Below are 72,089 nucleotides of genomic sequence, written 5' to 3' on the forward strand. Positions count from 1 at the left end.
ATACTAAAATATCAAAAGGCAATTGTAGCAAAGAAAAAATATCCAATTTAAACAGATCGGCAAAAGAAAAATACTTATTCATAATTGAACTGGACAATGACGCCACGCGTTGGCTTTTCGTCAAGCAAATTCAAGCTATTTAGATCGTGCCCAGATGAAAATCACACGATTTTCGCTCGCCAAGATACTTAAAATGCCAGTTTATGATTGAACAGAGGGCTTATCTGAACAATTGAGCTACTGTGGACCCAATTTATCAAGTGTTTGTGCCGATGCACAAACACTAAAATACAAAGGCACAGTGTCGGGTAGCCAAAATCGTACTTCATTTTTCAAATACGTTTGAGCTGTCACTTGTGGCTATTGTCTCAGCAGGGCCAACTACAGAGTATTTTTTTCTTTTCTTTAATTATGACCTTGATTTGAATACAATGATCAGCAATTTAAAACATTGTATATCTGTGGTTCAGCTTGTGCTTGTCAGACAACGTATTTGGACACATTCAATGTTTTAAAAAGTACATTCGTAACCATGAGCAAAATGAATTTTGCCGTGTGCATTCCTCCGTTCCCATTGGAATGCCGTAGCTATATGCACGTTTCCCCAAATTCCACTCAGCCATATCTATATCCTCTAAAAGACACAAGATTAGATAGTAAATGCAGTCGTGTTGCATAATTAGCATGTTAAGTATGTGTCCCATTTCACATAAAACCTTGACCAGTTCAACCAACCTTCTGTAGGAAAGACCTCTAGCCAATCTCTGGATGCCTTTCCCTCAACCTACCTCCATGCTTTTAAAATGGTGGTATGCTACAAATGGGAGTAAATCCATCACCATCATGTTTCCTGCATATAACGAGGTGCATTGTCTTGTGAAGGAATACATCTTAAGTCAGGCTCACAGCATTCTACAACAAATATATCAAACTGGCTATCTGCACTGTAAGAGGCAACATACTGTCTAGGATGAGTAGTTTTCCAATGGCAGCTGTAGTGAAGCAGAGTGCACCTGGGGCTAGAGCCAACTATGTAGGCTTTAAATTCATTGTGAGATAATTAATTCTGAAATAAGAAGCATGCTGTTGAAAATTGCGTAGGTTGAGGCAAATGTGGAATACGTTTTTACAGTTATGCGAGGGAACCTAAACTGAGGAAGTCAACGTGAATGTTCCTGGTGTCATAAAAAGTGTATGGTGCATTATACATTCTAGGACATGTAGTCCTGTTTTGATATCTGCACTGATTGAGGCAGAGTGTAATGAGCAACATATAGTTAATTGGACATCTCGGCATAATGGGACGACGTGTGTTCTAGAGCATGTTTGGCCGTCTTCACTGAATGAGCAGAATTCATTAAGGGAAGCGTTTTAATTTGTTTGTATTTTTTTTATTTGCATTAAAATTAAATTAACATTTTTTTTTGCCAAACAAGGAAAAAAGACGAATGTTGTTTACAGTTTGAAATGTACAATGCTGCGGGTTAAAATTCAGCAGTTTATATTTATTTATTTTTCCCCACGGGTCCGATCTCTGGCACAACCTCCGTCAGAAAATGTGCCACTGCAATTACATGTTTTCTTTTTTGTCCTGACATCAAGCATGCCCAGGGCCGGTCATACAACAGATTCCACCCCAGACGGGAAGCATCGTTGGCAACCCCCCTCCCCAACCTGTGATCTCATGCATGTGTCATGGGCTGAGCAAAATTGTCAATGCTGGCATCTGCTGAATTTCGTGAACCTCAGAAAACAGCAATAAGAGGGTCAAACCCGAACAGGCCTGGTTATGTTAGTCTGCTTTTGCTCTTCATTTTTAGTAACAATGACCACCAGTTTGCTGCTGTGACTCAGGTCAGAGAATCGACAATTTTAGATCTACACTAATGTCATTCGTATGACCTCAAACATTTAGCCACTCTTAAAAGGTGATGAACTGGTCTTGAACAGTGTTACTCAAGCCTCCAAGGACAAGCCCCAGCAACATACCCACTGATAGCTGTACAATCCAGTCTATCTCAGCATTAAAATACATGCATTTATGCAATATTTATTGCATCAAATATTTCACAGGAAGTTAAATATATTTAAGAGGGACACACGTAAACAATATCACTACTCCATGTGAGTGGTAAAGTCTACTTTAAACATATGCAGAGAGTTAACATGCATGTACAATCCAACATAGCTCCCAATGTTAATGTTAGAGAGTTGGTGTTCTAAAATTATTACATTACATTGTGGACTTTACATTGAAACACACTGCAGTGCATAGCCGTGGAAGAGAAATGGCAGTTTGAGTATTGGGTTTTTTTTCGCTCATGCTTGTGAACTCTCCAAATTGTTAAAAGTTTCCTTCGTGATCACTCATTTTAGCTCCCGACAGCACCATGAAACTGTAAGATCGCAAAGAAAAACGATGACTACCATCCCAACATAAACACAAAAACAATCAAATTCTTAAAGGGTGGAAGATGACCTTTTCTTGGGACTCATTAAGTTTACTTTTTGCAAATTACTAGTCGCGTGCTGCTTGAATAACAGCGGCCCTTGCACATTGTGCAGTGTATAGATGAATTTCATTTCAAGGGACTTGGAGTACTGCGGGTATCAGGGGAAGCATCTCCAGTGTACCCCAAGCGTAGTGCGCTTTGCCCTCCACCCTCACCCCCCAGCCTTGCAGCCCTGCGCTTTTTCACATTCTCCATTATGGTAAAGAACATTGTCCCGAGCTTGGGAGGGAAATGGACTATGCAGAAGGAGCTGCCTCCCCGGGGTGTGTTTAGCTGCTGATGTATCAATGCAGAAATGGGTGGCACCAAGAGTCCCACGCTCTGAAACATCTTTTGCGCACTGGTTGGTCACACGACAGAAAGTGTGAGCTGGTGATTGCCCAACACTTGAACCATTCTTTAGAGACCTGGCTTTGATTAATGTGGCGTTAGCTAGTCATGGTCATTTCCCAGCGTTTGTGTTAAAGGAGATTGGAAACTGCACAGTGCAGGGTATTTTAAAGGATATGAATTGATGCTACAGCATGTCGCCCCCAATGGAACAAAGAAAGTGAAGCATGCATCCTAAAAGTCTGGGTATTTGCATTATACGGAAGATGGGACAACCGTCCATGGAGACGGTTTCTGCTGTAGTTGCTGAGTAGCTTTCCCAAGCCAGCTGCTGTGCAGACTTCGCTCAGCTTTTGGTCCAGTGCCTGCATCCATCCTTTACACCATCATTCACAAGGTGCGTTTGTGTAGATGTTTTTTTTATCTCTTTAGACCTGCATGATTACTATTCCAAACAAAAGAAGCACAATGACAAAGAAGAGTATAAGACAAGTCTGAGCGAACAGTGAAATGTATGAAACTCTTGCACTAAAATAAAGTCAGCAGTGCATGCCCAGGAAACAGGGAACGACGAACAATATGTTTGGGAGCAGGAACTAGGGGGGCGTAGTATTCCCCAAACCGGCCCAAGCGTGGTACCAGCCCACAGGGCCTCACCCTGGAAGTGATTTTGACCCGGCCAACGGACCGACCAATCCAACCCTGCTGGAACGTGCAACTGTCTAAGATCTGCTGACGGTGACACTCTGCCCAGGTCTTTCAAGAACCAGCCTTTTGATCTCATGAGGAGAGTCCACCACCAGTGCTTGCTTCCTTTTTCATGACTACTTGAGCCTTGACAAAAGTGTCTAGCTTTGTGGCCTCCAGAGGCTGTTCTTGGATGGCCCAGTCATCTCCGCAATACCATTTTAAAATAAATTAAATGCCTATGCATCAATAGGCCTCACCTACGAGGACGGGAGCAGGAGGAAAGAAGTGTGCTTGCCTCAGCAGGATCTATTTACTGCCGGGTTTTCTGAAACAAGGCCAATCATTGAGGGCAGGGTGCAGAAACTGTTTGTATTTGCTGATTCTGCTGCTGCTTGGCAGTGTGTGCTTGTGATGGGAACAACTTCAGGATTTAGTGACCCACTCGCTCCTCTTTTCTGTAATGGCCGTGGCCGACAACACCAGCCAGCCCCAATCGATCCACACTTCAGTGTCAGTGCGCGCCCATAGCCTGGAGGAGGGCACACTGCATGTGCGCCCATGGGCCTGGCTGGTGCCAGCAGCGCCGGCGTCACCTGGGGCCGGGGGAAGGTAATAAGGCAACAAATGTTGCTAATTTATCTGCCAATTGCCCTGCCCTGCCTGAGGGCCGAGGCCAGGCTTGTTTCCTGGCCAAGACGAGGTGGGAAACTGCCTGGGGTGCAATTGCCCCAGTCCCTGGAGCCTTTGCAGGGGATGGAATTCCCCAGTTTGTGGGGAGGCGCTTTGACGTGGGGAAAGTTCCGCAGGTCAGGTGCTGGCGCTGCCCCTTCCGACTGTAATGTCACGTAGTACAAAAGTACTAAGTGACATTACAGAAGTCAGAGGCTCCCTCTGACCACTTTTGCGCCACTTGGGGTGGGGGCATAAGCACACCAATAAAAACACTTTAGGTCCCACTGCAGCTAAAACCAGCCCCTTCCATCACAATGCCGGCAGGAAACTGCTAATGGTGGCCCATTAGTCACTAAATGGTTTTGTGCTGGCATTGAGGTGGGAGGGGAGGTGCAGTGGGCTGTGGGGAGTGTGTGTGCCTTGCAGGGACGCACCGTGGGCCCGACCAGTTTGGACCCATGGTGCATCCCTGCAAGCCCAGAAAATGGCCAAAATAATAGTTTAAAGCAGAGCTATTTCTTCCATGGCACTGGTGATGAGTTACTTCACTATGTGGAAAATAGTTTTGACCAGTGTTGCTGAGTAAATATTCTTTAAGCTACGAACCGGTTTATTTATTTATTTATGCAATGTTTGTCGGTACATGGAGACAGATAATTTATTTATTTATGCAATGTGTGTCGGATACCTGTATCCGACACACATTGCATAAATAAATAAATATGCAGGTAACCGACAAACATTGCATGAATAAATAAATAATCCCGGTCCATGTATCCTTACAACAGTCAAGACTACTGTATCAAAGCATAACGCTTGATTCCCATTCAAAGAATGTTAAAGTGATTGTTTATTGGGTTCAGGTGTCTCCTTGTCATTGCCCTTTTGCCTTAGGTTGCCTCCAAACCCCCTTCAGTATCTTGTGTTCCTTGTTGGTTGTATATACTGCATCCTGTGCCATATTCATGGTCTCTTGGTTGGTGTGCCCAGTCCTCATTATCTGCAGCCTAAGTGGGACTGGGGCATAACATTGTCTTGGGCACCAGTGAAAAAGTGGCCCACCATTGCAAATGGCAATTCATTCCTTGTGTGACAGACTGTTTGACTTTGGGTAGGAGTTCCTTAACGGTGTAGTTTGGGAATGGCGCGCAGGGTGCAGTGGGAGTGGTGCACGGGGTGCGGTGGGAGTGGTGCACGGGGTACGGTGGGAGTGGTGCGCGGGGTGCGTGGGAGTGGTGCGCGGGAGTGGAGTGTGGGGTGCAGTGGGAGTGGCGCATGGGATGGGGTGCAGGGAGACGCATTCCTAGTGTTTCGCCCTGGGCACCAAAAGGACTAGAAACTGCCCTGGCCCAGGCCACAGCCTGCAGCTGTTCCAGTGGTAGAACACACGTGTAACACGTTTGTTTCCTAACATTATAAAAATGAACAGGCCCATTCACTTTTATAATGTTAGGAAATGAACGTGTTACATGTGTATTCTAGCACTGCCCTGCCTGAGGGCCGAGGCCACAGCCTGCAGCAGTGCCAGTGGTAGAATACACGTGTGACACGTTTGTTTCCTAACATTATAAAAATGAACAGGCGCATTCATTTTTATAATGTTAGGAAACAAACGTGTTACACGTGTATTCTAGCACTGTGGCTGCTGGTGCAGCGCCCCTAGAGGCTGACTGACGTCAGGCAGCCGCCTGGGCTGCCTGACGCAAAAACCGGCCCTGAGCATGCCCACCAGCCTTTGGCGTCAGAAAGCACAAAGTCCAATTGTTCTCTTGGAGTTTTTATTTTTCCCTTGTTGGATTAGACATAAATTGTTCTAAAGAGCTGCCAATTTCTTCTAGAAGGTGCATCATAGTCTAATGCCATCGCATCATAGTTACATTTAAACCAGATGACATTTCCTTAAACGCCATTTCCAAAATTGCCAGTCGAGTGGGATTCAGGCATTTCCCAAACCTATGAAACGCATTTAATTGTTCAAAGGCGTCAGCAATCTGGCATGGATTTGGGTACCTGCTATATAATGGAAAACAGTTATATGTTTTCAGTGTATCAGGGAATGTGAAGCTGTTCCAGATATTTAAACTGTATTTGAAATATAAGCTGTACATGGATACATGATGCTTGTAATGGCGGCCCTATCCTCAACCTGGCCATAGGTTGACTGTAGGTGTGTTTATTTGTGTCTACCTGGATAACTGAAGCTGAACCTGTCATATGAGAGAAGTACCTTGTCAGACAACGCAGCCAACTAGGATATATATAACCTCACTAGTGTATTTGAGGCTGAACTTGGACACATGATGACTGCAATTGAGCATATGATACTGCAAGAAGTATTAAATAAAGCCATACCTGCAGGCATGGTCAACGTTTGTTTGTTAAAGGCCCTGTTTTGCTATTGCAAAAGTGTATCACTATTACATGATTTTCATAACTCTGCCCCCTGTTATTTGGTGAATTTTAGAGGTAAGAGTACACATTGCTAGCTGTGGGGTATGCAGGCAAAGACTCCTGTACATTTTAAAATAAACAAAATGCTGCCAGTGTTGTTTTAATCAGTGACATTCATTAGCTGGAAAAGTTAGGTTGGATTATGTCCATGTTGTCATGAGGATCTCAAATTCATCTCACTATTTCTATTTGATTTGAACAATCACACACTATTGCACTTAGATAATCATTGATTGCCGCATAATTGCTTCTCAACGTGTAATGTCATAGACTGCATCACTCTTTTCCAGTAGACGAACCTCTACATTACCTTTGCAAATTTGCCCAATATTCCTACTGATACCAAACCATTTCTTAATATTGGAAATATATGCACATGTAAGGAGTCCAACAATTGCAGTGAAGATTAATGGATATTATCTCTCCAGGATGGATCATGGCTCAAGCAGGATACTTGGATTGCAAGCTGAAACCACTGGTACACGACGTGTTCCAAATAAATTGACATGCAGTATGTCTCCTACTTCCTCTCACTACTGAACCTGTAGCCCTCCGGGCACTCTTTGTATGCCTGCATATTTAATACAGTATGCATACTTCCCTGAACGGTTTTCCCCCATTGTTCATGTTTCCCTTTGGCCAGGCTTTGCTCCCTTGCCATTCTAGGAGCAGCCATGGAAGGTGAACATTGGCTTAGTGTAATTCTCACTACTTGTTACATGAGTCCATGAGAGCAATGTATGATTGCGTATTTGTTATTTTCCTTCATTGAACAGATACTCAGCGATGCAGGGTCTTCATTTAAGAAAGCCCCCTGGTAAAACAAACGATTAGCAGCCTGTAGTTTTTCTAGTGTGCTAATTATGATAAGGATTTACTGTGGCTACTTTACGCGGATGTCCTTGTGCTTCTGGCAAAAACACCAAGTGGATTACAAAAACTACTAAACACACTTTGTCCTTATGCACGTAAAAACCAGCTGATAATAAACTTAGAAAAGACACAAGTAATGAGATGGGTAAGAATTAATTCTATGTCAAGACCGGAGGCTCACATTATGCTTCGCTTCCTTTTAATTAATTCTATAAGAAAGCTCAGCAGCAAGGTATCTTTGCACTTACATCTAACAAAACTCATGTTGAAAGTGCATTAAACAGATACATAACTAAAAAAACATAGAGTACACAAATAGTTCATAACATTAGCAGTACAATGGAAAAAACTCCAAATCCCATGATGCTCCAAAGGTCATCTGTGTCCAATGTCACGTGATACTGCTCCTCCAATAAGTGTGTAGGTGTTCCCATAAACAGTCCTGAATAAGAAACAACTTCCTCTTTCTTTGCTGCTCACAGCAAGAGATAAGTCCTTTCTTATTCAGAACTGTTTACCATTCAGAACGTTTACTGGTTGTTCATGATTGATATTGATTTCTTGCGTATTATATACAAGGAAATACGGTAACATATTCGTTATACAGCATGTAAGGTTGTACCTTTTTTCCATTCATTTACTGTACACTGACGCCACCGGCCTCGCTGACGTTGGTGTGAATGCAGACGCGACGAACATTTCGTCGTAACAGTGATTGTTTTGTTTTATTTGCAACCCGGCTGCGATCGGTGAGCCGCGGTGCGGAGTGTCATTGAATTCGCCTCTCCGGCCTGGAATTCTACGTGCAGGCTCTGGGGAGGACCTGTCAGCAGGGCGCGACGCGCCAGTGGGGCGCCAGGGGAGCTCTCGCTCTCCCTGGTCCCTTTCTCAAGCTCTGGCGCTTGTACGAGCATTTTCGTTAAGGATATAGCGGTTAATGCGAGTATGAGTGCTGGAGCAAGCTCCCTCTCTCTTTTCCTTGTCAGAAGCATAACAAAAACAAAAAAAAAGGAAAAACAAGAAAGAAGGATCGCTAGCAGCACCAGCAACACGGAGCTTGGTCTGCTTAGCCTCCATTGCCAGGAAGTGAGTGGAGGTAACTCTCCTGAGATTCAAAGACATTGTTATTATCCACATAGAACTGGCATACTAAAAATCTGGGCCAGTGAGAGAAGGTGGTCAGCCCAGTGAAGAAAAAAAAAACAAAATGGGTAAGGTGATTTATTATGGCAGCTCAAGACAGTCCTCAATCAGCTCAGGAATGGTCACAGGAAGAGGAGGACAGTTGTTATATTAATGAAGAGCCTATGGAAAGGAGCCTGCAAAAGCTCCTAGGATCCACTGTGGAAAACAGTGTGCAGAAAGCTGTAACAGATATGCTCCTGCCTATACAGCAGCGCCTGGAAGAAATGGAAGAGCGCATGCGAGGTGATCCTCCGAAGGGAGGTAAAAGGACACAAAAGAGAAAACACCTTACCCAAGGGGGAAGTAGTCCGGCTCGTAAGAGCAAAAGCTCTGTGACCCCCCCGAGCCAGTTGATACCTGCCACTGCTGCATTGACACACGCCTTCTCCAGGCTGAAACAGGCCTTCATGACTAGGGAGTTAACCCCTTCCTTGGAAAGACCATCTAACCCCGAGGAAGGAAGCAGGGGTGTTGGACCCTCAAGCCCGAAGGGAGAAAAACAGGGCGTACAAGAAAAAGCAAACTCGGGAAGAGTTATCTCACACTTCCTCGGAAGAGAATACCGAGTCTTGGGTTCTAAACCCTCGACCTCGGGGAATGCGGCAGCTCCATTCCCAAGGCAAACACCAGGGAACAACGCCCACCGAGGGAATGTTCGACCCTGAGGATTTGATACATCCTAGGTCCACTGACTGGCAGTCATCAGTAAGGACAACGGAATTCATGTTTAGCAGGCTACCCAAGCTGCTAGAGAAGGAAACCAGAGCAAGGCTCAGAGTTGAATGCCTGCGCCCTGACATACCACATAAAATAGCGATGACACCAGAATTGGATTCTAAAATGATCACCTTTATGGCAAAACATGTGAAAGACCCCAAAAAGGGCATAGACAGAGCCTGGAAGTCATGCCAGGATAAACTATTGGACGTTGCATGTCCTCTCGCAAAATTCTAGATCTGTCAGAAGAAGCCTCTGCCTCCTCAACCTCCATTGACCCAATCATCCTCTCCAGGTGGGCTCAGAGAGCCATTTGTTTGCTGGGAAATGCTAGTTGCGTCATTTCCACCGAACGCAGAAAAGGCATACCGTTCAAGATCGACTCAAAACTGACTGACTTGGCGAACACAGAGTCCGGCGCCAGCGCGCAAGGGCTACTATTTGGAGATCCTTTCATGAAGAAGATGACCAAATTTGTAAGCACGTTTACCGCTCTGGATAAGGTGCAAGCCTCCATTAAGAGGGTTTACTCCTCTAAGGTTTTCATCAGGGCCGGTCGAGGTCGCTCTTCCGGCCGCTACGCCTTTGACAGAAGACCTCAGTACCAACAGCAGAACACCTGGCAAGACCGAGCCGACACCTTCTTTCCCTCCAGAGGGCGTGGCAGAGGCCGCTACTGGAGGAGAGGACCAAGGAGCGGAACCCAACAACCCCCAGGTCAGTCTAGCGATTGCAGTTCCAGCGCCGCGCACGCCCATTGGGGTGAGGTTAACACTCTTTTCAGATGCCTGGGACGCTTTGTCAGGAGACGCATGGGTCAGGGAGGCAGCGCACGGACTGCGGCTAGATTTCTTCACACAGCCTTTTCAGTTCAGTCCCCCTGTCTCAATAATTATGTCAGAGCCAGATCAAAGAGCACTAGACAGCGAGATTCGGCCATGCTCGACCCCGGGCGGATTTTTCAGTCCAATCTTCCTGGTACCCAGGAAGGAGAAAGTAAGGCCTGTAATAAATCTAAAGGCACTCAACGAATTCATAATCTATTGACATTTCAAGATGGAAGGTATCCACATGCTCAGGGACCTTCTCAGATCAAGCGATTGGCTCGTGCGTCTAGTTCTCAAAGGTGCTTACCTCGCGATGCCCATTTGCCCGGACAACATAAAGTATCTAAGATTCTCTTGGGATCACAAAGCTTGGGAGTTTACGAGTCTACCTTTCTGTCTCTCTTCAGCTCCCTGGGCGTTTACCAAACTATTGAGACCTGTAGTGGCACACTTAAGAGAGCAAGGCATCCGCCTGATAATTTATCTGGATGACATTATTCTCATGGATCAATCTCGAGAGCTGCTGTAGGAACAAACCAAACTAACCATAAACTTGCTCCACAGTCTCGGCTTTCTCATCAACTGGGAAAAGTCGGTGCTTTGCCCCGCCAAGAATATGGAGTTCCTCGGGTTCATTGTAAACACCCAGAATTCGCAGCTTTGTCTTCCAGCTGCCAAGATTCATTCGACCAAGAGGGAAATTCGCAGGCTCCTACAGACGGATTTCATCTCTCTACAGGAGATGGCGAGAGTAATAGGCCTCCTGTCCACATCCATTCAGGCAATTTTTCCGGTCCCCCTACATTACCGGGAATTGCAAAGACTAAAAGGCCAGCACCTGAGGCGCAGTCTTTCTTACTCTCAAAGACTGACACTATCATCGCAAGCAAGGACAGAGCTGAATTGGTGGCTGTCTCACATGGAGGCCTGGAACGGCAGAGCCATTTTCGGTTCTGCTCCAGATATCATCATAGAGTCGGATGCCAGCCGTTCCGGATGGGGAGCAAGATGTGAAACAGCAGCCACTGGAGGGACCTGGTCTTCACAGGAGCTGAATGTGCACATCAATTGTCTAGAGCTCCTTGCGGGATCATTCGCAATTTGCTCTTTTGCCAAAGACAAAGTGAGCTGTTGCTTTTTACTGAAAATGGACAATGTATCTGCCGTGAGCTACATAAAACATCTGGGTGGTACCAGGTCTCGTCCACTAGCGGAACTCACCAAAGCCTTTGGCATTTCTGCTTGGATCACCAGATCTCAGTGACAGCAGAATACCTGCCGGGTCTCAAGAATGTAATAGCGGATTGGCACTCCCGCCATTACGCCGACTCCAGCGACTGGAGTCTCGACAAAAATATATTTCTCTGCTTGCAGCAACACTGGGGCGCATTATCCATAGACCTCTTTGCGTCTCGGCTCAACGCACAACTACCGGTGTTTTACAGTTGAGGGCCCGATCCGGCAGCATCAGCGACGGATGCATTCCTACAGCCTTGGACGTGGGGGATACTCTATGCATTTCCCCTGTCGCAATGATAGCGAGGACCCTGTCGAAGGTCTGTCAGGACAGAGCAGAGCTGGTCCTCATAGCCCCAGTAATGCCTTCTCAGATTTGTTATCCAGTTATTCGGGAACTTTCCACAGATTCTCCAATCCTTCTACCACGGTATTGGGATCTCCTGGTAGATCCGTGGGGACAAGCTCACCCCCTGCTAGTCTCCGGGTCTCTGACTCTGGCGGCTTGGAGGATTTCAGGGCAAGAAGGAGAACCTCAGGCATGTCCAGCAAGGCAATTCACCTCATTGAAGAGAGTTGGGGCCCCGCCACTCGCAAACAGTATTCCAATTCCTGGAATACCTGGAGGTCCTGGTGCCAGGACCGAGGCCTGCATCCAGTTTCAGCGCCGTTAGAAGAAATACTACATTTTTTGGCCTCCTTAGTAGAGAAAGGTCTAGCTTACAGGACAGTAAACGCATATCGATCGGCGATTTCTGCAGGGCACAATTTCATACAGGGGGTTCCAGCAGGAGAACACCACTTGGTTTGTAGATTGCTGAAGGATGTCCGTCTTACAGTACCAACCTCGTCCCGTTACAATAAACTTTGGGACATTAATAAAGTGCTCAATCTTTTCCTCTCTTGGCTAGCTAACGAAAAGCTATCGTGCACAGCACTCTCCGGCAAGTTTACTACACTGCTTTGTCTGATTTCCTGCAGGAGAGTATCGGATGTCAGGGCTCTAGATTTAGAGGGTAGGTGGTTTTCTCCGGACGGTATCGTCTTTCACATAAGAAGGAGAACTAAATGTGATTCAAGAGTGGTCTCTTACCCGGACTTTAAGGAACGGCCCAAGCTTTGCGTGGTTCAGTGTTTAAAAGCTTATGAGGAAGTAACAGCTCCACTTAGACTGTCTCCAAACGGGCAACTCCTCTTAGCTATTCGCAAACCTCAAAAAGAGGTTTCGGCCCCTACCTTAGCTAGATGGGTGCGTTGGACTTTAGCCCAAGCAGGAATAGATACACTCCAGTTCGGAGCCCATTCAGTCAGAGAAGCTGCCATGGCTTCAAAAGCTTTTCAAGTTGGCGTCCGTCTCGAGGACATCATGAGAATGGCTGATTGGGCAGGTGAATCGATATTTAAAGAGTTCTACTTGAAACAAGTAGAGCAGCCTGCTTCGATAGTGGTAAGTAAGCTTTGAACTAGCATAATGTGTGCCTCCGGTCTTCACATAGAATAAAGATTTTCCATAATAACTTACTAGAAATTCTTGATTCTATTAAAGACATGGAGGCGAGCATTATCCCACCCTTCGAAGAAAAGCTTGTTGTACACTGCTTAAAGTGATGCTGGTATTGTTACAAACTGTTGATTTGACCTCTTATTGCGTACAATAATAAGATGCTTTTCTCTCCCACCCCTATAAGGGAACTAGGGTTGTTATATGCAAAACGGCTAACATATTTTATTTTTTTCTTGACAGCCTCTACAGACAAGTCCACCTGACTAACGGATATTTTCCTGGTTGAGCGTGCTTTAAAGTTTATCATCAAAAACATCAAGTTTGCAGCCTCGAAAGAGGAAGTTGTTTCTTATTCAGGACTGTTTATGGGAACACCTATACACTTATTGGAGGAGCAGTATCACGTGACATTGACACAGATGACCTTCGGAGCATCATGGGATTTGGAGTTTTTTTCCATTGTACTGCTAATGTTATGAACTATTTGTGTACTCTATGTTTTTTGGTTATGTATCTTTTTAATGCACTTTCAACATGATTTTTGTTAGATGTAAGTGCAAAGATACCCTGCTGCTGAGCTTTCTTATATAATTCATTAAAAGAAAGAGACATATAATGCTTGCCTCTGTGTCTTTAATAGAATCAAGAATATCTAGTAAGTTATTATGGAAAATCTTTATTCTCGACATTCAAATCTTATACCTGGACCCTGCAAGATACTCTTTTAACAGAAGTAACCCAATACAAGTATTTAGGAACCATTATTAATAATGGAATAAATGAGGGACCTTACTTAGAAGACATCACTTCAAAAATCACAGTACTCTCCTCACAGGCCTGCATAATTATGCACAAATACAGTACACGTTCATGTGGATCTGTCATAATGTTTTTAAGGCAAAAAATTGTACCAGTACTAACATACGGAGTAGAGACCAAATGCCCTCAAAATCTGATTTTCTAGGACAAAATAGAAGGCACATTTTGGGAGTACGTATTTAATCTGCCAAATTCAGTCCCAATAGCCCTAATCCGAATAAGGACTTTCTTCCTTGTATGTTATAAATCTTTGGATACTATGCAGTCTACTTCGCAAATGTTTGTTAGTTGTTAGTTGTGGATAAGAAAAACATATTTTACAATTCAGCAAATTACCTTTTGGCTATCCACTGAAATGGAGAAATCACATTTACGATGCCTTTGTAGACTCTGATGTCTCAATAGAATTACTAATTCAAAATCCAAACCGAGCACAAAAAGAACTGTATGAATTAGACTGTATGAACGCAATTTTGAAATGTGGGCAGCATTGAGACTTCAACATTATACTATTTGGCCATAAAAAGTTAAATGACTCAGAATCCTATCTGATGGAATTTCCATCTGCCAAATTAAGAAGTCTCTATCTAAGATTTAGACTAAATCTATTGCACACCAGAGAAATCATGGCTCGAAGAGGCATCCTAAATGAGGAAGATAACTTCTGTCGCTTTTGTGAGAACTTGAGTTCCTCTAATTGCAGAATTCTCTAAGTTAAGAGAAACATGCTTTATTCCTTAAGCTCTATTTCATAGGCCTTGAGATATTAGATACATAAATGTTATGGAGCCATATTTCTAGTGCAAAGCAGACATCTGTAAGAATAGCAATAACCCAATGTATCGAAACTCTAGATTTAGAAAATAAAGATCAATGAACCAAAGCATAATTGGACAAAAATGATTACAAAATTAATTTGATGAAGAATATTCTCTCTAAACTAAATTCGAAAATTGTGTAAAAAAACACTTTTATTCCTTTCTTATCCAGTATTTTTAACATGTAATTTTGGCTTGTTGAACATGTGAACATTATATGAGTTATTTATTTAGACTGCTATTTTATTAATATTAACTGATGAATTTATACTACCATTTTACATATTTTAACATACAATTCGTTGTCACATGTAAAATATGAAATTGGTTTTCTTAATCCTGTTTAAACTCTGATAAAATTGAAAGGTTTTTTATACTTCCAAAACAATTTTAATAAAAATAAAACAAAATAAGGATTTAGTGGCTGGGGTACCAGTGGGTAAATGTGCTGTTGCACTCATTTCACTGTGCTTTTATCTTGGGTTTAGGAAAGATTCCCAGTCTTTACGACTTGTTCGGCCCAATCATTGAGTAATAGGCTCCCGATGTAATTAGCACCAAATACCAGGTTGACAGTAAAGAAAAAAGTGTAAACCTATACTCATGTAGTATCTGGTGTATCTAGTTTGAGATTAAAACACAATATTAGTGCCTCATTCAGGAAAAAAGTAGTTCAACAGAGTGTTAAGGTAGTTTAAAATAATGCTTTGCAACGGAGTGTTTTACACAGCCTGTGGTAGCAGGTATGTAGTTAAGGTTAAGCTGTTCAAATCATAGAGCAGTTTTTGGGTGGCTTATAACTTTGGCACCGTTTGACGAATCTTCACTAGACTTTACAAAATAAGTATATGGCTACCTGGGATTGATTTTGTGAAGTTCGCTGTGGTTTCTTCAAGGAGGGGCAAAGATATAGGGGGGGTCCCAAAACATTTGAAATCCTCATAGACACAATGGAAACATGTTTTGCTGATGCCTACAGCCCAAAGTGCTGGACGGATTTCCACCAAACTGGCGCGAGGAGTAGCGGCTTGGTCCTCAAAGTGAGCTTTTGAAAAGTTGGTGTAAAACTGTCCCGTTGTTTAAGAAAGAAATTGCCAAAAACTGGGTACAACATTTTTTTGTTCTATCTGGGTCCAGTCAAACACACAAACACGATGAAGAAAGCAGGTAGAATTGTAGATCACGCGCAGGCATTGGGAGATGAACACGTAGCAATAAATACTGCACACACGCGCAAAAAGAAACACATAGGGCCTCATTACAAGTTTGGAGGCAGCCATGGAGCTATCAGCTCCATGGCTGACTCCAAACAGGGCTCCTTTTCTGGGTTCCTGCAATGGGGACTTACTGGGTCATTCCGACATAGGAGGACCCGGTAAGTCCTCCTGGCAAGAATCATTCCCCATTCCCATTTGAGCCCCCATAGGGCTCAATGGGAATGGGGATGGAGGGAACAATGGGCACATTATGAGTGTCCCGTTGTTACCTCCTTCTTCCCCTCGAGGGACCCGGAAAGGACGCCTGGTTTTACCAGGTGTCCGAGCGGGTCCCGCGATGGGAACCTTGTAATCGGCCGTGATGGAATGAAGGGGGCCGGTACAGGACCGGCCCCCTTCATTCCGTGAGTGCCTGTCTCGTAATGAGGCCCATAGTTTTGCAGAACTCACGCACTCGCAATATAGAACATGTAGCAACAGTTTCCGTGCACATGCGCTGAAGAAGATCACGCGCACACACAGTAGATAACACGTAGCAACAATAACCGCACACACGTGCTGAAGGCAATACGTAGCTAAAATGTCCACCCACACACGCCAAAGCGTTTATGCACACACACAGAGAACACATGCTGCGGAGCAGTTCGTACGCACGTGTTGAAGATAGCACGTTACAGCGAGGCCTCACATGTGCAGGGTATAATGAACACACTTAACCGAAGAAAATGAGCAAACACACACTCTTTAAAACAGTGCAGATAAATTGTCAAACAGTACCAAAGTCTTAGTTTTCTTCAAATTATGATTCAGGGAAATCACTGACAATGTTTTAAAAACCAAAGGCAAGTCACTTATCTTAGTATGATCTTCAAACGTAACTTCAGGAGTTCCAATCTTAAGAGTTTCTTCTCCTGATAGTCCTGAAACCATTCCTGGAAACCCCAAAGAGTAGCTGCTTGCCTGCTAGGGACTGACAGTTCTGATTCCACAAAGCCCAAAGCTTCAGCAGGAGCAACTACAATACATGTCCTCTCAGCTGGGGCTACGACGATGAAAGGCAGAGAGTGACAGTTTAGAATGTTCATTGTAGTCTTGCTGTCCTCTCTAGCCAATCAGAGCTACTATTGAGAAACTCCATCTTGCCTTGGGCCAGCCTCAGTAAACTGTATTACGAAGTTAAGGCCACACCAACCAAAAGTAGGAAACAAGAGGAAACCTGACAAAAGTAGTCCAATTATTGCCTTATACCTGAGATGCTGCAAGTGTTGTCAGGATTATTTATGACATTTTTATGAAGGATGATCATTTGCAAATACAACTGGTCTGAGCCGTTTAAGTAATTGTTGTGAAAAATTGGTAGCAGTTGGAAGAGAATATTGATTGATTTTGCATAGTAATTTCCTCCAGTTGTGTTGCTGAATTTAAATGTACCAGAGAGTTGTCCTTCTGTATCTTTTGATGGGGCTGCAGTTGTTTTTTAGAAAAGACATTTGATTTTGTCTTCTGATGGACGTGCAGTTGTTTTTGGACTAGAAGGTTTTGTGGTTTTATTATTTGATGGAGCAGCAGTTCTTTGTTTTTTTTAGTGGTATTGCAGGGACATCTGCTATAGGTTATGTTTGTATTAGTTTTCTTGTTAAAGATTTTCTTTTTTGAGGTACAAGGTTCACATCTACATGGGGGTATACAGTGCACATAGCCTGTTGTATTCTAGGATGAAAGGATTGTCTGCATTGACTTTGTTTGCATCAAGGTTTACTAGGAATAGGCCATTGTGTGTACAGAGATGTGAAAGTGCTACATAACTCATACCTTCTTTGAAGACTGTGCTCCCAATGTCAACCAACACATGATCTAGAGATAGACCTTGCAATTTGTGAATAGTGACAGCATTGCAAGAGATAGGGAGAATTATTCTCTGCGTACATACATGCCATTGAAAAGAAGGACATGTGCTATTGTCCAGTCAATTTTTTTTTTTACTTCTGCAAGTTTGTCAAAGCGGATGTTGACAAACTGAATGTTTTTGTCATGTTGATATGTTTGGAAGCCAACAATTGTACCAATTTCTCCATTGGCTAAACCGTGTACCATGTCAAGGTCACGTTTTAGAATTACTCTGCAGTTTAGACACTGTTAATAGTTTTTCTAGTCCAGCTGTGTTGTAGATACATTTTCCGAAGCTATTGTTGCTTGTTGACACATAGGGAGTGCCATTCCATGCACTACTTGTTCGTCTGTGGAGCTGATATGCACTTTGACTTTTATTTATTTATTTTATTGTATTTGAATATACACCCAAACCCAGGGGTATCACGGCATAGGTTAAATGGTTCCAGAGAAACTTATATGGTTACATAGGGTGCATAGACATGTAAAATAAACAGATTACATAGGAAATAGAGGTGGATCAGTCATGGTAAAACATTAATTTACACAACATAAATGAGTTGCTTGAAATGGTTACATACATTAGAAATTGTTAATTAGCCAAGTTTTCATCAGTTTCTAAAAGTGGGGTGGGAAGACTCATTGCTTATGTTCAGTGGGAGCTAATTTCAGAATATAGGTGCTGCTAAAGGAATGCTAGCTCCCCACCCCTTGTAGTTCTTGAAGCAGGGGTGAGTAAATGAGTGCTAGAGCTTGATCTTAGTGTCATGGTTGAGGTTTTGCGGGCAAGACATTGATTGTGGTAGGTAGGAGCCTTTTTGGGTGATGCATTTATCCGTGATGCTGAGAGTTTTGTGTAATATTCTTGCTTGTATCAGTAGCCAATTCACCTCTCTCCTAGTCTGCGAGATATTGTCCCTTTTTTTTATTCCAAGCACTGATCTTAAGGCTTTTTTTTGCAATAGCTGCAATTTAGCTAGATTCTTCTTTGTGGTACCTAGCAGGAGTCTATTGCAATAGTCTAACTTTGACAGAATGAGGGCTCTTGCTAGAGTGATACAGTTGTGTGGAGTGAGATAGTGTCGACTAAGGGCGATAACTTTGGTCATGTAGGCAGTATAGGAGGCGAGAGAATTGGTATGTTTGTTCATGGTAAGATTATAGTCCAAGTACACACTTCGTGTTTTAACCTGCTTTGATATTAGAATGAGAGTGCCATCTATGACAGTAGAGGTATAATTGTGGTGCAACCTTTTCAGTCGAGCTGGAGATCCTATAATGAGTGTCTTCGTCTTTTCGCCATTAAAGAATATACTGTTTGTGGCCATCCTGTTATGAATAAGGGAGTATATTTTATTTATAAGGACGGAATCTTGCTCATGACCACCAGTGATAGGGATGAGGATCTGTGTATCGTCTGCAAAATTAGTATAAATAACTCCCATGGCATCTAATGCTGCAAAGATAAGGTTAGTGTAGGCATTATATAGAGCGGGGGAGAGGCATGAACCTTGGGGTATGCCAGTGGTACTGTTATAGGGTCAGCCACTTCCTCAACAATGCCTACTCTAGATGTGTGATCTGATGGAAATGATTTGACGCAGGCAGTTGCGTCAGCTGAGAAGTCGAAGTATTTAGATAGTGCTGTACAGTGTCTGTCATGATTCACCAGATCAAACGCGAAGGAAAGATCAAGTAAGAGGAGCATACATAGTTTCCCTGAGTCTCTAATGGAATAAAACTGTTTTTTTTAGGTCTAATAACGCTGTCTCTGTACTGTGTTTAGGGTGCAAACCAGATTCTCTGTCACCTAGCAGATGATTTGTTTCTAGATGTGCCTGAACTTGGTAGTATGCAATTTTGTCAATTACTTTTAGGAAGAAGGGTACCATGGTTATGGGCCTGTAATTGGTGGGTATGGTGGGATCCAGAGTTGTTTTTTTTAAAAAGGGAAGTCACCCATGCTGCTTTGATATCTGCGGGGATAAAGTTGTTGCTAAATGAGGCGTTTATTAATTTAGTAATGGTAGGTGCTAAAGTGGGGTCACAGAGCTTGATTAGTTTAGCGGGGAAGCTATCCCCTTTACAATTGAATCGTTTTAGGGAGACAATGGTCTTAAGAACTTGGTCTTGTGAGACCATGGCAAAGTGGAACTGGGTAGCTGTAGCTTCATTGTCAGCCGCGTAGATGGGGAGGGGTGTCCTCAGTTGTTTGAGCCAAAAGTTTTTTTTTCATTAATATTTTCTCTTAAAGAGTTGATTTTGGAAGCTAGGGCATTCTGGATGGTTGTGCGCCATGCTTTACTAGCGTTGATGGTGCTGGAGGGTTGAATGGGTGTTTCCAGTTCTCTGATAATGCAGAATAGTTCTTTACTATTGGAGGCAGCATTATTGATGTGCATGTTCAGGGAGTTTGCTTTGTGGGTAATGACTGTATGTTTGTAATTTTTTGTGGCTGCCTGGATCTCATTGTTGGACTCAATGGAGGTTTCTTTTTTTTGTTAGGTGTTCTAATGCCCTTTTTGTTCCTTCTAAGAATGATGAGTTCTTTGTTGAACCAGAGGTTGCTTCATTTAGAGGATCTGGGGATTTTTTACTTGAGTGGAGCTACTTAATTTATAGCTGATTTCAGGCATGTGTGATTGATAAGGGAGAAGCTGTCTGGACTGATGTTCGTTATAGGCTATGTCTCGAGTACTTTGGACAGGGGCCAAGTTTTTTAGTGTGAGCTTGAGCGTGTTTCTCACCATGATGGGGATGGGGATGGGTGATGATGAGGGTGTCGCTTGGGTTTTCGGTGTTGATACGTTGAAGAAAACTAGACAGTGATTTGACCAGGTGATTTCAGTAATACTTTCCAGGGATAGCTTGACATTTATGGTTAGAATCCATTCTAGTATTCTACTTTTAGTGTGAGTGGGTGCATTAACAATTTGAGTGAACTGCATTTCTTGTAATGCTGTGTGGAAAGCTGTGGCTTTGTGGTCTCAAGAGTGGTTAAAGCCCAAGTTGAAGTCTCCTAGCATGATGAATTTCATGTTTGGTTTTGAGGAGGGGAATAATGAGTATGGGGATGTCTATGTCGGGGTGGCTGGTGGTGTTGGATGCTCTGTAGACGATAAGGAAGTTAATGGTTGTTTTTGGGGCAGTGGAGAGATTGAGAGCGAGAAGGTCTTATTCATCAACTATGTCTGTTTTAGAGGCTCTGAACTGCATTTCTTTTTTCAACATTGTATTGTAAAATTGACTACATATTGCAAGGGTTGGCATTAAGGACATGTATTTTATATTTTGTTGAGTTAATTGTTCCATGACATCAGAGGCAGATGTGTTTTGTCCATATAGCACCTGGATTAGTCTAGTTTTTAAGATGGATTTTACATCTTTAGTGAGCAGACCAGTTTTAATGCTTTTTAAAATGTTAGCATAAGTGAGATCTGTAGACTGATGCTTTGAGTTTGTTCTTTGTAGCGAACATGTTGCCAGAGATTTTAATTTCCAATGCTGCCGAGTGTGTTATGGCATAGTTTGTGCCATAATGTTTTGAAAATAGATATCTGAATACAATAACGTGTTTTCCTCCAAAGAATTCTTCGTAGTCGTTTTTTATGACTTCTTGCATTCCGAGAGGAATTAAAGCCAACATGCGATTGGAATCCATGCTTACTTCATTTATCAGGAGCACTTTCATTTGTTTTATAATTCCATTTTGTGTGCTTCAGTAGCAGTGTTTGCTGATCATGTTTTAGTATTGTAGTATTCTAATTTGTTTTGGTGTTCTACTTTGGGGAGCAGTAGTCGGTGTAAAGTTACAGATTGTATGTTGTAGGCAGAGGAGTGGAGGAGACAGCAGTGGGATTGGCAATTTACTTGCAGATTTTGAAAACTCCAGCAATGTTGTTTGTTGCCACAGAGATGCCACAGCGATGCAGGCTTGGACATGAGCCCTTTTCTTGGAGAGGATGACGAGACGGTGTTGCTTTTGGAGCAGGCGGAAGGCCAGTTTGTCAGAGGATGGAGCTGAGGCCTGCCACTTCCGCTCGGCAGCTTTTCACTTGTGTTTCAAGGCTGCAAAGCCTGAGCCATACCAAGAGTTGCATTTGGAGGAAGGCTTCACGCACATCCTGATGGCAGGGGCAAGGTGCTGAGAGTATTCGAGACAGAGAGATGGAGGTTAGCAAGAGCAGAGTCAGTAGGAGAGTCAAAAGTAGGGGTTGAATGCCGGAGGATGAATGTGGATCATATGCAGCAACTGACACATCGGTCGAGTGACAAAGAAGGAGACTGGCAGTGTGGGTAGAAGCATCATTTGTGGCACAGGGAACTCAAGATGGAAGGAGGGGAGAGAGTGGTCAGACCAGGAGAGAGGAGTAGTTAGAGGATTGGGGAAATGGATATCTGAAGTGATAAGAGCATCCAAAGTGTACCCGGCAGAGTGGGTTGGACCAGATGGGAGAATAGCGAGGGAAAGATATTCAGAGGTCACGAAAGAGAACAGTGGTCAAATCAGCAGAATCAAGATGGGTTTTAAAATCCCTAAGTAAGAGGAGTTTGGGGAGGAGTGTTGGGTGTCCTGACCCACGTTTGGACTATTATGCTGCAACATTTGGTGCCGTGGGCTTAGAAAATCCAAGATGGCCGAAAAAGCCCACATTGCACCAGAATCCAGGAAAACCGCGCAGTTTTTGCGCACACCAAAATGGTCGCCTGACCTACCACCCACCAGTGCGAGCGTGATGGGCCAGGAGTGCCATGAGTGAAATGTGTGCCAAAGGAAAAACAGCAGTGCCTGTTAGCTCAAAAAGCGCTTTGAAATCACCTTTGTTTCTCTGAAATGCAAGCTAAAAATGCCAATTTTAAACATTGCAAGATATTCAAAAATCTCAATGAACACCAGCAGCTATTTGGCAGAATGTAGTCTTGTGTGCATACAAAATCTGGAAAGATGAAGAGCCCAAAACAATGTTTATAACAAAAGTGGCTGAGCTGTGGATGTCAGCAGCTTAACTGAAATTGGATTTAAAACCACTGAAATCGAAAAGTTTAAAAGAAATGAGTGATCTACTTTTGAGTGTCACGTAGGTTGCAACTGTTAAATGTCATAGTTTTGAACTTAGAATCAGCGTTCTAGCTGCATGTGTAAAAATTGTAAGTTTGATTTGGATGAAGAAAAACTGGGAACAAAAGTGACATTTAGCTGAAGCCTGGCTTAAAGAGATTGAATTCTGCATGACAACTACCCCCGACGGGAGTTGAAACTTGCTCAACAAATATTCCCAGGCCTGGCCTGCATTCTCCTGCCCTCACCAAAGGGAGATGACACCTCTCTGATTGAATATGGGGAGGAGCAGCTGGGGACTGCAGGAAACTGAACAATGAGCCTTCCTTGGCTCAGTTAAATGTTAAATTAGGGGGGTCGTAAATGGATTCCTCTTGAGAGAAACTGGGAGGTGCAGTGTCTCTGTGAGCAACTTGAGTTGGAGGAAGTGGACAAACCAGAAATTCCACCATGTGCTTTGGGAAACCACACCCCTCTGCGTGATTTTTCTGTGCACATTTTAGGAGGTGTTAGGACTCTGTACCATGTTCTGAGGCAAAACCCCATGAATTATGGAAATTGCAGACACGGAGTTCAGGCTAGAAAAATGAAAATTTACTGGAACATGTGTAGAAAGGCGGTGTACATCTGTGTTATTTTTGGTAAAAATCCAATATTGGTAAACCAACGAAAAACGAAAATAAGTTGCCATTTTTGAACCCTGGCTCTTAGAAACATTAGAGTTGGAACAGAGATCTACCCGAAGTAATATATGAAATGTACATGTAATGACAACCACTTGTGTATTTGGGAAATATGTTTAGTTATGAAAATGATTTTCTAAGGTAAAAGCAAAGGGGAGTGTTCTTTCTTTGGAGCCATAAACATGACACCTGATGACATAGTATGACTCACTGCTCCCTTCTCAAATCAGCATAACTAGTTATTTTGTTATGAGAAGTTATTTGTAGTGATTGATCCCTGCAGTGGAAACAGAACAAATGGGGGCCAGCGATCACTGGTCAGCTACCTAGGCAAATGCCTGTGATTATGTGAGACAATCCTCTCTGCCTAGAGGCAGAGAGTATTCTGACAGAGTCAGGCTGTGTCAGCCATGTTTTGTAGGCCTTGGCCGACAAGGTGGAGCCCATCCAAGCAGTCTAGTGCAGTGGAGAGATGTCATGAGCTTCCTAGTGGAAAAAGAATGAATGGATTACTGAATTAACTGCTTTCATTTGCATTGAATGCAGCTTCAAATGAGTCACATGACCTAATAATTCTTCTTGTCTCCAAGTTTTGAAAAGTTGTAATACAGCAATATAATAAAGTTCTCTAGGTTGCTGAGATTTAATGATAACTTTATATGATTAATGAGGCTGGTTTGTTAAGTTTCAGTAGGCTTACTTCACAAGTTGAGACTGAATATTTGGCAGTTGTCTCATCTGGTGTGACATTATTTTTACATTGTTTTTGTAGGAGATGTGTTGGGCTATAATGTACATGCGCATTATTTTCAAAGCAGGACTTCTGTTTGGGTAATATGTGTCAATTACATTGTTTTTTAAAAGGTCATTGCTGATGGGATAATTTGTGGCTATTATTTCTATCTCTTGGTAGGATTTGAGTACCCTTTTTCATTATGAAGCTGGACCAATGTTTAGCCAGACAATAGTTTCAGTTTTCCTATGTAAGGGTGTACCTGTGAAATGGCCTGCAACTTTGTAGCACCCATATTCGCTATTGGTGATCATTTTAATACCAAAGCTTCACGTTTTGTGACATTGCATTGTCAGATGAAATGTCAACCAAGAGATGTTTTAGTTGTGTTATATAAGCTTTGGTAAGATAGGCTTTGACATATCTTGGAACTGCAGTGGAATTATCAGCAATGCATTGTATGTCTGTTTTCATTCCACAAGAGGGCAATGATTGCATTGTAATCATTGATGTACTTGGGTGTTTCATCCCTTTTAATGTTGTATATGTTTTTTGGGGTTTTGCCTTTTACACTGTATCTATCAGAAGGCATCGTGCTATTTTCTTGTTCTTTTGTACAGACTGGTCTAGGGAAGCCAAAGCAACATATGGTATATTATTTACCTTTGTTGTTATATTGTTGTCGGCGGTATTTGCCACACACATTTTTGGAAGGTTATGATTTGTTAATGGAGGTTACTATGTGTGGCTTCTGAAAGGATGGCACAGGTAATGTATTTATCAATAAATTGTAAAACAGTGGCATCACTGTCATGGCCAAATTTGGGAGCATCTTTCATCCACAGGAGCATGTGGATATGTGGTGCTCCTCTGGATTGATATTATTTTCTCAAAAAGAAGTGTTCCACTTCTCCAAGTTGAGGGGTAATTTAATTGCAGATGAAGTGCAGAATGGCAATGAGGCAATGGTGAAAGTACCTTGATACATTGACTGGGTCAAGAGAACAGGGTTCTCCTGATGTTTTTATATCTATTCCCTCTTTATTTTGGTTTGCAGTGCGTAAGAAGTCATGCAAGGCATCCCATATGTATTCTGCACTGCTCAAAGTGCACCACACACTGTTTGTAATAATAATCAGTGCTCAGAATCCTGAGGGTTCATAGCGCTATATAAATGAGAATTATTATTATTATTATTAAAGTAACACATCATGTGGTTGGGCCTAGGTTCCTTACCATGCAAGGTAAATCAGTTCATTGTTGAAGAGGAGGTGGAAAATTAATTCTGCATTTTGTCTGAATCTTGGGTCTTCAGAATACATTTGTATCATAGTTTCATCAGATGTTCCTCAATTTCCTGTAGGAAAGAGTAGAGTGAAAGAAAGTGCTTCTACACTTTTCTCCAATATGCTCATTGGGGATCCTTTGGCTTGACACATTTGATATGTTTCTAATGCATCTTCTATGATGTCTTTGGAGTGTAGTGGGTGAATTGTGTACTGGCCTCGAATGGTGCCTGCAGTAACAAGATCTACATATTCAATTTGCCCAGTTTGTGGTGAATATTGAATTATTTGGGTGTTTTTCGCTATGTTTATATCTTTATAGTATTCATTGTTTTCTTTGAGATATTGTCAGACTTGTCTAACTTTTATTAAGTCAACAAGCTATTGTCAAACTTGTTTTTCTTTTGTTGGTACACCGATAACTAGTGCAATTAAAGATTGATCTATTGACAATCATACTCCTACAGTTTCTACATTTTCTTTAAGATATTATGGCAAATATACTAATTTGACACAAATGCCTTTCAGTAACTCATACAGTGGCAATTTGGCTGTTTTCAGTTGAAGGTGTTTTATAGCTTGAAATGGGTGTGGTGTTTGGGTTATAATGCTCTCATACACGTTTCTAAGTTATTAGTGATCACACATGATGGCATTTGGTTATTTTCAAGCTTTGTATTGCAGTATGTCCAAACTATTGAGGGGTCAGTAATGTTGTATTAATTTCCTGCTGTTAGATATAAAGCTAATTGGAACCATTGTGATTCCTCACTGTCCTCTATTTTGTATGTCATATTTATTATTTGTGTGCTCTTTTTATGAAAGGTTCGGCAACAACAGACACATACTTTGTCTGTTATTTCAGCAGATGTGTTTTGAAACTTAGCAATTTCTTTTTTGTGTTTGTTTCTAAGGCGGTTCGAGTTTGTGACGTTTTTGCTAATGTTTTCTAAAATTACTTAATTTTCTAAGTCAACTTCAGTTCCAAAATATTTACTTTAGATGTGCTCTAATTCTTGAAGGAGTTCTTTGTCTGTCGAAGTAGGAGAATGTTATTTAACTGTTGCAGTTCTAGAGCAGGACTGTTTACACAGTACAGTTGATGCACAAGATTTTGTGTAGCGGAATGGTGTGTTGCTAAGATTTTTATGTGGTGGAAGGTGCTTTTGCAAGCAGTTCCTGATTTGCAGGCTAATGAATGTCCTTGCAGTGCAGTATGGAGGCACACTGGGCTGGCGTCCTTGGTTTGTAAAGTTTTTTGTTTTGCTTTTGTCTTTTAGGTTCAGATTGTGAATGAGATATTGTTGAAAAGATTTGAAGGATTATTGGTGTGTGTTACATATCGAGCTGTATGTCCATTTGAACACTGGACTGTTTGTTTGGGCAAAAGGAACATTTTTTTGAAAGTTTGTTTTCTATGAGCGCTTCTTTTGCCAAAATGGTGTCTCCTACCATTTCATAGCCTTGTCCAATGTTATCTATGGCAATTGTTTTTTTGTTGCTCATGTTTATATGCCTCTTCATTGAAATATGGTTCTGTTCTGGTTGTGTGAATCTATTCATCTTTACACAAGTTTGAAAAGGTATCTATATTGACATTGTGCATGTTCAGAAGTACTTTTTGTAATGTATTGATTAATTCATTCTGTTTAAAATTAATATAAACAACATTTTTCTTAGTAGAAATGCGCTGTAAGGGTCTCAGGCGGCTGGCTCATTGCACCCAAGAGTGTGCTGACTGGTTGCACATACTGGAATACTATGTGTACAGAGGTGGACAGGGCCTCAGGCGACTGGCTTATGTGTGTGGGTTGTAGCCAGTGTTCACATTATTGGGCACATGGCTGTATTATGCTATGCTGATTGTGACCAGCAACTAGACTCTTGGGTACATGGCCGGAGTCTGCCCACTGGCTGCAGGTAGTGTAATAGTATGTGTACAGATGTGGAAAGGGTGTGGGGCAGGTGGCTTGTTGCACTTTCATGAGGTGTGTCATAGTCTGTGCAGTAGGTGTGAGTAATGTAATAGTATGTGAACTGAAGTGGACATGGTTTAGGTGGATGCCTCATGTGTGTGGGTTGTGGACACTGGACAGATTCTTGGGGACTTCACTGTATTATGCTGTATTGGTTGTGGGCAGTCAGTAGAGTCATGCACCCAAGAGTCTGTCCACTGGCTGGTAGTACTAAAACAGTATGTCAACTGAAGTGGACATGGCCTTAGGCAGCTGCGTTATGTGTGTGGGTTGTGGTCAGTGGGCAGATGTTTGCGTGCATGGCTGTATTATGCTGTAGTGGTTGAAGCCGGGCCCTAGACTCTTCGGCCTGGCCACAACCACCGCAGAATAATATGGCATGCCCTCAAGATTGTGACACTGGCAAATGGATTGCCCAAATATCAGTATAAAATGCAATTTTTGGATTACAAAGAAGCATAACACCAATAATTGTATCCTAGCTGTATGTATTGATGAGGCACTGTGCACCTTTGGAACGCAGTACAAAATACTGTTCAAGTGACAATAACAAATTTGAATATTGTGGCATGTGGAAATGCAGGAGAAATTGTTGTTTCATTGTCAGTGATAAAAGAAAACATATCATGTTAGGGTAGGTACTTCATAATGTCGTATTGCATTTCATTGCAGGCATTTATGTACTTTGTGGACCCTCATAATTAGTACTTTGCCAGTTTAATGCTTTAAACAAGTGGACTGTGCAATATGCTCAGTTCCTGTGTTTGTTCACATAATCATTGGGTCTGTGAGAAAAGAAATCCATGCAGGGTTTTTTTTAAAACGTCTACATTCACATGTTGTTATGTGGTATACTCTGTTTCATTGACATGTTCACCACTTAAAGGACTGTTTAAGGTGCATATATATGTGGTCTTCTGGTTATAAGCACTGTTGCAGGAGGAATTGAAATGGTGTATGATTTTCTTTTTGGAAGTGGTGGTACTATGGTTGCAGATAGATATCAGTTGGCATATTCTAACTGTTTACGGTTTCTCAGTTTTGCAGGGTATGTCTTCAAGCACGTTTGTTCTTGTTGGTGGATTTACATTTTTCACTATTGTGAAGTGCCTTTGCAGTTCGATGGATCTAGTTGTGTATTTCTTGCATTGGTATGGGCATTGTTAGACTGCTGTTGCCTTATTCTACCAGTTGGTGGTTTCATAGGTCATTGAGGGCAGTTTGTAGACCCTCATACTCAGTACTTTTATTTTTAACTACTATGTCAGAAACAATATTAGTGTGTCCTTTGTACAGTTGTTGTTTCTGTGGCTATAATCATTGGGTCATTGGGGAAAACACTGTATAGCAGCACAACTGATGTCTTCATGGGCCATTTGCTGTATGCTAAATTGTTCCAGTTTTACAGGGTTGAAGGTCATTTTCCTTTTGCAATTATGTATGTGATGGTGGGTATTGGGCAGTAGTTTAGGCTCGTTTTGTAGATCAGTGATTATATTTTGGTTTCAAGAATATTGAGTAGGCATTTGCAAGATTTGCTGGTAATCTCTGCTTCAGAGTAATGGAAGTATCATTGCATTCAAACCACACACACTTTTCTTTTTAATATATGCAGTATAGTGACTTGCACTGGTTGTGGTGCCCATGTGGTAGATTATGTCTACTGTTTTGAAGGTTTTCATGCCAAGTGATACTTGCCTGTGTGTGAAGCTTGTAAGCTTGAAGTTGTTTTTGGTACCATCTGCACTGTATTATAAAAGCATTACTATTATGCATTGGCTATGTGATTGTATCTGTAAGGTTGAACGATGGTCTGAATTGCAAGTAGTACATAATATGCCATGGTTTGCATTTTGTACCAGCTGCTGAAATGGAATAGATTCACAGTTAGGTATAGATACATACACAAAGCGCTCATTAGGGAATTTGTCCTGCACCACATGGCTGCAGAGAGTGCATGTATGTTTCCTAATGTATGAAATCTGTAAGATTTCATTTATAGGTATGTTTTTGCTTTGCAGTACTTGCAGTAAGTCCATTAGAGTGAATCTCACCATTCCTGCACAGTAGTCCAATTCTTGCCTTATTGTTGAGACACTGTAAGTGTTTTCAGGATTGTTTGTTGCATATCTTTGAAGGAGTAGCATTTTCAAACACAACCGGTACGCGCTGTTTAAGTACACGTTTTCTACAATTGGTGGCAATTGAAATAGGACATTTATTGCTACATTTGCATAGCAATTTACACCATTTGTGTTGGAAAATTTGAATGGACCAGACAGTTCTGTGTCTGACTCATTTAATGGAAGTCCACATGGTTGCTTTGAAGAGGTAGTTCTCTTTGTTTGTGCAGTTGGTTATGCATTTGCCTTTTTAGTACATCCTTCTGTGGTTTTGGTAATTGATGGAGTACCAGCTGCTTTCAGTTTCTTTGGTGGTACTGTTGAGAGATTGTGTATAAATTGTGTTTGCACTAGTTTTCTTTTACAAGTTTGCCTTTTTGAGGAATAGGGTACATTTTGAGATGGGGTGTGTAGAGTGCTGTACTCTACGATGCAAGGAATGTCACCCTTGACTTTACTTGCATCAAAATTGACTAGAAATAGTCCTTCAAGTGTACAAAGGTGTGAGAGTGCTGCGTAACACATTTCTTCTTTAAAGACTGTTCTGCCAATGTCAGTCAATGCTTGATCTAGGGTTAGACCTTGCAATGTAACAATAGTGATTGTTTAGGCTAGAGACAGAGAAGACTGTTCTCTACACACATACATGTCTTTAAAAAGAAGGCATCGGGCATTTGGGCTTCAAATGAAAGTTTATCAAAGTGGATGTTGACAAACTGAATGCTGCTGTCACGTGGCTATATCTGGAAGCCAACAACTGTACCAAGTGATCCATTAACTAAACCGTGTTCCACGTCAAGGTTATGCTTTAGCATTACTCTAAAGTTTGACCACAATGTTAACATTTTCTCTAAACCAGATGTGTTGGAGATAGAGTTTTCTAAGGTATTTATTTGTGTTGTGGCTTGTTGACACACATGTACTTTCATAACATGCACATCTAGTTTGTCTGTGGAGTAAATTTGCACCAGTGGTTTAATTTCTTTTTTCGGCATAGTTTCATTGAATAGTGTACAGCTTGCTAGGGTTGGAATTAAGGACATACTGTTTACATTTCTGTGTGTTAATTGTTCCATGACATCAGTAGCACATGTTTTATGCCTGTATAGCTCATGGATGTGTCTGCTATTTAAGATAGACTGTGCTTCTTTAGAAAGCACACCAATCCGAACGCTTTTCAAAATGTTGGCATAGGTAAGGTCTGCAGACTAACACATGTTTTCAATTAGGTCTCTGTATTGGAAATGTTTCCAGATAATTACATTTTCTATGCTGCCAAGTGTCTTATGACATCATTTGTGTCCTATGGATTTAAAAATAGGTTTATCTTTCAATTATGTTAATTTAAGATCCCTGAAAACAATAATGTGTTGTGCTCCAAAGAGTTCTACGTAGTCTGTTTTAAGGACCTCTTGCAATCTGAGGTGAATCAAAGCCAACATTAGGTTGGAGACTGTGCTCACCTCATATATTAGGAACATTTTCATTTGTTTCTAAACTCTGCATAGCTCCATAGAAGCTTCTGCTGAAAGTGTGTAGTAGTCTAATTTGTTTTGGTGTTCTACTAGAAGGAGTAGCAATCAGTGTAAAGAAACACCACCTATGTTGTAGGCAGCTAAACCTGTGAGGGCAGTTACAACAGCTGAAAGCTTGTTGTTTTTCAATAGTTGGAGGAACTTGCTGATGATTTTTATTAGGAATGTTTTTCCTGAATCAACTTTAACACTTACATACAGGAGTACAGGTTTATAGTGTTGACATGCACAAGGTTGAGTTTTGTGCTGTTAGCATGTTCAATTTCTAGTTACTTCTAGGAAAATGCTATGCTGCTCATTGTTTACTTGTGATTTCAGTAGAGCAAAGTTTTCTTCAGATTGCCCATTGTGACACATGGTGTTTTCTACTTCAGTCATGGTTAATTCTGGCTCATTTGGTATGAGTGGCTGTCCAAATGGTTCTTGGCTTCCGGTAAGAGAAGGTTGACTGCTTTCAGAGTGTCTACATTCAGGGGCCGATTCATGGAACAAATGTGCGCCGAAAGGCACAAGCGTGAAAAACGGAAGCGCATACGCACGCGTGTGATTCATGGAAGTCCCTGTGCGTGTTTTTCTTGGGATGTGCGCCAAACCCGTGCGTGGCGCACACAGGCGCACACGTCATTGCAACATCCCGAACGCTGTGCGCGACGCACACAGGGAAAGCGCACAACGTCTGCGCACACACCAAAAAGAGGGCGGGACATGGGGTGTAACACGTGGAATGGGGAACAACGCGTGAAAAAAAGGAGTAACTGGGGAAGTACTGCAGGGAAATGCACGCGAACAACCCGTATTCATGGATTCGAATACGGGAAACCCGCGTACGGCAAAAGACGCACATAGGCATCAACGCGTCTGCCACACGAAGGCAGGCGGAAACGTCCCCGCGCACAGTATAAAAGTGCGCGCAAACAACAAACACGTATATACAGCTACAATGAATGCCCCATTTATCGCAGCACTGATCGTGGGTCACCGCAGGAGGAGGAGAATAGCCAGGGCCTGCATTTTTTTACCCAGGACCAGCCTTTTTGGGATGCCTGACGACCACGTCTATGGCAGGTATAGGTTTCCACCTCATATCATCCTTGACCTCATCAGGGAGTGGGAAGATGACCTTACTTCCCCCACCCTGTGCTCCCAAGCATTGAGCCCCTTGGAGAAGGTGCTCAATGTCCTGCATTTTTTGGCCACTGGGTCATTTCAGCGGACCACTGCCATAGTGGAGAGGTCTCATAGGCCACGCAGTCACGCTGCCTACACCAGGTATTGGTAATCATCACTGCACGCCCCTCAGTCCGCATGCACTTATACATGCCCAGAACACCCGCAGAAAGGCGGGCCGTGGTCCAGGACTTTTACAGGGTGGCACACTTCCCCAAAGTGCTTGGTGCCATAGATTGCACCCATGTGGCCCTACGTTCACCTAGGGCCACTGAGCACATCTATCGAAACCGCAAGCACTGGCATTTCATCAACGTACAGGTTGTATGCGATGCTAAAGGAATCATCACCTCTGTCTATGCAAACTACCCTGGCTCCACCCATGACAGTTTCATATACAGAATGTCCGCCCTTAGCCGGGCCCTGGAAGCTTGGCAGCATGGCGACACATGGCTTCTAGGTGAGTACAAATGCCTGTGCACATGCATGCAAGTCACACACAGACAAATACCCAAACCCTAATAATCTCAAGTATTATCACCTCCCCAGGGGAAAGTGCCTACCCTCTGAGCAAACACATGATGATGGCAATCTGGAACCCCACCACACCACCCCAGGTAAGATACAACGATGCCCATATTCCACTCCCTTGACCCCTCTTTTGGGCAGCTACTATATGCCCCCGCAGTAGTGTGCGGGATCATTGTGGCAGCATGTGTCCTGCACAATGTTGCAACATGGCGGGAGGTACCGGTGGACATGGTGGTGCCCCCACATCCCCAACCACAGGCACAAGCGCTGCCCATGAGAGGGGACAGGGCACATGGTGAGGCAGCCCGGACCCAGCTTGTGGCCACATTTTTCACCTAACCTCCACCCCTGCGGAGTGCACACAAGGTGACAATCGATGATGACAAAGAGACAGTCAAATGTCACAACCTTACCACCCTGAGAATGTTCCCACAGAAGTGCCACATTGTGTGTATCCCTAGCTACTTAAAAATAACCAATCCTGTGTGACCAAAAGAAACACATGCAAGGTGTGTATCACACAACCCTGCAAAACAGTCCATCACAATCCCTGGTATGTCACCCAAACCCTCCCAAACCACATCACCCTTGTCTGCTATGGCATGTAATAGCAAAAGACAAACACATGACCAATAATATACAAAGAGACATGTCATAAATGAAAACTGGCATGAGACAATGATGCCTGACATGGAATCAGATGAAATGACTGACCAACAACCTCCCACACATACAAAGTCAGACACAAATGCTTTCCAACAGTCGTAGCATGAACACAGCACTGAATGCCCGTTCACATGCACATTGGGCATGGCAAAATCCAAACTCCCGAACCCGTGTGCTGTGTATCAGCCATTGTGTTGCAGATACACCTTGAGCATCATATGAAAAAAAATAATGAAATCTAGAACCAAATGACGCAAGTACATGGTACCCAAATGGCAATAGATCATGTGCTGAATGGCCACTGCAGGCCTGAAAATGCAATCTCTGTGCACCTGTGGCCATGGAAGGGTGGATGTACGTGTGGTAGATCATTGTGCAACTCTGTGTGTCAATAGGGACATGCACTCAATATATGCATATGAAATCAAGTGACCCTCAGTGTCCTGTACACATCACATGTGAACATTGGCCATGTGAACACCCCAGCATGTCAAACCACACCAATCCCCTGACACCTGAAAAGTAAAGACAACACAGGAACAGGCAATGAGCAGCACAACACATCATGTACATAGTACCCCACAATTACAATGTCAGAGTGCCCAAAAAACTGTAGGCCAAGCCAACTGTCCAACAACAAAAGGCCCTCACTTACACATCACTGTGACCTTCTGAACAACTGTCTCTGGTTTATGTAGCCTTCTTCCTTCAAGTCTACCTGGCTACAGGATCACCCTACCCCTTGGGCTCCATGTTCCAGCTTGCATGTAAATAGGGTCCAGCCCCCTCAGAGGCCACCTTAACTGGTAAAAATGCCAAATTGCAGAGAACTTCAAGTATGCAAACCCACAAACCAGTGAAAAAGGCTGTAGGCACCAAAAAACCCTGGAAGAGTCTCCAGTAGATGACTTGAGGTAGCAGGAAATGTCAAAGCACATGTACAAGCACAATAATAGAACAACCAAGGTAGCACAGTTGAACAATGGTCCAACAGGATGGGTACCATTCACGGTACATAACATACAAAGATGATGCAACAACTGATGGGTACTGTCAATGCTCTGGTGTCCAGGCGCAGGAGTGGCACGAACCAACCTCCCTCTCCGTGGTCTGGGTGCCTGCAAGGTCAAACTAACACAGGCCTCTTAGACCCCGGCAGGAAGGAGGGTCAGGGATATGTTGCATGGACAGGCATTGGTATTCAGGATAACCGGAAAGAGGGGCAGGAAAGTGGATGTGGATTTTCATGGTAAAGTAGGCAAAATACAACTAATCACAAAAACACACACTCAATCAGAGAAAACATGTTCATCATGCACATTATACCAAATCAGTCAAATGAAAGCCAAAGAGACACTTATCTCTGGGGTGAGTGCTGGCCTCCTGCCTGCGCACTCTCACGTCCGGTAACAGGAGCACTTCAATGCTGCAAAGAGAGCGTGAGTTACTAATCTGAATGTGTGTTTACAACACACACACACACACCCATCCATGCCCCAAAGTAAGTGAGATCTCCACAAACAAACTCCCCTGTCTGTTGCTATGTACCCATACGTTAGCTTGGCCCACCGATGGTACATACACTGTCAATGCAGTAATGCCGGCAATGTGGCCGCGTGGGAAATGGAAGACCAGTGGGTCAAGAATCAGACATGATGCAATGGTCCCTGGGTGAGCTGCTAGACGCGTATAGCAAGGTGCAACTTCAGTACAAGTTGCGTTCTGGCCACCGCAGATTTAAGTAGGTCGTGCATGTGGCAATTTGCACATGCAAATGACATGCACTCACCACAAGTCTGAGCCTCGCTGGTTTTCCCTGTGCGCTGTATCAGTTTCTGTCCAGGAACGCTACTACCCTAATTACTCTGCTTAAATAGAGCAGGGGGTACTCAAGGATATGTTTGATTGCCCCTGCGTGGGCCACTGACAGCTAGTAAAGGCACTTAGCATTTGGCCCTCAATGCATGTCAGCTGTACTGTGTGTTTCTCCAGCAATGCCTGGCAAGGCTCCACAGCACTGGTGCCACTAAGCATCCATGTGCAAGTGGCCTGGTGGAAGGTAGTCTGTGGTGTGGGACCTTGTGTTGCTCACCTTGCCAGGATCTCCTGGAAACACACCTGCTTCTGTCGGATGTCTGAGCACAAGCCCTGTGCATCTGCTTGCGCACAAATCCACAGGTCTGCACCACCGAACGTGCCCAGTTTTCTGTATTAATCGTCCCTGTGTCTGCTGGCAAAGGTAGTCTGGAGGCTCATCTTCCTGCAGAAAGGGCATGAAATAAATTAATAAGGCTTGACAGTTCCCGGTGTGTGTGTGTCTACATGCTGGTTGTCACAGGGCCAGGTTACAGAGCTACATCCAAACTCCTCCCACCATCAGTGTCACTTTGACAGGCCAAGGTAACAGGCTATTTTCTATGGCATGACGTGCATCAAGCACATATACAGGCAAGAAAATAACATACATCACAATCCACATCAATTAATGGAGAAATCAATCACATACTCACCCAAATTCATCACCGACATGGGGTGGAGGAAACGCAACCAATCCCCACTAGAGGTGTTAACACAAGTAGAACAGCAGCAGACAGACCACAGTAATTAAGGAAGTCCAAAGCCCTTGTGAAATATTTGGTAACACCGAACCATCCTAGCGAGCCCATGGATAAGGGAAGCAGGAGTGGCCTATGTGAGTCAGGACCGAAGCTGCAAACACATACACAGGACAAGCTTGAAGGGCCCACCTGGAACAGACAGTGTATGCTTTCAAAAGCCATAAAGCACCACACCATCACATGAATGCACAATAGACAAACAATATTAAACTATATTAACTAATTAAATAACAATGAACAACCTATATAACCTAATTAAGATAACTATCAAATAGTTAATATTAACTAACTAAACTGAAAGGAAAAAATCAAAAATGGCCACATACGACACGGGGGGCCTCCAGGGGGGGGAGGTACAGGGTGCACCTCAACACCCACATGCGATGATGTTGAGACAAAAAAAAACCCTCCATGGGCTCAACGCCTGCACACCACAACCTGTGTGGAAGATAATCCGTCGCCTGAGTCTGCCTCATCCTGTAAAGGACGACGTGGTACAGGAGCCTGACCATGCCTAGGCGCAGCTTGCCCCTCATCGGCAGCACATCTGCCGGACGGGTGAGCTTGGTTCTGTGCGGCAATGGCACACAAATCTGCATGCAGAACCTCCCATGATACACATGCTTCCTCTTGCAAGGTAACACGTGTAGCACTGAGTATTTCCTGTGTGGTCTGGCTGGACAACCGATGTACCTCCTGGCAAGCATGTAGCTCAGCTGAGATGGTACGCTCAAGCTGCTCAAACCTCTCCTCTGACCGCACCCTCTGGGATGTCAAGAGGGCACCCAGAGGGGATCTGATGGACTGAGACTCAGCCCTCAGGGCAGCCATGTGTGCCTCTGCGTGAGCAGTAATTGCTTGAAGCAGAGTCAACATTTCAGCCTGGCGCGTCCTGTCAGAGGCTGCCATGCCCAGCCTGAGCGAGCGGGCTGTGGACTGCGCCGCCTGCGCTGGAGAAGCACCTGCCTAGCAGGGGGGAGCACGGATTGGGCCACACGTTCCATGCTTGCAGCGATGTCATCACGTGCTGCCCTCTGATGTTCTGAATTGCAAGTTATGTCTTGCTCCCACTCAGTATACCTCAGTGGTGCGCGGCCACCGCGTTGCTGGGCTTGACACCTGCGGGACCTCGTTGGGTTGGCACCTCCCGCGGCTCCACGACTACATGCCCCCGTCTAAGTGATGCCACAGGCATATCAGCGACTGGTGTGGAGGGTGACCCTGCATCCCAATCCACCACAGGCAGAGGTCCCACCACTGTCCGGCCCCTCAGTTTAGGTGTCGCGGACGGAGAAGTGTCCACATCAGAATCACTCACCCCTGACGTATGGACCTGATGCACGTCCAACTCAATATGGCTGTCAGAGTGGTCATCTGGGCTGGACTCATAGCCAGCCAAAGACAAGATGGACTGAAGCACATGTGGGTTCTCGTGGTCTACCACCCCACAACCCCCACTTGTGCCGGGTTGTGGTTGTAATAACAGCCCTTTGCCTGGCATGACAACACCATCCTCTGGCTCCATTGCATCATCACCTGAAAAGTGGAGAGAAAAACAAATTAGTACACATGTCAGAAGCACATGACACACATACACATAGACATCACACAGATAGCCAACACATGAAGCAGACATGTCACACACAAAACAGAAACTGCCATGCATGCCTGGTCAATTTGACATTGCATCAGTGAGTAGGCATGTAGAACGGTGTTACACGGCTCAGAAGCGGGTTGATGCAGAACATGTGTGCGTTACTCACTATCTACATGAACAAGTATTTCAGGATGTGTATCAAAAATCGTGAAGCCAGTGGAAGGGCTAGTTCAGAGATCACATGCAATGTGCATGCAATGGGTTGCATGGCTACAAGCAAAGCCCCCCCTCAGAGAAAATGCGGGATGCCTTGCTTTGTAGCAAAAGGCTGAACAGAGACCTGTGTATTGCAGACAGTGTTGACTAGCATCAATGGCATCATCTGAGTCAACTGACAACACAGCAGATGATGACGGGAAAGTAAGCAGGACACATGACGAACCCTCAGTAGTACACCCAAGTGTGCAAAAGCCACTACACCAGTTGGGCAGAGTCGGTGGGCCTGAAACTGGGGGAGGACTGTGCCCCACACAGGCTGTGACACCCTAAACATGTGTGTGATGCAGGACAGGGCCAGAGTGGGCATGGTATGGCTGTAGAAATCCCATGAAATGTTACTCATACAAGACACGTACTACAATGATCATCCAGGCAAGGACACATAGGGGCATGCATGGAATGCACCTGGACATGAATGGGCACTCATGTCCCTGCAGAGCATCTGCCATCTGCACAGTCCAAGTGATACACTCTGCATGAAGGGCAGAGGATGTACTCCACTGCATGTGTCTGGCAGGTTGGCTGGTGGAAGTTAGCATGTACACTGGAGGCTTGAATATGCCATTGCAGTACGCCAAAATGAATGATGCACAACAGTGCAATGGTGTAATTGGGGTGCATGGGGGGTGGAGGGGCAAGGGGGCATGTCTACGTGGAGTACTTGCATGCAGGCAGAGGACACATGCACGTCAGTCATGCAATGACATAGTCCCAGTGCTGAGAGGAAAACCACCCCTGGCTACATGCAGAGGGCCAGTGAGCAGGAACATGGACCTGAGGGGCATCTGGGTGACTAACATGTGAGTAGGGTGCAAGTGTGGTGATGAGGACAGTCCCCGTCTGCTCTACATGTCCACCATCCTGCACAGCAAGCACGCATCAGTGAAGCATTGCATGACTAGCACATGAAAACCATGTACACATAGCATGTAGTGGCAGTCAAGCACAACACATCACACAGGCAAAACTCACATGGGCTGGACATATGATATGATATGATATGGTATTCATAACAAGCCTATACACAAGTGTTTCAAGGCACGACGAGGCAAGGGAAAATAAATAAGATAAACAAAACGGCCAGCAGGTGGCAGTGTATGGTAAGTGAAGAACATAAGTGCTGGTAAGGGGGGCTGTGAGGATACAGAAAAACAGTCCTCAGGTGCTGGGGTTGCCAGGGAGGCAGTGCAGGTGGGCAACTGGCGGGCCTGGCCCAAGATCAGAAGGGGGGCCAGGTATCCAGTGCAGTATCTGTCAGGAAAATCAACAGGGGAGAGGGGGAGTGAAAGCAGAAGCAAAGAGGAAGGTTTTGAGGTGCTTCCGGAAATGGAGATGGTTCTCCTCAAGTTTCAGGGAGGCAGGAAGGCTGTTCCAGAGGGAGGCCCCTTCCGAAGAGAGAGATCTACCACCAACTTGTTACTTGGAGAAGCGACTGACCCTGAGGGAGTTGGAGCAGGAATAGCGGAGAGGTCGAGAAGGAAGATATTTAGGAAGTGAGAGTTGAAGGTATTTCAGCCCTAGGCCCCAGAACGCCTTGTGGACACTGCAGAGGGTTTTGAACTTAATCCTTGCAGCCACTGGGAGCCAGTGCAGAGATTTCAGTCCTGGAGAGATACGATCCTTGGGCTTGAGGCAACGGACAAGTCTTGCAGTCCTGTTCTGGATGAGTTGCAGAGGGCGGAGAGTAGAAGCAGGCAGATTTAGATAGAGGCTGTTACAATAGTCTAGCTTAGAGAGAACCAGGGCTCTGGAGACAGTGTGCTTCTGGGGGACGGAGCGGAAAGGAAGAATACCTCTGAGGAGGTGCAGCTGGTAATTAGACTTGTTAGAGACATCAGAGATGTGAGGAGAGAAGGAGAGTGTGGAATTGAAGATGACCCTGAGGTTTTTAGCCATGCAGGTGGGAGCGGGAAGAGGGCCAAGGGAGGCCAGCCAGAGAGCTGCAGGGAAGGAGGGAGTGGATGTGCCAATGAGCAGAATTTCAGTCTTACTGGTATTAAGGCAGTGGCCATTGGCAGCACACCACTCCTGGATGGCAGACAGACAGTCAGAGATGAGGGGAGGAGAGGCGGAGGCCGATGGTAGCCTGAAAATGAGCTGAGTATCATCTGCATAGCACTGAAAGTTGGGGCAGAGAGTGGCAATGCGGTGGGCAAGGAGCGCCAGGTATTGGTTGAACAACCAGGGAGAGAGGTTAAATCGCTGGGGGACACCACAGGTAGAGACAAAGATATCGTAGAGGAAAGACCCCAGCTGAACCTGGGAGGGTCGGTTGGAGGGAAAGGAAGTCAGCCACCCCAGAGCCTGACCAGTGATACCCAGGTTATCATGTAGACGGTTGAGCAGGATGGCATGGTTGACAGTGTCAAAGGCAGAGGAGAGATCAAGTTATATGAGAACACAAGGGGTGTTAGAGTAAGGTTGTAGAGCAGGTCTTCACGGATGTTCAGGAGAGCAGTTTCCATGCTTCTGGCAGCTCTGAAGCCAGACTGATGGTCATGAAGACAACCAACAGATTCAGTGTGGAGATGTCCAGTTTCTCCAGGAGCTTGCCCCGGAAGGGGGTGATGGAGATTGGGCGATAGTTAGCTGGGCAGGAGGGGTCGGCAGAGGGTTTCTTAAGAAGAGCGTGCACAAGGGAGTGCTTCAGGGGGGATGGGAAGACTCCAGTGGTGAAGGAGTGATTGCCGAAATCATCCAGGGCAGGAGCCAGGGGGTCGATGTGGTCCTTGATAGTTTTGGTGGAACAGGGGTGAACCTGTTTCGACAACACTTTCATAGATCAGATTTGTCTAGAAACCTTGTCTGCGGAGAACAGGGGAAAGGCAGAGAAGGAGGGAGGTCCGGTGGCTGCAGAGAGATCAGGGGAGGAGCAGAGAGTGGGGGGAGACGGGGGATAGGAGGATAGAGAGGACAGGATGTCCTGAGTTTTAGAGATGAAGTGAGAAGCAAGTGCCGTACAGAGGGCCTGGGAGGGGACAGGGGAGGTAGAAACTGCGACAGGATTGGCCAGTTCCTTGCAGATTTTTAAGAGTTCTGCCGAGTTGTTTGATGCCGCAGAGACGCGGGCTTGGATATGGGCTCTCTTCTTGGTTAGGACATAGAGCCGGTATTGTCTTTGGAGCAGGTAGCAGGCCAGTTTGTCAGAGGATGAACACAAAGCATGCCATTTCCTCTTGGCCACCCTGCACTTGTGTTTTGGGGTGACAAGGTCCAAGTCGTACCATGAGTTGCAATTGGCTTTGGATTTCAGGCGGATTCTCATGACAGGGGCAAGGATATCAAGAGTATCAGATATAGCAGAGTGGAGCATTGAGAGGGCTGTGTCAGGGTGAGAGTCAGCCAAAGGGGGAGGAGGAGGTGTGAAGGTGGCGGCGAAAGCCTCAACTGATACGCGCTTCATGGGTCGGATAACCGAGAAGGTGGGTGGCAGTGCTAGAGGTGGCTTGGCCTGGAGGGTAGGAAGGGTGAGGTGGGAGGAGAGGAGAAAATGATCACTCCAGGAGAGGGGTGGAGAGAGGGACAGAGAGGGGAAGGTCTGAGGCGATCAGGACATCCAGAGTGTGTCCTGCAGAATGAGTTGGGCCAGAGGGGAGAATAGTGAGTGAGAGAGAATATCAAAGATCGCGAAAGAGTCCAGAGGGAGGACAGGGGGCATCCAGGTGGATGTTGAAGTCTCCAAGAAGGAGGTTGAGGCCAGGAGTGAGGAGGAGAGGTCCACCCACTGATTGAGGATGGAGGAGATCTGACCAGGTGGCCGATAGATAGTAGCCACAGTAAGGGAATGGCTAGGGGAGAGAGAGAACCTGCAGACAAGGCATTCACAGGAGGAATAGACCTGCGTGGGAGTGACAGAGGCAGGAATCCACTCAGGGAATATCAGGGCTACATCCCCTCAGGGCGGTTGGGCCTAGGCGCGGAGAGGATCTTGTAGCCAAGAAGTAGGAGTGTGTCAAAGCTAGTGACAGAACTGGTCGTAAACCATGGTGAGACCGAGGACATCAAGGTCAAGTTCTTCCAGGAGGCGGCAGATATCAGTGGAGAGTTTGACAGCAGAGCGAGAGTTTAGAGTGGCAATATGGAGAAGGTTGCCATCCTTGAGGGACTTCCGAGGAGGGGTACAGCTCAGAGGTACGTTCTTCGGAGGTGTAGAAGGGGCCCGAGAGGGGGCAGAGAGAGAAGGTGAAGGCAAGGTAGCCAAGCTGGAGGCAGAAAAGGGAAGCGAGGTAGCCACAGAAAGGGAGGAGGGGACAGCAGGAGAAGAAAGGAAATTGATGAGGCGCGGAAAGCTTCGATCAAAGAGGTGAAGGTTGGCCTGAAGGCCTTGGACCAAGACGGTCGCATTCAAGTAAACTTTAATAATTACCTTAGAGGAGTGGAAGGGGGCGAGAAGGGCAACAACACTGACTGGACTGGGCATCAAAGTCCTGCATCTCTTCCACTCTTTCAACCGATTCTTGTGGAATGAACTCAGCAATGAGTGCCTCGTGCGGAGTGAGGTGATCCTCCTCAGGTGGTGGCCCACTGCCAGTCACCAGAGTCATGCTGTAATTCGAGGCACACTTGGCCTTAGCGCTGCGTTTGAGGTCATTCAACGCTTCTTGCACTCAGCACTCACATTATCCGCGACATGCTTCCAGTGGGTATTCCGATGGGCAGCCATAGTTTGACAATTCCGACCCACTAGCATGTCATGTCTGTGGGCCTGCACGTAGTCCACAAGGGAGTCCAGTTCCTGGTTGCAGAAAGGCTTCTTCCTTGACGTGCAGGAGGCCGTGGCTGTGTCTGGGGTCCCAGCCTGTGCTGCAGATGCAACCTTCCTCCTCTTGGATGGTGGCGCGGACCCTGGCTGGCGAATGCCGTCCTGATCAGTATGGCCAGTGGGACCGGTGGAATGAAACAAGGGAGTGGCAGGTTGAAGGACAACCAAGGCCTGACTTGTGTCAGTGGCTGCTGGGTGCCATGGAATGGACCCTGGGCAGCAACATCCGCTATGCCAGGGTCATTGACCGTGACTGTCCTGGTTGGTAGACTCACAACATGCACTTGCCAACACCCGGCTGGTCGGGGCAGCAGATGACATTGCTGCCCCAGGGACACGTGTCTCGGTCAGGGCAGCCCTGCGTGCACCTACGGTGTTCCCCCTGACCTGCTGGAAATCTTCCAGTGACTCTTCAAGTGCCAACTCAGCCTGCGCTGGCAGACCCTGAGCCTGGGCGGTGGTGTCCACAGCTGCACCTGCAGCTACCACTACCCTTGGGCCCGTGGCAGTCGATGAACCGGACTGCCGGGTCACACGGCGCCAGTGCCAGATGCAAGAACTGCATCTACCGGAGCCACAGGGGGTGGTGGCATGACTGCAACAACACGTGGCTCAACATCACCCCGAGCTGGCGCACCCCTGCCTCTTCCCCCTCTGCAGCCACCCTGGACACCCTGGAGTCCCCCTACTCACTGGTCACCCCGGCCACGTCCCAGACCACACCCGCCACGAGGAGTACACCCAGCTGAGGCGCCCCTCACCTTTGGTGGCCTCCCAACCATGGCACAGATGGAGTAGTGTTGGCACAGATGGAGTAGTGCCGGCACAGATGGAGAAGTGCCAATGGGAGGTATACACCACAATTGTCCTGGGCAATTGGGGTGAAGGGGGTGGGATACAAGATGTTATAAGCACCCCTGCACCTGTAAGGCTGTATGTGACCCCGCAGATCAATTGAGGAGTCACACAATGCACAGGCACCCCAAAACTGCAGTAAAACCGTGCACGCACCCCGGTAGCCCACGTGTGTGGAATTAACCTCCCGCAGTACGCGGTAGCACCCAGGGACACGAAAAACACGTACGCGTGGGACACACAGGCTACTATGACGTCGAAAGTGGGTACGCGATACACAGGGAAAAAATATGCAGTGGGAAAAATAGAGTGCGCGACTCACCGTCAGACTAGCATGATAATGAAAAACACGCATAGCCAATACGCCCGCCAAAAGAAGAGATACGTCCTTGATAGCTGTGAAGTAGTGATGGTGTGCGAAACAACAAGAAGTAGCAACACACACATTGGTCTCCACGAAAGGCATGTACAGCGAACTGCCGGGACCCGCTCACCTTTGACCCGTGCTGAGGGAAACACCCGCGTGCGTCACGCCACTTATGGCCTACGCGCTAAGGCCCTTTCCTACAATAGCACACTGAAGTGCACTTTTTTCATGTACAAAATCACTCTGTATCAAGCTGGCCACGCGAAAACACATGGAAGACCACGCTCCTGCCCAAAAGGCCATTTTCCTGCCCCGAAGAGCCTCGAGCATGCTCCCACCTGCCATCTGCTGCTGCCTGCCTGCTGCCCACGTGCCCTGCTATTGGGTGCCTGCATATCAGCCATTTGCAGGGGTCCAGTTGCTGTGTCCACCCCTGCTGGAATAGAAGACTCCCGACTGGGATACCATCGCTCCACAGCCCAGCCCCAGGACCCAGTTGCCCACCCATGCCTGCCTCGGGGGTCGCCATGTCGGGGCAAACACCATCCAAGACCACTGGTGACCCCCATCGAGAGGCAGAGGGACACCAGCTTCAGTGAGAAGGAAGTTGGTGTTCTGGTGGAGCATGTCCTGGGGCATTCTAATGTCCTCTTCACACCATTGCGCGCCTACAAGGAAGGACGGAGGAGGATCTGGACGGGCATCGTGGGTTCCATGAATGCGGAGGGGTTCGCACCCTGAGACCTGAGACACGTCCAGAAGCGCTAGGAGAACTACAAGTCCAGGACCCTCAGGAAGGCCCTTCGCCTCTTAGAGGCAGAGTGTGCAGTGGGGCGCCAGGGCCAGCTTAACAACTAGCAGATGAGGGTCCTGGAGCGCATTCGCCCAGTGCTTCGCCACCAGATCCTCAGGATGCAGGCCCATCTGGAGTCAAGCGGTAAGTGGCCATGCATTGCTGTGTGAAACAGGGCATGTTGCAGTGTGCTGGTAGTCAGCTACTTGCCTGTATGTGAGGCCATGTATGGATGTGTATGCGCCGGAACATCATGGTAATGCATGTGAGACCAGTAATGCGTGAACCACATGGATGGTGCATGTGTTCCAATGAGACATGGTGAGCTGCATGCGGAATGCACACATGAATGCATGCCAGTCCCTGTTCTTGGATATGGGTGGGGGGTGAGAGATGGGTGCTGCTCTCATGTACATGTATGGTGTGCATGTCTGTGTGTCTGAGAAGCGTGTGTGTGACTTTGAAACGCCATAGATGCATGAGAAATGTCCATGAAGATGCGTAGATTCACTCATGCAGTCTGGTCACCGTTGTATCCACTGTGTCTGTGGTGTACGAGCCATGATGCATGAGCCTCTGGTGATGTGTGTGCATGGGATCAGTATGAGCCATGATGCATGTGAGTTTGAAGGTAACATTTATGTCCATGGAGGGCCTTGTACATGGATGCTGATGTTGATTGTAAACGACATGCCTGTTTCTGCATATGTGTTGCGTGCTTGACCCATGTGTTCTGGAGGGACAGGATGGAAGTGACGTTTGACAGTGCCACTCATGTGTTATTGCTTCCTGTCTAGGGGACTATTGTACAGTGCCCTGATGCTTGTGTTCTATGTCTCCCTCTACGCAGCGTCGGGTGAAGAAGAGGGCGGATACGGTGCTGTGGAGCCAAGCGGCGGGGATGCCTCCACCGGGTGGCGACGGAAGGACCAGCCACCCTCCCAGGAATTGCCATCATCCGGTAGCAAGGGTACTGGTGCCGTGTCTGCCACTACGGCTGTAGCGGAAGGGCCGGGTGAGCCCCCATAGGCGCTTGCAATTGAGGAAGACGGTGCAGAGACATCCAGGTTGGTGGTCTTCACAGACGAGGAGGAGCCCGCTACTGAGCTGCACATGGGGCCTGGTGGGGGTAGTACCACTGGTGCTAGTGGTGCAGTCCAGGGCCAGGGTCAAGAGGCAGCACAGGTCACCGTGGAGGGGCCTGTGCATGTCGCTGTCCCTGACCCTGTGACTGCACCACCATGCACCAGCAGAGATGCCCCATCCTAGGCCCGTCCACAGGTAGGGGGGAGGCCCACATCATCTGGCTCTCCACTGCCTGCGGGCGAGGGGTCCCATGATCGTAGGGGCTCCGTCCTGATTGGTGTTGCGTTGCGCACGTGTGACATTCGTGATGACATGCGTGCTTCCTGGGGGGAGCATGCACGCCGTCATGAAGAGCTGCGTGGCAACATGGCACTGTTGGGAGGGGCCCTGGTCGGTGGGTTCCTACATGTGTCACGCACACTGGCGGACCTCTCCTCCTGTGTGGAGACTATGCGCCAGTCGTTCTCCCTGCTGTCTTCCGGCCCAGATTCCACCAGGGCCCCCTGTGGACCTGGCCCAACCAACACAGCCAGCTTGGTGGAGATCCCATCCCTGCCACATTCAGGAGTCAGCGGTCCAGCAGGGGTGGACACGCCAAAAACTGGAGACCAGGAGGATGTGCAGGCATCATCGGACAGGGCACATGGACAGCAGCAGCAGCAGGCTCTAGGTGGGAGCCATGATGGCTCGAGGCCATCAACATCAGAGGGGCAGGCATCGGCCAGAGGGCAGGAGAACCCTGGAATGGGAGTGTCTTCCATGTGGCTGCGGCTGGGCCAGCATATAGATGCGGAGCGGCGGGCGGAAGAGGTACGGCTCACCAGGGTCAGGGCGGAGTTCTCCATGCGTCAGGTGCTGAGGCGGGCTGAGGGCCTCGAGGCAACTCGCAGGGAGTTGGAACAGGCCATGAGTGCATCCCTGCGAGACCTCAGGGCCAGGACAGAGTCCCACCTCCAGGAGATAGACATGGAGTTCGATGATGCCCTGGCCCGCAACATCACAGAGTGAGCCGCAGGACTTGCCCACCGCCATTGTATATAGTTAGTTGGTGATAGGTTTCCTTTTTTTAAATTTTTATTTGGGGACGCTTGGACAATGCCCCACGTTTTTGTATATAGTTGTAAATTAGGTAGGGTTTTGTATATAGGTTTCATTTCATTTGTTGGGCTCATGGACCCTTGTTGCAATATTTGTACATAGTTAGACAGTGGATTTTTTTTATTACATCATTTACCCTCACCATGGATCAATGGATTTTTTGGATTTTGGTTTCCTTTGGATTTACTTTGGTGGACAAGGATTTCTGACAAACTTTATTTAGATTCATTTGGATTGTGGCATCATTATTTTTTTGTTTTGTTTTGGACATGCCTTTTTTCTGGTTTATGATTATTTACATGCTTTGAATCATTTTTATTATTTTTGTGCACAATACATTTTGATTTCTTACTTCCATGTGTGGTATTTGCTCTGTGGTTTACTGCATGTCACAATGTGGGTTTACACAATCACTCGCACCCAGTGTGTGTGTGTGACGGACATGTGTTGATGTGCATATTTGACTTTTGGTTAGTGACAAGTAATAGGCCTTTCAGTGTGGGGTGGATGGGAAACTTCATTGTGTCTAAAGACTGGGGTGGCGTGCAGTGGTGTTTTGGTGGACATGAGGCCCATGAATGTGCATCTTCATGACATGTTGGGTGAGGACCTGAGTCAGGGCCTGACCCTCAATGCTGGGTGGATGGGGGGTGCTGGGGGTCATGAGTCAGGGCCTGCTGGCAGGTGCCTTTCAATGCTGGGTGGATGGGGTGCTGGGGGACATGAGTTGGGGCCTGCTGGCAGGTGCCCGTCAATGCTGGGTGGATGGGGGTGCTGAGGGACATGAGTCAGGGCCTGACCCTCAATGCTGGGTGGATGGGGGTTCTGGGGGACATGAGTCGGGGCCTGACCCTCAATGCTGGGTGGATGGGGGTGCTGGGGAACATGATTTGGGGCCTGACCCTCAATGCTGGGTGGATGGGGGTGCTGGGGGACATGAGTCGGGGACTGCTGGCAGGTGCCCGTCAATGCTGGGTGGATGGGGGTGCTGGGGGACATGAGTCAGTGCTCACTTCTGCGTGGTGACATGGGGGCTGGCTGGGGGGCTTCGCCAGGGTGGATGGGCTGCCTGTGGGGCATGGCCAGGGGTGCAGTGTGTTCCCCTGTGTTGTGGTCCACCTGCAGGCCATGGGCAGGGGGAGAGGGCACACCTGGGAGGACACATACTGCCAATTCGTTGGGGCACACCCGAAATGCACGTACCCCACTCGCACAGGGCCAATCGCATGTAAAACTGCCTGCGCACAGCCGAAATACACACAACCCGCTCGCACATGGCCAATCGCGTGTAAAACTGCCCGCGCACCCCAAAATACACGTAACCCGCTCGCACAGGGCCAATCGCGGGTAAAACTTCCTGCGCTCCCCCGAAATACATGTACCGCGCTCACACAGGGCCAATCGCGTGTGAAACTTCCCGCGCAGCCCCGTAATACACGTACCCCACTCGCACAGCGCCAATCACGGGTAAAACTTCCCGTGCACCCCTGAAATACACGTACCCCGCTCGCACAGGACCAATCGCGTGTATAACTGCCTGCGCACCCCCGAAATACACGTACCCTGCTCGCACAGGGCCAATCGCGTGTAAAACTGCCTGCGCACTCCCGAAATACACGTAACCCACTCCCACAGGGCCATTTGCGTGTCAAACTGCCCGCGCACCACCAAAATACACATACTCCGCTTGCACATGCCCAATCGCGTGTGATTCTCCCCACACACCCCCGTAATACACGTACCCTGCTCGCACAGGGCCAATCGCATGTGAAACTGCCCATGCACCCCCGAAATACATGTACCCCGCTCGCAGAGGGCCTATCGCGTGTGAAACTTCCCGTGCACCCCGTAATACACGTACCCCACTCGCACAGGGTCAATTGTGTGTAAAACGTTCTGCGCACCCCCGTAATACATGTACCCCGCTTGCACAGGGCCAATCGCGTGTGAAACTTCCCGCGCACCCCGTAATACACGTACCCCACTCGCACAGGGCCAATCACGGGTAAAACTTCCCGTGCTCCCCTGAAATACACGTACCCCGCTCGCACAGGGCCAATCGCGTGTATAACTGCCTGCGCACCCCCGAAATACACGTACCCTGCTCGCACAGGGCCAATCGCGTGTAAAACTGCCTGCGCACTCCCGAAATACACGTAACCCACTCCCACAGGGCCATTTGCGTGTCAAACTGCCCGCGCACCACCAAAATACACATACTCCGCTTGCACATGCCCAATCGCGTGTGATTCTCCCCACACACCCCCGTAATACACGTACCCCGCTCGCACAGGGCCAATCGCATGTGAAACTGCCCATGCACCCCCGAAATACATGTACCCCGCTCGCACAGGGCCTATCGCGTGTGAAACTTCCCGTGCACCCCGTAATACACGTACCCCACTCGCACAGGGCCAATTGTGTGTAAAACGTTCCACACACCCCCGTAATGCATGTACCCCACTTGCACAGGGCCAATCGCGTGTAAAACTGCCCGCACACCCGCGAAATACACGTACCCCGCTCACACAGGGCCAATCGCATGTAAAACTTCCCACGCACCACCAAAATACACTTACCCCACTCGCACAGGACCTATTGCGTGTAAAACTGCCCGCGCACCCCCAAATACACGTACCCCACTCACACAGGGCCTATCGTGTGTAGAACTGTCCGCGCACCCCCGAAATCCACGTACCCCACTCGCACAGGGCCAATCGCATGTAAAACTTCCTGCGCAGCGGGGTACGTGTATTCAGAGGGGTGTGCGGGGAGTTTTACAGGCGTATTCGTGGTTGGGGGGCTGTATGCTGGTCCACTGGCCTGTGCGCCATGTACGGGATGTGTGTGCTGTTCATGGCGCACGGGGAGGGGTTGGGGGCATAACTGGCGCTGCTGCAGGGTCGCTGCGCCACTCTGCGCCACGGCTGGTTATGGCTGTTTAAATCCATGAATACGCTGTGTGAGGAAATGGATTTTGGAGCATACGGCTGGTGCAGACTGCCGCACGCGCACACTGTGCGCCAGCCGCGTGCGCCACTTGTGCACTGAATTCTATGAATTACCCCCTTAGTTCTGCTTGAAGTTATTCTTGTTGGTGTTCATTGTCCAACATGTTTCTGTACTGTGTAAAGTTTATATCTGCATTGCACTTCATTGCAATTGCATTGAAAATATCTTCATAGGAGGCATGGGTGTCCAATAAATCTTCTTCTTTTCACCATGATTTCAAAAGTTGCAGTAGGGACATGTAGTAAAGTTATCTGTGTTGATGAGTTTTTAATGATAACTTCATATGATTAATCAGGCTGCATTTGGTAAGTTTAACAAGGCTGCACTCACAACCTTTGACTATGTATTTATATTTTTCTCTTCAGGTTTCATATTTTTATTGTCTGAGAAGTTTTGGGCTATGTGGTATAGGCACATTGTTTCCAAAGCAGTACTCCTGTTCGGGTAGTATATGTGCAATAAAACATTTTTTCAAAATTTCCTGGCTGTTGGGATAGTTTTTGGCTATTTTTCTCCTGTCTTGGTCGATTTGAGAATTCAATATCTGAATGCAGCAGGACCAAGGCTTAGCCAGACTATGTTTTCAGATTTCCCATAGAAGGTGATGCTGATTAAACCGTCTGCGGATTCATAGCAGCCACATTCTCCATGGGAGAGCATTTTTATGCCAAAGCTGTATAATCTTTGGTGACAGTGTTTTGTCAGATGATATATCATCCCAAAGTTCTTTCAGCTCTGTTTCCTCTGCTTTGGTTAGGTAGGCTGTGACATATCATGCAACTGCAGTGCAATTGTCTGCAATGTACTGCACATCTATGTTTGCATTCCATAGAAGGGCAATTTTTGCATTGTAACCATTGCTTTGTTTTCCTTTGTATGCAGTTTGTGTTCTTAGGCGATTTGCCTTTCACACTGTGATGACAAGACATGAAGCTGTTTACTTGTCCTTTTGCTGAAACTGGTTTAGGGAAACCAAAGCAGCATTTGGTGTAGTATTTGCCTTTGTTTTTATATTTGCGCTGACAATACTTGTCACTTGTCTGCTTGAAACTGCAAAATGTGTGCATGTAGGTCACTATATGCGCTTTCTGAAGGGATTTCGCAAATGACATATTAGTGAATGTACTATAAAACAGTGGCATCAACGTCCTGACCACATTAAGGAGCATCTTTAATCCACAAAAGCATGTGGATGTGCGGTGCCCCTCTGGCTTGATATTCTTTTCTCCAAAAGAATTGTTCCATTTCTCTGAGGGAGGAATTGTTTTATTACAGATGAAGTGCAGCATGGCAATAAAGTGATGATGGAAGTACCTTGACACATTTACAGGGTCAAGAGAGCAGAGTTCCCCTGGTGTTTTCATGTCTGTCCCTGCTTTGTTTTCATTTGCTATGTGTAGGAAATTGTGCAACTCTTCCCATGCATAGTCTGCACACCTTAAAGTGACAAATCATGTGGGTGGGCCAAGGTTGCATAGCATACACCATACATCTGTGTGATGTCCAAACCAGTATTCTTTTGTACCTCGCATTTTTGCAAGAGATTTATAATACTTGACTGTAACATTAATCTTTCTCTTGCACCTTTTGAAGTAGCTGTGTAGCAGACATGTTTCAAAAATTGGGACTTGTTTCCAATATGTGTGCAACTCCATATAGACATATAGAGTTGCTAGTTCACTTTCACTTTCAAAGAGGAAGTGGAATATGTATTCTTTTTTTGTCAGAATCTTGGGTCTTCAGACTACATTCGTAAAGAACGGTATTCTGATTATGTTATTTGTGTGCATCTTTCATCATACCTTCCACCTTTTCCAGCAGGAAACACTAGTGGAAAGGTTTGTGCTTCTACACTTTTTTCCCATATGCTGATTGGAGATCCTTTGGCTAGCTGCATTTGATATTTTTAAAGTGCATTGTCTAAGGTGTCTTTTGAGTGTAGTGGGTGAATTGTATACTGGTCTAAAATATTGGAGGCTGTAGTAAGATCTAGAAGTTCAAATTGTCCAGTTGATGAGGAATCCTGAATTATTTCAGTGGTTTCTCTGAGGTTTTTTTCAATGTTTATTTCTTTGTAGTATTCATTGTTGTCTTTAAGATATTGCAGGGCATCTCTAACTTTGTTTAAACCAATTTGTTGCTGCCACATTTATTCTGTCTTCTGTAGGTACACCATTCACTAGGATAATCAAATATTTATCTATTGGCTGTTGTACTCCTTGAGTATCTATAATATATAATGGCAAATTAACTACTTTGCAACAAATGCCTTTCAGTAATTCAGAAGCAGGCAACTTGGCTGTTTTAGGTTGAAAGCATATTATCACTTGAAATGGGTGCACTGTTTGGATTACAATCTCATACAAATTAAGCTGTTCGAGTGGTTTTGGCAGTGGAAATATGTCCAAGTTATTAGTGATAGCCTGTGAAGGCATTTGATTATTGTCAAGTTTTGCAGTGCAGTATGTGCATAGTATTGAGGGGTTAGTAATTTTGTATTTGTTTTATGCTGTAAAATAGAGAGCTAATTGTAACAATTGGGAGTCCTTATTGTCCTCTATTTTGTATGTTATATCTACAGTTGTGGTGCTCTTTGTATAAAAGTTATGTGGCAACACACACATACTTGGCTTGGTACTTCAGCAGATGTGCTTTTAAATGTTGCTATTTCTTTTTTGTACATGTGTAATAGAAGGTTGACATCTGAAGGGTTGTTACTACTCTCTTCTAAAGTTACTGGATTTTTTAAGTGTTCTTCAATTTCAAAATATTTGCTTTGGATGTGGTGTATTTCTTCGAGCATTTCTTTGGCTGTCTAATGTAGAAGAATGTAATTTAAATGCTCCAGTGCAAAAGCAGGACTTTTTGCATAGTACAGTCTCTGAAAGAGATTTCGTACAGTGGAATTGTGTGTTGCTAACATTTTGATGTGTTGGAAGGTGCTTTTGTAAGCAGGTCCGGATATGCAGGTTAATGAATGTCCTTATAATCTTGTGTATTTGTGAACATGAAAGGAGTCATAGTTTGTCATATTTTAATTTTTTAATTTGTCTTTGGCTTTCACATACTGATTGAGGAACTGCTGCAAAGATTTGAAGGATTGTTTTTGTATGTTACACATTGAGGTGCACAGCCATTTAAAGATGTGACGGATTGGTTTGGTGGAAAAAAGAGTTGATTGTAGGTTTGCTGGGGATATATTCTTGCAATCAGCGTTTCTTCTCCCATAATAGTATTGTCTACCTTTTCATACCGTTGGCCACTGCTATGTATAGTAATTGGGGTTCTTTGCTCTTGTTTGTTTGCCTCTTCATTAAAACATGGCTCTGTGCTGGTGGTGAGAATCCACTCACCTGCTCAGACATTTGCAAAGGTATCTATGCTGATATGGCATCTGTTGCGAAGTACTTTTTGTAGTTTACTAATTAATTGTGTTAGTGGTTTCATTCTGTTTAATGAATATAAATTAATTCCTTTTGAATTCCTTTTGATGAGCATTGCACTGGCTGTGAGAGCTACCAGAATCCGTTTTCTGTCTAAGTTTTAAGGGTGGAGCATGATTTCTCCCCTGTTTTGATAAGGATCTGAAGGATTCTACGGTGGAAAAATGTTTGTAAAATTATTTTTTTTAATGCTTACTTGTGGCTATGTTACTGTTGGTCGATGTAGTATTTGCACTACTGGTACTTGCATGTTTCTGTATACATTTACTTTTAGGTTTACATTTTGAAAGATAAGCCACACTTTTTTTTACCTGGTTCCGTTTTGCTTAGTGACTGTATTAGCTATTTTGTTTGAACCTTTTGTACAAAGTCTGCTAGAGATGGATGCACATTTTGTATGGCTTGAGTTTTATCTGCTCTATTTCTGCATTGTTTTCTACAGAGTTGCTTTTTGGTAGGCATTGTCTTGTGTCTGTTGGAGAAAAAAGGAAAGTGCGGGGTTGGAAGTGGTGCAATGTATTTCTGTGTACTGTGCATGAGTGTCTGAATATGAGGGTAGGTATACATTGAGGAGTGTGATTGTGCAAAGGACTGTTCATTTTGATTGGGCAGGTTGTAGTGCTATGTGCATGACAGTGTAATGTGCTTAAATAATGCTTCTATAAAACTAGTGGATGTTATCATACTGGTGTTCTGATGACAATAGAAACAGTGGAACTGGCATGGTGCAAAGAGTAAGGGTGAAGCAAGTGTTGTGGACTTGGATAACATTGTCTAGGCTACAGTACAACAACACTGCACTGTCTGAATAACAGGCAGAACACTACAACAATACTGCACTTACTTTTTTGGATGTGATGAGTATGTTTCTACTGGGTTGTATCTTCCAGCAGAGATATCACTGGCTTTTAGCAGGCGGTTCTTCACTGCAATTGCAAAAGAAAGAAGTTAACGGATGTGTGTGTTAATGGTACAGTAATAGCAGGAGGAGAACACATTGTTATAGATTGTAGGAGGATTTGTTGTCAGGAAGAGTTAGTGTGTGTGTGCAATTGTACAGTACTGCATACAAGTGAGGACTTGGGAGTATTAGCATTGTTGGTATGGGGGCCAGTGCTGCAGTGATAACCGTGTCCTCGGGGCTGCAATTTTGAAGTATGTGAGATGTTTTTTGCACTATTAGTTTTGGAAATTGATTAGTGGAAGTCATGGTAGAGTGAGAAAAAGGGCAGAAAGATGTAGAGATTGGAAAGGAGAATGTTACCATGTGTTGAATTTTGTTCAGTTTCTCACACATAGATGTTGGCTCCATAAATGCAGACATTCTTTTCAGTTATGTATCCATATTTACACATGCATTTCTTTGCTTTCCTCCCAATGGTGCCTTTTGTCAATTGTGCAATGCATGTGCTTGGCATGCTTTTCTAACATGCATGCACTTTTCCTTTTCTGTGTGCATTCTGGGCATTTCACATAGGATCTGAGACTTGCATGTGCTCGGGAATTTTCACAATGTTTTTTTTTATATCGCAGGCAGTGGTGGTGAAATTAAAATATGTGGTTTGCAGCTGTTATGCTAGTGGGCAGTACTGTGAAAGCAAACAACATTATCAGTAACTGTCAGTTGATGTGAGGAGATAGTACACATGACAGTATGATCATTTGGTAGGTTATGCAGGGCAAGTGGCAGGCATCCTGTTTACATGCATGCAATATATGTACTTGCTATGCTTTGGTAACATACATGCAGTTTTCATTTTCTGTGTGCATTACAAAACACATGCATACCTATAATTTGGGTTGCTGGATGCAGATGTGGATGAATCTGGAAGTAGAAACTTGGATGTTTTCTGAAATGCTACCAAGAGCACAATGGAACAAACCCCAATGTCTTCAATCCTCAGTAACATGTTGAAAGGTGTCTTGGGAATCGAAACATGGGTATTGTTCTGCGGTGAGATGAGATGTCTGTTTTATCCATTTGACAACATTGACTCCCGTAGTGTGCACTATTTTACTGCAGATGGAGTTTTGTTGTCCATTCTTGGAAACGCTCATTTATTTTCGTAATCTAAGGGATGCTTTGTAGTGGTTGAAGTAAGGCAGTAAGCAGGAAAAGAAGATAACCCCCACAAAAATACAAAATAAAAGTTGTTTGTTTTAAGCACCTTTTAAAAAAAGGTTCTTCTCCTACCCTGGTTGAAATTCCTTTCACCACCCAGTGCATTGCACGATATGTCTGCAGCATCGCGGTAGTTTGCAGATCACACGTGCCACATCCATAGCTTTTGAGGATGGCAGGCATGGAAATGGGACTGTGGAGGTGTCATGATCTCTGCTTCCAAAAGATCAGGACTTGCCCGACTCCCTTGGAAGCAGACCGATAACCCCGGTTCCGACTGCCAGCCAGTCCCAATTGGGACCTTTTGGACCCTGTCCTGGCGCCAGTGGCACCAGGCTCATAAAGATGCCCAGTCCCAGCGCTGGAAGCGCCGGGCTCATAATGCTTGGGTGGACTTACCTGCAGCAGACCATGCTGCTTACTTACCTGCCAGTTGAACCTCTGATCCTCTTCTGTTTGGGACTACTTTTCCTGTTGGGTGGGGCAGGAGCCACTCCCTAGGTTCAGAACACTGGAACTCTTCTGGAAAGCAGGAACTCTTTTCTTACCTAGGCGTGGCTGTGGAAGGAGACACCTAAGCACTACAGGAGGCTATTTAAACCACACCCGATGGATGAATCTTGCTTTGCGTTATTCTGCATTCTCTGCAGCAGAACGCTCATCGTGTCTTCTGCTTCTGATCCTGGGCCTAAGGGAACAAAGGCTTACCATCCTGGAATCCAGTCTTCAGCAGCACCTGTAAAGACAAAGAAAGAACAGGTTAGCACTACGGTCTTCAGTGGCAGCGCATCTCTTACCTGGTCCATCGGCTGTCACCAACGCCTCGCGCTGCATTCCGGCATCTGAAAGACAAAGGCTTACCTACTCTTCGCATGCTCCGGAGGTCTTCGCACTGCATTCCGGCATCTGAAAGACAAAAGCTTACCAGCTCTTCACACTCTCCGGAGGCCTTCGGCGCTGCATCCGGCATCTGAAAGACAAAAGAAGGTGCGTTTAAAGACATTGGGCAACTTTATTACTCACGTGCCATTACTCCTTCCCACGCCGAATCCAGTGGGTATTCCAGCACCCTTCAGCTTCTCTAAAGCTCCGAACTTGTACCTGCAAGATAAAAGGGACAGTTAGTGCGCATCGTGAAGCAGGCTACAAGCGCTTACTTACGTGCTTCCAGGCGCTTCTATTCCTCACGTGGGTTCGATCCTCAACTCTCATCAGCCCGCCATCCGCCATCGCCGGAACCCTGCAAAACAAGAGATATCATTACAAAAGACTTTTAAGACATTTGAAGTGCCCAGAACTTACCGTTCGTGCAGTTAACGACAGACAACAGTTCTCTGAGGTCAAGAGGCCTGCACCCTTATCCATTGAAGAAACTGGTTACGGCACCCTGCCCCGAGGCAGATGGAGAGCTCGGCGTTCACTTACCTAAGGTGAGGGCGTTATTCTTTGGGGTTCTACAGGAGAAGAGAAAGGGAAGAGGAGAGAGGCACCCAATAACCCCAGTTCATTAATCCCATATTTTCTATCTGCAGACATCTTACTCTTTGAGTCAGACATACAGTGCACAGAGATCCAGCCCAAAGAGCCAACCGTGTGTTACACATCACCTTTGAAGATACGGCATTCACCCAGTCAAGACCGGCGCCTCTGCGGGAATCAGGTGAGCGTTACAGAACGCAAAGCCTACCGCAAAACTCCCACCCAGGTGCTATGGAAACCTCGGATACCGACCAGCTAGCCCAGTTGCTTGGGGAACTAAGAGCAGAAGTGCATGCAGCCCGTCAGGAAACGAATGCTCTAAGAAGGGAACTGATTATTTCCAAGGAGCGAACAGACGATCTCGCTAGACAATTGCTACAGTCACAAGCTGGACAAATTCCGTTACCCGCATCAGGGGCAAATCTTCCTTCAACATCCTCTACGAATCCACTGCAGATCAACCTACCTGGGAATGTACCTCTGACTCCGCCCGAACGATTTTCTGGTGACCCAAAGAGGTTTGCAGTATTTATTAATCAGTGCATGTTGCACTTCTTATGCCGGCCAGCAGCCTTTCCAACTGATTAAGCTAAGGTAGCTTTCGTGCTTTCGTACCTTAGTGGCAATGCGGCAGACTGGTCGATCCCTCTAGTTATTCAAGTTGATCCGGTTCTCCATGATTTTCAAGCTTTTCAGCTCAGTATGGAAAAACTGTTTGCAAGACATTCACAGGGGCAGGCCTTGGACAATGAGCTCCTTTCATTGTGACAGGGTAATCAAGACCTTTTGGCTTATATTGCGTCTTTCAACAGACTGATAGTGGAAACTCGATGGCCTGAGGACAAAAGGATTACGCTGTTTTATAGAGGTCTACGTGGAGAGCTCAAAGATGTGTTAGCCCAAGTAGTGAATCCCCCGCAAGACTGTTCGGACTATATTGACTTAGTCGTTCAAATTGACCACAGACTGCAATACAGGAAGGCCGATCGTTCCAAGTTTGATGCTCGAGTATTTTCCAAACCACCAACTCCTACCAAAGGAGTAGGCTCTGGGGAACCCATGCAAATAGGGGGCCTGAAAGGACCACTAACACAAAAGGAGCGGGAAAGGAAAAAACAGCTGCAATTATGCCTCTATTGCGGAAACTCGGGGCACTTTCTTCGAGACTGTCCGGTGAAACCAGCCAAGAAGGCAGTAGGAGCTGCAGTTACCAGGGTCACAAACTCTGAGCAGGGAAACAACCTCGCCCGACAAGAATAGAGGTGCTCTTGCCGAGCGTTAAAACCAGTTCCGTGACCTCGCATTTTGTGATACCTATGGTCCTCATTAGCCCTGAACATCCGGATCGATTACATGCGATTGAAGCTTACGTCGACAGCGGTTCCAGCAGCAATTATGTGGATCATGAAATGGTTTTGAGGATGAATCTGACTCTTTGTCCAAAGGCTGTAAAGGACGTCATTACTACGGTGGATGGTACGGAGATAGCCTCCGGACCAGTAACGCATACCACCCAAGAAGTGACGCTAGTAAGTCAAGATGGACACCATGAGAAGATCGTGTTCGATGTGATCAAGGCCCCTCAGTTCCAGATTATTCTAGGAATTTCTTGGTTAGAGAAGCACAATCCTCAGATCGATTGGCGAGCCAGAACGGTTCAGTTTCCAGAATGTGTCTCTACTTGTCACCCTCGACCTGGTGTTGCACTAGCAGCAATTTCCTCAGAGGCTCCCCAGTTACCTCCTGAATACCTAGAATTCCAAGATGTTTTCCGGAAGGATCAGGCTAACTCTCTACCTCCTCATAGGTCTTATGACTGCCAGATAGACCTGATACCTGGATCTACTCCTCCTTGTAGTAGAATTTATGCCCTCACCGAGCCTGAGAATCTTCACCTCCGACAATACCTGGATCAATACCTAGCGAATGGGTTTTTTCGTCCTTCCAAGTCCCCTGCTTCCTCAGCTTTGTTCTTCGTTCCAAAAAAAGAAGGGGACCTTAGAACTTGTATAGATTATCGCGCCCTGAACCAGATCACCGTTAAGAATAGATATCCGTTATCTTTGATCCCTGAACTCCTGGACCAAGTCAGAAAAGCATGCATATATACAAAGCTGGATCTTAGAGGAGCCTACCACTTGGTACGAGTAAAAGAGGGCGATGAATGGAAGACGGCCTTCCGCACCAAGTATGGGCTATTTGAATATCAGGTCATGCCCTTCGGACTTTGCAATGCCCCGGCCGCCTTTCAATATTTTATGAACGATGTCCTCAGAGAGCTCATAGATGTGTGTGTTGTTGTTTACATTAACGACATCCTCGTTTATTCTTCATCGGAAACTGAACATCGGAAACACGTGAAAATGGTCCTCGAGAGATTGCGTCAACACAAACTTTTCGCTAAGTTGGAAAAATGTGTTTTCAACGTGACTGAAGTTGAATTCTTGGGATTCATATTATCACCTAGCGGAGTGCGTATGGATTCAAAGAAGGTCGATGCAATTCTCAAATGGCCATCGCCATCCTCCGTAAAAGGTGTTCAAAGCATGTTAGGCTTCGCTAACTTTTACCGCAGGTTTATCCCCGAATTCTCTCAAATAGTCCAGCCCATCACCGCCTTGTTAAAGAAAAACAAACGTTTTGAATGGTCTACCGAGGCGGAACAAGCTTTCCAGAATTTGAAGACTAGATTTATCTCTGCACCGATCTTAAAACATCCTCGCCCAGAACTCCCCTACATCGTTGAAACTGATGCTTCGAGCCTTGCCATGGGGGCAGTTCTATCACAAAAGGACCCAGTAACCAATCAGTTGCATCCTGTGGCATTTTGGTCCCGCAAATTCTCGCCTCCTGAAATCAATTACACTATTACTGATAAGGAACTTCTAGCTATCAAGTCCGCCTTTAAGGCTTGGCGGCATTATCTTCTGGGGGCCCGACACACCGTTACTGTGATTACAGATCACCGAAACCTGCAATATTTGAAAACCGCAAAAGCTCAATCCTCTAGGCAACTCCGTTGGGCACTATTCTTTGCCGAGTTTGACTTCATAATTACCTATCGACCTGGTACAAAAAACGATAAAGCTGATGCCCTTTCTCGGATGGGAGTGGAAGAACATTTGATCAATCCTAAACCTGTACCTATCATTCCCGAACAAAGAATTCTAGGTGTAATCGCCACACAATCCATAGAGGAAGTTAAGGATAAAGCCAGGCTACTGGTAACTCCAGCAGAATTGGCATCTGCAGGGAAAGGACTTTACGGTGAAGGACAATCTATTATATTTCCAAGAACGGTTATACCTACCCAGCACAGATTTACAGAAAAAGGTAATCTCTTGTTATCACGATTCTTTAATGGAAGGACATCGCGGTATGACCAAGACCTCGGAAAAGATCAAGCGCTACTTCTGGTGGCCGTCTTGGAAAAAAGATATCAGAGACTTTATAATGTCCTGTGGAGTATGCGCCCAAAACAAGAGTCAAAAGGAAAAACCAGCCGGCCTCTTACGCCCGTTTGACATCCCGCCTCGCCCTTGGCATACGCTTTCTATGGACTTCATCACCGATCTACCTCCATGCTCCGGATACAATACGATCCTAGTAATCGTGGACCTATTCTCCAAGATGGTGCATTTCATTCCACTCAAAGGCTTACCAACAGCAGCAACTCTGGCCCGAGAATTTCTCGAAAACATCGTCCGACTGCACGGTTTTCCTTCAGTTCTAATTTCGGATCGAGGTAGTCAATTTATTTCTCATTTTTGGCGAAGTTGCTGTCGGTCGGCTCAAATTGATGTGAGACTTTCGACCAGCCACCACCCTCAAACCGACGGACAAACCGAGAGGACCAATCAAACTCTGGAACAGTATTTGCGCTGCATGCTACAACAAACTGAAAAAACTTGGAAAGATATCCTTTGGATAGCCGAATATGCCTACAATAACTCTGTCCACTCGGGAACTGGGAAGACCCCGTTTTTTCTTTTATACGGTAGTCACCCTCGAACCTCGGAGTTGGATCCACTCCAAGATCTTGGAACACCAGCGGTAGACCACCTGCATTCTACAATCACCCAAGCCTTTAAGGAAGCCGTTTCTCACCTTCAAAGGGCTAAAGAACAATACAAGAAAGGAGCAGACCAACATCGGAAGGAAGCCCCCCAATATCAAGTAGGAGATCAAGTCTGGTTATCCACCAAATATCTACCTCTAAAAGGACAACGCACATTCAACCCAAGATACCTTGGTCCCTATTCCATCACTACCATAGTAAATCCAGTAGCGGTCAAGTTGGACTTGCCCCCTCACATGAAGATACATCCGGTCTTCCACGTCTCTCTATTAAAACCCGTGCAACCTCAAACCCGACTAACTACATCTCCAAAACCTATTCTAGTTGATGGAGAACTCGAGTTTGAAGTCAAAAGCATCCTGGATTCCAAGATCTCCAAATCTAAACTATTTTACCTGATTGACTGGAAAGGCTACGGTCCCCAAGAAAGATCCTGGCAACCTGCAGAATATGTCCATGCGCCTCATCTAATCAAAAGATTTCATCGAACATTTCCTAACAAGCCCAAACCCCCGGAGAAGCCCGGTTTGGGAGGGGCCTTGAGGGGGGGTGCTGTCATGATCTCTGCTTCCAAAAGATCAGGACTTGCCCGACTCCCTTGGAAGCAGACCCATAACCCCGGTTCCGAGTGCCAGCCAGTCCCAATTGGGACCTTTTGGACCCTGTCCTGGCGCCAGTGGCACCAGGCTCATAAAGATGCCCAGTCCCAGCGCTGGAAGCGCCGGGCTCATAATGCTTGGGTGGACTTACCTGCAGCAGACCATGCTGCTTACTTACCTGCCAGTTGAACCTCTGATCCTCTTCTGTTTGGGACTACTTTTCCTGTTGGGTGGGGCAGGAGCCACTCCCTAGGTTCAGAACACTGGAACACTTCTGGAAAGCAGGAACTCTTTTCTTACCTAGGCGTGGCTGTGGAAGGAGACACCTAAGCACTACAGGAGGCTATTTAAACCACACCCGATGGATGAATCTTGCTTTGCGTTATTCTGCATTCTCTGCAGCAGAACGCTCATCGTGTCTTCTGCTTCTGATCCTGGGCCTAAGGGAACAAAGGCTTACCATCCTGGAATCCAGTCTTCAGCAACACCTGTAAAGACAAAGAAAGAACAGGTTAGCACTACGGTCTTCAGTGGCAGCGCATCTCTTACCTGGTCCATCGGCTGTCACCAACGCCTCGCGCTGCATTCCGGCATCTGAAAGACAAAGGCTTACCTACTCTTCGCATGCTCCGGAGGTCTTCGCACTGCATTCCGGCATCTGAAAGACAAAAGCTTACCAGCTCTTCGCACTCTCCGGAGGCCTTCGGCGCTGCATCCCGCATCTGAAAGACAAAAGAAGGTGCGTTTAAAGACATTGGGCAACTTTATTACTCGCGTGCCATTACTCCTTCCCACGCCGAATCCAGTGGGTATTCCAGCACCCTTCAGCTTCTCTAAAGCTCCGAACTTGTACCTGCAAGATAAAAGGGACAGTTAGTGCGCATCGTGAAGCAGGCTACAAGCGCTTACTTACGTGCTTCCAGGCGCTTCTATTCCTCACGCGGGTTCGATCCTCAACTCTCATCAGCCCGCCATCCGCCATCGCCGGAACCCTGCAAAACAAGAGATATCATTACAAAAGACTTTTAAGACATTTGAAGTTCCCAGAACTTACCGTTCGTGCAGTTAATGACGGACAGCAGTTCTCTGAGGTCAAGAGGCCTGCACCCTTATCCAGTGAAGAAACTGGTTACGGCACCCTGCCCCGAGGCAGATGGAGAGCTCGGCGTTCACTTACCTAAGGTGAGGGCGTTATTCTTTGGCGTTCTACAGGAGAAGAGAAAGGGAAGAGGAGAGAGGCACCCAATAACCCCAGTTCATTAATCCCATATTTTCTATCTGCAGACATCTTACTCTTTGAGTCAGACATACAGTGCACAGAGGTCCAGCCCAAAGAGCCAACCATGTGTTACACATCACCTTTGAAGATACGGCATTCACCCAGTCAAGACCGCCGCCTCTGCGGGAATCAGGTGAGCGTTACAGGAGGCCAGGGGATTAGTCAATACGGTTTCCTTGTTGTGGTTTGCAAGGAGAGACTGTGGCAGAAGGTCAGTTTGCTGAGAGGAGGTTAGATTGCTATGGATATGGCTGTGTCTTTCAGGAGGCAGGGTGTATGGATTTTGAGGTACTTGTGGATACATTGATTGCAGGTGTATGCAGAACACTGTGGAGTGGCTGCACATCTTGGATTCCCACATGTGGGTGTGCACTGGTACGGAGGGCATGGCTTGAAGTGGCTGGATTTGCTGCCACATTGGTGATGCACCATCATCCAGCCATTTTTATTGTTCTTTGTGGAGGGAACAGTTTAGGCCGCGTTACTGGAATATCTCTGCAGTTTGTGATGAAGTAGACACTTGGGAAAGTCATGGACATGTTTCCAAACTCCATCATTTGGTCTGCATATGGAAAAAGCCAGACACAATGTTAACAAGGCTGTTTGCACGTTTTTGCAAGATGTTGGTATGTCCTCCTTCTACAATGAAAACATCACATTTCATAGCACCAACATTTTCTGCAGAGATGGTGTCCATCTTAGTGATGCTGGCAATCATCTTTTTTTCTGCAATATACAAAATGCTTTGCGGCCATTCTTACAAGCATAGGAAGCATGTGTGTAGTAGGTGTTGGCCAGTTCAAAACTTCCAAGAACAAAAAAACCCCAAAGAGGCTCTTTTCAGAGCCACCACTTTGTCCCAGAAAATAATGCAATGGGTTATGCGCTGTCCACGTACTTCTAGGACTGCACAGGGCCTGCGCCATTTCATTGGCACTTCTATTTTTAAACTGTGAAAGACATCTCTGAAAAGAAACTTTCTTTATTGTTTTTGTTTTGCTAATTGTTTTTATTTTTTTTTAAACATGACACACAAGGGAGGGTAGGGAGGGTAAGAGGCACCAACCACAGGGATAATAAATGGCAGATGGGGTGAGGAAGATGTTGCGTGCACCTCATTGAAGTAGGGGGCACATTCCTTCGTGGTCCCGGACCACAGCCTCAAAACCACTCTGGAACTGCTCACCCCTGCAGAGTACTGAGTCGCAGTACACACACAAAACAGTAAAGTTTGAAAGGTAAGGATCTACTGCTGTATGTATGGCCTGCAAGGCTGTTGGTGGATTCCTCTGCCCCACAGGAGTGTCCTGTGTGGTGACAGGAGCAGATGTAAAGGATGCTGCAGTGGAACACAACCTACTACCCTGTTCAAAGGGGACGACCCTCTGAACTGCTGATTTGTGGCTGGATCTTAGGTGTCGCGACATGGAGGTTGTCCGATAACTGTACATCCCAGGTTTGCTGCAACTGAGTACCATTCCACACTCATTGCAGCGAACCTTGGGTGCACTAGACTTGTGCTTTTCTCCAACGGTGGTAAAGACCCTGCACACCCAAACCTCACATCCGCAGCAGGTAGCGGGGACTTCCACTACCTCATTCTCGTCTTCCACTTCTTCTTCAGCATCGTAATGACTGTTCCCCTTGCCACACCCTTGGGAAGGGTGTGTTGGTGGTGAGGGAGGTGCTGAGGCATAGGCAGCAGGTGCTATAGCAGTGGATGCCATTATGTAAGCAATGCAGGAATGCATCGGCAAGCAGCAATCTGGAGCAAGCGGCAATATGGTGAAATAGCTATCTGGCAATCTGGCATAGTGCTCTGTTCAGGAAATCCCAAAACAGAATGAGGAGTAGCACTGGAGTGTGGCCTTTGATAAGGGTGCTCAGGAGCGCTTCGCGGACAGTCACGCATTCTGCGATACTTCGAACCCCAAGCTGGCCTAAAAAAAGTTCCAAAACATGTCCAGATGGTCATGGTCTGGGACCTCTGCAAGGGTGAAGTTTCACAGTAAAACACCTTGAATTGCCCAAAACAACGTGTTGCTGTTCAGGGTTCCGGACCCTGTTTCCAGATAAATGCTGATGCTCAGCGTGGGTGCGGTCACATGATGATGTCGCGGACGTTCGCGAATGGGCCCGCTATCCACAGGACACGTTTTGCGCAGGATTCATTGAGCGCATGTGCATATGTGTCCTGCGGACATGGTTGGCGCCCCCAAACTAATTAAAAGTGTGACACCGAACATGCATGGGGCCCCCGAACTACTGAAAGTATGTCACCACTATGCGGACATGCTGGTTAGGCACGATGTTCCTGGGACTCGTGGGGAGAGATGCACATCCCCTCAAGTGTCTGCCCAACAGGGTTGGGGTTCCCAAACCAATTAAAAGTATGCCACAACTTTGCGGACATGCCGGACATGTGCATTGCTCGTAGGACACATGGAATGAGATGCACATGCGCCCAGGTGTCCGTCGTATATGGGAGGAGTCCCTGAACTTTTTAAAGTATGTCATCGCTATGCAGACCTGCCAGTTATGCATAATGTTCGTAGGACTCTTGGGGGAGAGATGTGCATGCCTTGAAGTGTCCGCCGGACAGGTGTCGGGTCCCCAAACTAATTAAAGGTAAGTCATAACTTTTACAGACATGTCGGGCAGATGCAGAGTTTTGATTAATTGTGGACATCCTGGACAGTTGCACGCTCCACAGACTCCAAACACGGCTTTTTAAAAAAAGAAAACACACACATAGCAACAGTATACACATAGAACTTTATTTACACACATAAATACACACAATTAGGAAATGGAAGGGGTAGAAGAAATCGAGACATATACAGGGGAATTTAGGTTTTCCACAGGTTGGGCATCAGGGGAGGAAGGTATTGCGGTCTCATCATAATGTCTTTGCTTACAGTGAGTATTTGGGGATTGTTGGCTGGGACAGGGGGATGGGGTACAGGTGGGGCAGTGATATTTAATATTGTCCATTATATGTCTCTTTACAAAATCTTGTAAGTTGGCAAAACTGTTAATTAATTGGTCAATGTTTTGCTCCAGGCTTACTAGATGATTTTGTACACAGTTAGTTTGGTTTTCTATGTGCTCATGGACTTGTGTAGGAGCTGCTGCTTCTGGGGCCTTCCCTTCATTTCCTGTATGTACTGTTCAAGTAAAAAATGTATCAGGTACATGTGAAGCAATGTGTATTAATTGTCTTACTTTTTAAACTGCACTGTGTACCAATTGAGTTACTGTGTTCACTCATTTCATTATCTTCAAGCCACTCATGGGTGCTTGCCATTTCTGTGTAAAAAAAGAGAAATATGTTTTACTAGCATTGTTCAGAGAAAAAAACTGTGCAGTTATAGGAAAAAATGTAGTGTACTTACAACTTTGTCAGTACTTTGCAGTTGTCCCGTTGACAGTTGCTTCTCAGTTTGTATGTAAAGCATGAGGTAATACTGTTGGATGCACAGGTTATTTTTTTTCTTGGTGCATTCCATTATGTTGCACACCATAAGCAATTGCACTGTTGCTTTAACCGCTTAAGTGCCAAGGGCGAGGAATCTTGTCTTTGGGATTACCCCCTGTTGCCAAGGACGAGATACCTCGTCCTTTTTAGCAGTTAGTTTTGTGTGATCCCTGCTTTGCAGGGATCACGCAAAACAGTAATCCAACCCCCGGGCTATGTGATGGGGAGGTCCCCGCTCACTACCCGGGGGTTGGATTACCTTCAGTTTCACGTCGGCGTGTGCAACACATGCAGACTTGAAACTGAAAGTATTTTCACTGCGGCAGCCATTTTTGGCTGCCTCGGTGAAAATAGAAGGTGAGTGCCCTTCTCCCTCTCCCTCGATCTCTGGCTGTATTTTAAGCCAGAGATTGAGGGAGGTGTGTAAGTATTGCTGGCCGCTGAGTGGGCACAGAGTGCTTGATCCATTGTCAACAATGCCACTGGACAACCAGGGATCCGTTTTCAATGCGGGGGAGGTGGGGCTGCTTACTAGGCAAGTGGCCCCCTCTTCCTCTTCGAGGGCACAAAGCATGGGGCCACAGGTATGGAGACCCTTGGGGGCAGATGGGTGTTCATCTGCCCCCAGGGGCGGGTATATTTGTAAAAAATAAAAAATAAACGTATGAAATGGGGAGGGGCAGGGGGTAGGGGACCACTAGCTACCACTGATTTTTTTGGGGACACGAAAGGGTGGTGGCCCTCTGTTAGGGAGAATTCTCAAAATGTGCTAATTCCCCTTATATTTTGAGACCTCCAGCGACTTTTCTGGATTTCTTGGATTTTATGTTTCTACCTGGGAAGAGTGAGAGCCTTTTTTCCCACGCTTTCATGTATTTTGATGTGTTTTACTTTTGTGTTCTTTGGTTATGGAGTTTTAAAACAACTCCAGTGGCATCATCTTTTTCTGTGTGTCACACAGTACCTTCAGTGCAGTGGCACAGGGATGTCTTTCAGACTTCCCAAGGTGTAAATACCTTCTCTGGGACAGACTACTGTCTCTCAGAGCATGTAATGTTAAATTGACTCTACTAGTCTATTTAAATTAACTGACCCATGCACACACTATCTTCCTATAGAGTGCTGGAGGGGTTGCCTAGCTTCCCCGATTCAAAACACTTATGTAACAGTCAAATGTTACCTTTTCCTACTTTAAATGGGTGGTGGCAGTGGTTTAGATCAATTACCGTGATTTTTCACGACCGCTAACAACGATAGCTAAAAATCAGGTCAGCCATGTTTTTCAATATGGCGCCCCAGACCTATCTGTAAAAATAGACTCTGGTCATCTTTTTTCACCATTTCCTTTGGGAAAAGTCCTTCTTGTGTTTGTCTCTACACGCCAAACAAGGTTTGGTCCCTTTGTTCATTGGCCTTTGGCGTGCTTCAGTGCTGAAGCCCTCCTCTGGTACCTGAGTGTCTGGGTGGACAGGATGTGAGGGAGGTGCCCGAAACTCCCTGTGCTTAGTCTCCTAGGAAAACTGAATGCACTCTAGCGTGATTGGCTGGCTGGCTGTCCGGCAAGAACAGCCACCATGCTGTGTGAGTGACAACCAGGCTGGAATGAAAGGGGGAAAAACTGTTTAAAAGCAGGTCTCTGGGATTTGGAAAGCCTAGTGGACCACTGGAATGAAGGAACCGAACACGAGCTGAAGGAAGAGGACTACTGCATCTCCAGGATGACCGGTGAAGCCCTGCAGCAGGTCCGAATTGCCTGAAACTCCATTCGACAGAGAAGCCCTTCAAGGTTAACTTCTTCCCTTGAGTTTGGTGGGAACAACCAACTCGCAAGCCACCTGGTCACCATCCCCATCTGGTCGAATTTTCATCAGAGTGCTGTTGAAAACCGGTTTGCCAGAGGGAAGGAAACCAACTCGTGGTCTTTAAGGCAGTCACACATTAAACCAATGTCTTGCTAAGCTTTTGGCCTCATCCCTGGGCAGTGCAGGAACCTCCCGACATCCTCCTTCTTGTCCCCACGACTGAAGCTCAGGAACAGCAAGATCTGCTCGAACTGCCAGGAACAGGTTACTACCAGAACTGTGCTATCCAGTACAAAACTCTGAACCATTGACTTTGGCCCAGGCCTATGAGATGAATTGCTGGTTGTAAACCATAGGCAGAGCAAACCCTTTGCTCTGCCTATGAATGCATTTGTGCTGTCTATTCTTGTAACCTTGTCTTTTTACCCCTTTATTAAGTATATGAAGTGCCATTTTGCTTCCACTTCAGGAGAGCTAAACTTGTTCATTTACTTACCGGTTGTGTATTTGTGGTTTATTAGTGTGTGATATTGAGCTGCTCTTGCTAGTGTAATGTTTTCAAACTGACTGAGTAAATAAATGTGTATTCTTTTACCAAGAAACCTTGAGTAAGTGTTTGTTTGAATTACTGTATTGGTTGGTTCTTTGTGTAACTTGTTCTACTGCTCATTTAAACTCTAGAGATAAGTCTGGCTGCTCAGCCATCGTTACCACTTTACTGTGTAGTACAAGTGTGTACCAAAGGTGAAATTGTGCTTACACTTGTAGTCTTAATTGCATGTAGTGTTCCCAAAGGGTACTGCATGTGATTCTGCCTAACACCTCTCCCTCACACCCCAAGTGGAAAGGGGGGCAAGCCTTATAGCCCTCCCTAGGGGCAGATTTCTGCCCCCATGGTGGAGTACATGAGGAGGCTACCCATCCAATGGAGGGGGAAAGGCCACCAGGAAAGTGTGGAGCAGAGCCCCCAAAGGAAGGGGCCTGCAGGTTGGGGCCCCCTGGGGCAGATGGGTGCCCATCTGCCCCTAGGGAATGTGGCCAAGGGGAAAAAAAGGAAAAATAATGGATGGTTTTGGGGGAGTGCCCCCCACTAGAACACCAGGGAATTATGTTTATGGAAATGGGGTGTCCATACCCCCCCACCCAAAATGGACTGGGGGCCATGTCATGTAGCCCTCCCTGGTGGCAGTTATCTGCTCCTAGGAAGGGGCATCTGACCCCAGGAGGGCTACATGAGATGCCTTCCCTTATCCGCCCCCAGGGAGGGCTGAATGAGATGCCCCCCCTGCATTTGGTGTGGGGGGAGAGGGCCAATCCCTCTACAGTAGAAGATTCCCTGGTGGATTAGGGTGCCTCTCAGCTCCCCCTAAAGTGCAGCTTACCATTTTCAATTTTTTTCTCTGTTTACCAAACTTTCCTTGGTGCATATGGGCCCATTGGTGTACCAATCGGCCCCCAGGGTGCCCAAACATTACTGTCCTACTGGGGGGTCTGTGCCACATTTGTTGGGGGCCCTCCCCCACCTCAAATGGAGGGTGGCACCTCATGCAGCCATTCGTAGGAGCCCATTGGAGGCCTGCATGAGGTGCCCCCCATCCATTTGGGGTGGTGGGAGAGGGCCACCACAAAATGACAGACAGGCCCCCCAATGTGTGGGGCAGTAGGTTTTGGGCACCCTGGGGCCCAATTTGCATACTAATTCCCCCCCCCCCAAAGTGCAGACTACCATTTTCAATGTATTTCTTTGTTTACCAAACTTCCATTGGCGCAGATGGGCACATTAGTGTGCCAATCTGCCCCCAGGGTGCTCAAAACCTACTGCCCCACCAATTGGGTGTCCTGTGTGACATTTTGTGGTGGCCCTCTACCCCCCACCCCAAATGGATTGTGGAGGGGGCACCTCATGCAGCCCTCCCTAGGGCAGATTTCTGCCCCTAGGAAGGGGCAAATGTGTTTCCACTGGGGGATGACGTTCAGTAGACCACCAGGGATGGCTTGCAAGGGGGGGGCATGATTGGAAAGTATGAGTGTAGATTTGTTTTTGATGGGGTGACCATAGGTAACAAATGTGTTTTGTTTCGTGTACAGCTTTTTGTATGCGAGCAGCTGCAATGTTATGTGAGTACTGTTTTTCATTATTCTATGCTTAGGGCCCACTGTCAGTGGGGTGGGCGAGACTGGGGCTGGACTGTTATTGGTGGTTGTCGGTGGGAATGAGCCGTCTGGGCAGAAATTTTGGTGGGCTAGGATACAATTGGAGGGGCAGGCCACAAATTGCCACCCATGCCAGCAGAACATTGGTGTTTCCCTGGGAGCGGATGTCTCCCATGTGGGTTGACTGACTGCAAGTCCAGGCTGCACCTCTGGCTGTGCTACGTTACAGATGTCATCACCGGGGAGGAATGGGGATCCTGCCGGGCCCCCTGGAGCTGCCGCTGTGCTGTGCTAATATTTTTACCTGGAAAGAGTGTGAGCCTTTTTTTCCACTCTTTCGTATTTTGATGTGTGTTTTACTTTTGTGTTCTTTGGATATGGGGTTTTAAACAACTCCATAGGCATCATCTTTTTCTGTGTGTCACCCAGCACCTTCAATGCTGTGGCACAGGGGTGTCTTTCAGACTTCCCAAGTTTTGAATACCTTCTGTGGGACTGACTACCGTCTCCCAGAGCATGTAAAGTTAAATTGACTTTGCTAGTCTTTTTAAAATCATAGACCCAGCACACACTATCTTCCTATAGAGTGCTGGAGGGGTTGCCTAGCATCCCCTTTGTCTAAACACTCAGGTAACAGCCAAATGTTACCCTTTCCTCTTGAAATGGCTGGTGGCAGTGGTTTTAGAATGAACTACCATGATTTTTTCCGACTACGAGCACCGGTAGCTAAAAATTGGGTCAGCCATGTTTTTCAATATGGCGCTCATGACCCCTTTGTAAAAACAGTCTCCGGTCATCTTTTTTCGCCATTTCTTTTAGGAAAGGTCCTTCTTTTGTTTAACTCTGTGAGCCAAACCAGATTTGGTCCCTTTGTTCGATGCCCTTTGGCAGGCTTCAGTGCTGAAGCCTTCCTCTGGCGCCTGTGTGTCTGGGGTGGACAGGATGTGAGGGAGGTGCCCAAAACTCCCTGTGCTTAGTCTCCTAGGAGACCTGAATGCACTCTGACATGATTGGCTGGCTGATTGTCCGGCAAGGACAGCCACCCTGCTCGGTGAGTGACAGCTAGGCTGGAATGAAAGGGGGGAAAACTGTTTAAAAGCAGGTCTCTGGGATTTGGAAAGCAGAGTCGACCACTGGAACGAAGGAACCAAACACGAGCTGAAGGAAGCGGACTACTGCATCTCCAGGACGACCGGTGAAGCCCTGCTGCAGGTCTGAATTGCCTGAATCTCCAATCGACGGAGAAGCCCTTCAAGGTTAACTTCTTCCCTTGAATTTGGTGGGAACAACCAACTCGCAAGCCAACTGGATACCATCCCCATCTGGTTGAATTTTCATCAGAGTGCTGTTGAAAACCGGATAGCCAGAGGGAAGGAAACCAACTTGCGGTCTTTAAGGCATTCACACATTAAACCAATGTCTTGCTAAGCTTTTTGCCTCATCCCTGGGCAGTGCAGGAACCTCCCGACATCCTCGTTCTTGTCCCCATGACTGAAGCTCAGGAACAGCGAGATCTGCTCGAACTGCCAGGAACAAGCTACAGCTCTTCTTCATTAAGAAGGTACTGTGCAAACCCGGTACGGAAATCTTTTCGGCCATCGAGAAAGTGCGTGAAACTTTCCTCAACTTCGAAGGCTTGTCCTTACCTAAACATTTGTCAAACTTTTTGCCTAACCAAATTCTTCCA

This window comes from Ambystoma mexicanum, chromosome 6q (assembly GCF_040938575.1).
Source record: "Ambystoma mexicanum isolate Mex_15411 chromosome 6q, UKY_AmexF1_1, whole genome shotgun sequence".
NCBI classification, from domain to species: domain Eukaryota; kingdom Metazoa; phylum Chordata; class Amphibia; order Caudata; family Ambystomatidae; genus Ambystoma; species Ambystoma mexicanum.